General features: G+C 44.5%; 2 protein-coding genes and 1 long non-coding RNA gene across 3 annotated transcripts; 2 read left to right on the forward strand and 1 right to left on the reverse strand.

The window, feature by feature from the left end:
• Positions 1 to 29,759: 29,759 nt before the first annotated feature.
• On the forward strand, positions 29,760 to 31,671 carry LOC127346172 (uncharacterized). Its single transcript, XM_051372721.2, has 2 exons — positions 29,760 to 30,073; positions 30,283 to 31,671. Exons 1-2 carry the CDS (start codon positions 30,008 to 30,010, stop codon positions 31,333 to 31,335), a joined length of 1,119 nt encoding a protein of 372 aa, XP_051228681.1. The 5' UTR covers positions 29,760 to 30,007; the 3' UTR covers positions 31,336 to 31,671.
• Positions 31,672 to 36,606: 4,935 nt separating this feature from the next.
• LOC127346173 (very-long-chain (3R)-3-hydroxyacyl-CoA dehydratase PASTICCINO 2A) lies at positions 36,607 to 38,643 on the reverse strand. The gene is made up of 8 exons (XM_051372722.2): positions 38,448 to 38,643; positions 38,251 to 38,362; positions 38,049 to 38,156; positions 37,904 to 37,957; positions 37,406 to 37,476; positions 37,202 to 37,283; positions 37,003 to 37,099; positions 36,607 to 36,908 (listed from the first exon to the last, which is right to left on the reverse strand). The coding sequence occupies exons 1-8, from the start codon at positions 38,507 to 38,509 to the stop codon at positions 36,838 to 36,840; spliced, it is 657 nt and encodes a 218-aa protein (XP_051228682.1). The 5' UTR covers positions 38,510 to 38,643; the 3' UTR covers positions 36,607 to 36,837.
• Positions 38,644 to 40,117: 1,474 nt separating this feature from the next.
• On the forward strand, positions 40,118 to 41,788 carry LOC127339014 (uncharacterized). Its single transcript, XR_011754425.1, has 2 exons — positions 40,118 to 40,407; positions 41,508 to 41,788. It is a non-coding gene; the product is annotated as an uncharacterized lncRNA (long non-coding RNA).
• The last annotated feature ends 30,301 nt before the right edge of the window (positions 41,789 to 72,089 follow it).

The following is a 72,089-nucleotide window of genomic DNA, read 5'->3' on the forward strand; positions in this document are numbered from 1 at the left end:
CAATCCGATCAAGAAGATCCCACCTAGCTTCAACCTCCTTGCTTGTGAAAGATCCCTCCGAACACGCGTCCAGATAGTCCTTGTGTTGTCCTGAAAGTCTCGCATAAAAATTGTTAACAATAACATTACGGGGGAGCTCATGAATGGGACATTTGAGCATTAGAGATTTCAATCTCCCCCACGCTTGAGAAACACTCTCTCCATCATGAGGATAAAAGTTATAAATATAATTCCTATCAATATGCACTTCATGCGGAGGATAAAATTTAGAATAAAAGAGAGATGCAATTTCCTCCCAACCAAGAGAATGTCTATTCTCCAATAATTTATACCAATGCGCCGCTTTACCAGACAGCGAAACAGAGAATAGCTTCTTCCTCACTTCATCCATAGAGATACCTGCACACTTGAATAACCCACATAATTCGTGCAAAAACAGTAAATGATCTCTAGGATGGATAGTTCCATCCCCTTTATAGTGATTGTCCATAACACGTTCAATAATTTTCATAGGTATTTTATACGGAATACTTTCAGTAGGTGGATTCAAAATATCAGGAGCATCATTAGCGGTATCGCATATGGGAGATAAAGCATTATCAGAACAAATTTTCTCCCCTAAAGATGGGAAGCTAAAAAGACCACAAAAACTAGCTTCCCCAAGCTTAGACTTCTTCATAGCATTAGCAGTAATTGCATTCATACTAATAACATCGCTACTAGCATGCAAATAAGGTTCCATAGGTTTTTTAATTTTCGAATCAAACAATTCTAAATCAGGAAAAAGACTAAAAAGCTCACCAATTTTTTTGTTGTTTTCCATTATGCCTAACTAGTGTAAACAAGAAACAAAAAGTTGCAATTGCAGGATCTAAAGGAAATAGCTTCGAGTACTTACAATGGCGGAAAATAGCTTGGTAGCCGAGGTCCGGAGTGTGAGTACCTTTTACCTTTCCTCCCCGGCAACGGCACCAGAAAAGTGCTTGATGTCTACGTTCCCCCTCCTTTCCTGTAGACAGTGTTGGGCCTCCAAGAGCAGAGGTTTGTAGAACAGCAGCAAGTTTTCCCTTAAGTGGATACCCAAGGTTTATCGAACTCAGGGAGGAAGAGGTCAAAGATATCCCTCTCATGCAACCCTGCAACCACAAAGCAAGAAGTCTCTTGTGTCCCCAACACACCAAATAGGTGCACTAGTTCGGCGAAGAGATAGTGAAATACAGGTGGTATGAATAAGTATGAGCAGTAGCAACGGTGCCAGAAAATAGCTTGCGGGCGTGTAGTTGATGGTGGTGGTATTGCAGCAGTAGTAACGCAGTAAAACAGTAAACAAGCAGTAGTAACGCAGCAGTATTTAGGAACAAGGCCTAGGGATTACACTTTCACTAGTGGACACTCTCAACATTGATCACATAACAGAATAGATAAATGCATACTCTACACTTTTGTTGGATGATGAACGCATTGTGTAGGATTACACGAACCCTCAATGCCGGAGTTAACAAGCTCCACAATTCGTTCATATTTAAGTAACCTTTAGTGTAAGATAGATCAATATAACCAAATAGATCACATCAATACCATCATAGTGATAATTAACTCCACAATCTACAAGAGATCATGATCATAGCCTACGACAAGAACCACACGGTGCACACACTAGTCACCTTTACACACGTGCAGGAGGAATAGAACTACTTTAATAACATCACTAGAGTAGCACATAGATGAATTGTGATACAAAACTCATATGAATCTCAATCATGTAAAGCAGCTCATGAGATCATTGTATTGAAGTACATGGAGAGAGATTAACCACATAGCTACCGGTACAGCCCCGAGCCTCGATGGAGAACTACTCCCTCCTCATGGGAGTAGCAGCGGTGATGAAGATGGCGGTGGAGATGGCAGCGGTGTCGATGGAGAAGCCTTCCGGGGGCACTTCCCCGCTCCGGCAGGGTGCCGGAACAGAGTTCTGTCCCCCGAATTGGAGTTTCGCGACGGTGGCGGCGCCCCTGGAGTCTTTCTGGAGTTTCGTCAATTGGTATCGAAGTTTTAGGTCACGACGGCTTAAATAGGCGAAGAATCGGAGTCGGAAGGTCTCTGGGGGGCCCACACTATAGGGGGGCGCGGCCCCCCCCTGGCCGCGCCGGGGTGTGGTGTGGGGCCCCCAGGGCTCCCCTCTGGTCCTTCCCGGGTGTTCTGGATGCTTCCGATGAAAATAGGAACTTGGGCGTTGATTTCGTCCGATTCCGAGAATATTTCGTTACTAGGATTTCTGAAACCAAAAACAGCAGAAAACAGCAACTGGCCTCTCGGCATCTCGTCAATAGGTTAGTTCTGGAAAACGCATAAAAATGATATAAAGTGTGAACAAAACATGTTGGTATTGTCATAAAACAAGCATGGAACATCGGAAATTATAGATACGTTGGAGACGTATCAGGTACTCATAAAGCAATAGATTCAAAGTAGAAGGCATTGAAGCAACACAAAGGATGATTAAGTTTCAGCAATTGCTTTCAACTTGTAACATGTATATCTCATGGATAGTTGTCAACACAAAGTAATATAACAAGTCCAATAAGTAAACATGTAAGAATCAATGCACACAGTTGACACAAGTGTTTGCTTCTAAGATAGAAAGAAGTGGGTAAACTGAATCAACATAAAGTAAAAGAAAGGCCCTTCGCAGAGGGAAGCAGGGATTAAATCATGTGCTAGAGCTTTTTAAGTTTTGAAATCATATAGAGAGCATAAAAGTAAAGTTTTGAGAGGTGTTTGTTGTTGTCAACGAATGGTAATGGGTACTCTAACTACCTTATCAACCAGACTTTCAAGAGCGGCTCCCATGAAGGACGTTATTTCTACCAGCAAGGTAGATCATCCCTCTTCTCTTTTGTTTACACATGTACTTTAGTTTAGTTTATATTTTTTATTTTTTTAGATGACACTCCTTGATACGTCCAAAATGTATCTACTTTCCCGAACACTTTTGCTGTTGTTTTGCCTCTAATTTGTGTATTTTGGATGCAACTAACACGGACTAACGCTGTTTTTAGCAGAACTGTTCTGGTATCTCGTTTTTTTGCAGAAATCCAACTTTCAGGAAAAACCTCGGGATTTTGACAGAAGGCCCTATTTTCCCAGAATACTGACGGAGCCAGAAGGACAAATCAAGTGGAGGCCCGAGGGCCCCACACCATAAGGCGGCGCGGCCTAGGGGGGCCCGCGCGGCCCTATGGTGTGGCCCCCTCGGCCGGCCTCCGACGCCCTCCTTCGGACTACTTATCGGCCACGACCTAAAAACGCACGGAAAGAAGTCGAAGTCACCAGAAACCCTCCAGAACGCCGCCACATCGCGAAACTCCATCTCGGGAGCCAGAAGTCTCCGTTCTGGCACTCCGCCGGGACGGGCAATTGGAGGAGATCATCGCCGCCATCACCACCGACGCCTCTCCATCGACCAGCCATGTTTTCCCGATCCATGTGTGAGTAATTCCCCCGCTGTAGGCTGAAGGGGATGGTAGGGATTGGATGAGATTGGTCATGTAATAGTCATAAGATTGTTAGGGCATGGTGCCTAGTATCCGTAGATGTTAATTTTATGATATTGTTGCAACTTGTTATGCTTAATGCTTGTCACTAGGGCCCGAGTGCCATGATCTCAGATCTGAACATGTTATTGATTCATGAAGATATTCGTTGTTTATGATCTTACCTGCAAGTTGTATACACATGTCGCTGTCCGGAACCAATGGCCTCGAAGTGACAGAAATCGGGACAACCGGAGGGAATGGTAGTGATGTGAGGATCACATGTGTTCACGGAGTGTTAATGCTTTGCTCCGGTATTCTATTAAAAGGAGTACCTTAATATCCAGTAGTTTCCCTAGAGGCCCGGCTGCCACCGGCTGGTAGGACAAAAGATGTTGTGCAAGTTTCTCATTGCGAGCACGTACGACTATATATGGAACACATGCCTATTGATTGATTAGTACTTGGATACCGTTTTATTATTATCTGCAAATGCCCTGCTTGATTGTTACATGAGTTTCTCTCATCCATGCAACGCCCGTTCATCCGTCCCTGTGCCTACAGTATTTTAATCCTGCTGTTTACTATAATCACTACTGTTGTCTCTGTTACTCTGCTGCTGTTATTTCACTACTGCTACTGCTATAAAACTGTTACTACTGATAAACTCTTGCGAGCAAGTCTGTTTCCAGGTGCAGCTGAATTGACAACTCCGTTGTTAAGGCTTTCAAGTATTCTTTGTCTCCCCTTGTGTCGAATCAATAAATTGGGTTTTACTACCCGCGAAGACTGCTGCGATCCCCTATACTTGTGGGTCATCAAGACTGTTTTCTGGCGCCGTTGCCGGGGAGCATAGCTTTATTTGGAAGTTCACTTGGATTGATATTGTTCGCTGCAAATTCTCCATCATGGGTAAACCTCGCGATACTAAGGTCGCCATATTACCATCCACTACAAGAAAAGGTACAACTCTGAGTACCTCTGCTGCTCTTGATTCACCATCTGTGATAAGTAAACTTGTTTCACCACCACAAGCTTCAAATGCTGGTACTTCTGCTGAATCTGAAAATTCCCCTTATAATTGTGATGATGCTTCTACTGTGCTTGATAATGATGGTTCGTTAGGATCTTTTCTAGATGCTACAATTGCTAGGTCTAGACAAATTGAAAATACTGAAACTCCTAATGAAAATGCTGTTACACCTGTTAATTCACCTGAGTCTGTTGAATACTCTAGTGATGATCTTGATGAAGATTATGTGGAACTTGATGATGATTTTATTGAAAAATGCAATGCTACTACTGATGCAAGAAAAATTAAAAAGTTGCTTGCAGAACATGCTGTTAGATATAAACTGTCTCCTGATCCTAAGTTTGCCACATCTCCTATAAACATTAAGGATAAAGATTATGATTTTTCTCTTGATTTATCTCATATAGCTATTGTTGAGAAAACACCCTTTTGTGGTACTGAAAAAGAAAGTGCTGTTGAACACATGATTGAGCTATCTACTCTGAGTAGCTTGTTTTCTGATGATGTTAAGAAGCGTACTTACTTTGTTGCTAAAATCTTTCCATTCTCATTAAAGGATGACGCTAAAACTTGGTATAATAGTTTGCCACCTAATTCTATTAAAAGTCCAAAAGAATTGCTTGATGTTTTCTTCCGTAAATACTTTCCTGCTAGTGCTCAACATATTGCTTTGCAGAGAATCTATAATTTTGACCAGGGAGATGGAGAGAAATTGCCTGAGGCTTGGGCGAGATTTTGCTCTCTTATTAGAGCTCGGCCTGACCATGATTTGGAAAAGCATGATTTACTTGATATATTTTATAGTGGACTAACCATTGAGTCTAGGGCATACCTGGATAGTTGTGCTGGTTGTGTTTTCAGGAAAAGAACTCCAGACGACGCTGAAGAATTATTGGCTAAAATAGGCCGGAATCATGATGATTGGACTACGCCTGAACCAACTCCAACGCCAATATTGAAGAAGAGGGGTTTAATTAAATTGAATGATGAAGATATGAGGGAAGCCAAGAAGTCTCTCAAGGAGAAAGGTATTAAATCTGAAGATGTGAAGAATCTTCCTCCCATAGAAGATATATGTGAGATAATTCCCCCTTCATCCATGATTGAGGTAAATTCCCTTCAGCGCTTTACTAGGGAAGATATTCCGTATTCAAAACCTCCTGCGCAATGCTTAGATGAGTTTGATAATTATATTGTTAAGCAAGAAAATTTTAATATGAGAGTAGAGAATCATCTAATGGAAAATTCTCAAGCTATTAGTGAATTGCATGATATTGTGGAGAGAACCTCCAATGATGTTAAGATGCTTGTTAAACATTTTCATATGGTTCAAACTCAAATTGATCAACTCACTAAAGTGCAAAATGACTTGTTGGGAAATAATTCTAAAGAAAAACATGCTTATGAAGTAACAACTAGAGGCGGTGTTTCTACTCAGGATCCTTTATATCCTGAGGGACATCCCAAAAGAGTTGAACAAGATTCTCAACGAACTAAAACTAGTGCTCCATCTAAGAAAAAGAAAAAGAAACATAAGAATGTTGTAGAATCCTCTGAACCTGTTAATGATCCTAATAGTATTTCTATTTCTGATGCTGAAACTGAAAGTGGTAATGAACATGATAAAGATAATGATAAGAATGATACTCCTGATAAAGAAGAGGTTGAAGAAGAACACGAAAAGCATGCTAAAAATAAAAAGTATACTAAAGAAGATTTTATTGCTGAGAAACATGGTAATGAAAGAGAACCTTGGGTGCAAAAAGCAAATGCCCTTTCTGCTAAGAAACTAAAATCAAAGGAAGAAGAACACTATAATAAATTTTGTGATTGGATGAAACCTTTATTCTTGTAAATCCCTTTGACTGATGCTATTAAATTGCCTCCTTATTCAAAGTATATGAAAGATATTGTTACTAACAAAAGGAAAATCCCCAATGAGGAAATTTCCACTATGCTTGCTAATTACTCTTTCAATGGCAAAGTTCCAAAGAAGTTGGGCGACCCAGGTATACCTACTATTCCTTGTTCTATTAAGAATAATTATGTTAAAACTGCTCTATGTGACTTGGGAGCCGGTGTTAGTGTTATGCCTTTTTCTCTTTATAAGAGACTTTACTTAGATAAGTTGATACCTACTGATATATCTTTGCAAATGGCTGATAAATCTACTGCTATTCCTGTTGGTATATGTGAGGATGTTCCTGTTCAAGTTACTAATAACTGCTTGATATTAACTGATTTTGTTGTGTTGGAAATGCCTGAAGATGATAATATGTCTATTATTCTTGGGAGACCTTTTCTTAACACCGCAGGGGCTGTTATTGATTGCAATAAAGGAAAGGTTACTTTCAATGTTGATGATAGGGAGCATACCGTTTATTTTCCCAAGAGGATTGAGAAAGCGTGTGGAGTTAATACTATTTCTAATGTGAGAACTATCAAAGTGGGAACTATTGATTGTCCTATATATGAGCCTATAGAAGAATATCAAACTCTTATGATTGGATCCATATCAATACAATTCAAGGTAACATGATTGATTTGAGGTTTATTTCTTCTTATGCTATGTAAAATTTATTTGGTGGCAAGACTTGATCAACCTTGTTAACAAATACTTTTTATATGCATAGAGGAGGTAAACAACATCTCTTTCTTCCTCCACTTGCTCTAGTTGCTGTAGCACTTTTAATTTGCAAAGTTCCTTAGTTAATTGGAGATTTCAAAATTTTTCCTGGCCAGTAATAATAAACTTAATACCCAGAAATGTGCATTTTTCAAAGTTTTCAAAAATTCACAAAAATTATACCGTTGGTCCTATTTTTCGACGAGGCACCTGGGAGCACCAGAGGATGACCTGTGGGGCACCACAGGGTGCCACACCACCAGCCGGCGCGGCCAAGGAGGTGGGCGCGCCACCCTGTGGTGTGGGCCCCTCTTTGCCCCACTATTTCATCTCTTTCTCCCAGCATCTTCTCTCTCCCGAAAAAACTCGCACCAGGTTCCTCTCACTCGCGTTTTTGCTCAAGAACTCCAGATTTCTCGATCTCTTTGCTCAGCCCAGATTTCTGTCTGAGATTTGGCACATTTGCTCTTCGGTATGTGACTCCTCCGATTATCCAAGTAGAATTTTGTTTGGTGGAGTATATCTTGAATATTTTGCTGCTGTAGGTAACATGTTTAGTGAGCTTGCATGCTTGTTCTAAGTGGTAGAAACTAGTTTTGATGCATGATTAGTACTCTAGCAAGTTCCTATGGTAGTTTCCCTCAATTATATGTCACCAAATCAAATTTTATATCACTTGTTGAAAATTTCAGAAAAGAGATGAAGAAGTTCAACTTTGGAGAGTTGTTCAAGAAAGGAACAACCAGCACCGGGAGACCTTCTAGGACCGCCACCCAACTTAGGCGATCGTACAATGAGGATATCATCGCGCCTAGCTTCGCGCCCGAAGAGGACAATGGGGCTCCTAATGCTTCATCCTTCCCATGTTATGATTTTCTGACAAATGCAGGGATACTGGATGATTTCTTCACCCTTGTCAACAAGGCGGGCTTAGCCACCTACGTGGGAGATGAAAGGGAGCAATACTACATGCTCACCAAAATCTTCGTCGAGAGCTTCAAGTTCCAAAACACGCAATATGAGCCGACCGTTGCATTCAAGATCTATGGTAATCCTGTTACTATGGAATTGAAAGAATTTTGTCGTGCATTGGATATTGCCCATGTAGGTACAGCAAGGAGGATTGATGACAACCCCCGGGACTTGTTGGAACTTTATCGAGGGATCACCAATGATGATTGTCGCACCATTCAGCGTGGCAAGATAAGGAACATTCAACTCCCCGCCATTAAATATTTTGCATATTACATTGCTACTAGCATTCTTGGTAGGGAGAACACTAGCAATATTTCTAGTTGCCATCTTGATTTCTCGAATATTGCACTGACTGGACGGACATCTTATCATCTTGGTTCTCTTATTGCTCGCCGCCTGTCTAACAGGGGGCCTATTTTTGGAGGAACTATTGCATTGCGCGTTTTAACACATTTAAGACTTCCTATTGATCCTAATGATGTGCCATTAACCCCTAGGAGGCTTGATATCGCTGCTATGAAAAGCCATCATTTTGTTACCACTGATTCCACTTTAGATAATATGGTCTATAGAATGTTGTTTGCTGACGGGGATGAGAAAGAAATCCCTCTTCCCCAGCCAGGTTTGTTCTGTATTGACAGGCAACCATGGTCGCGCACTAAGGAGGAGGTGGATGAACATATGAAGATACAAGATTTCCACCAGCAGCATGACTCCGAGGATGCCGAGCCCTCCTACGACTACACCGTCACGTATCCGGGTGCTTCTTCTAGCACATACCCGGAAGATGATCCATCTTCGTCGTACTACGGAGATACTACCTCATGGGGTCGATGGGATTGAACTCCACTTAGGCCAAAAGCCTAAGCTTGGGGGGAGGTATACCGGCATCACTCATTCTTTGCATATTATGGTTGCTGGATACTTGTACATACTTGTTTAGTCTCTTTGAGTGGTTTTCTAATGAGAGGGAGATGATATTTGGGGAAGTGCTGCCTGAAAACAGATTCTGGAATGTTACTAGAAAAATTCGTGCGCACAGCCAGAACGTTATTTTGAGCTGCCAATTTTTTTGCAGGTTCCCCAGGTTGTTATCTAACTTTCATTAGTTGAACACTTTTCGAGCTGAGCAACGTAAGATTTTTGTAAAAATCGATTTCTGTACTGCTGTCAGGTTTTGGCAGATTTCTGCCATCTCGCTTTTCTGTGTTTCTTTTAGTTTTTATTTTCTTGTTCTTGCTTTGTTTCTTTCCTAAAACACAAAAAGACCAAAAATATTTCTGCTGTTTCTCTTCACCATTTGTTTATCTTGGTTTCTTGCATTTGTTTCGCTTTATTTGCTATTGCCAGTTTGCTATAAGAAAACCCAAAAAGATTTTGCTTGGTTTGTTTGTTTCCTTTTGTTCTTGTTCTCAAATTCGAAAACACCAAAAATATTTGCTGTTCTTCTTTGGTTTTGTAAAGTTCTTTATGAGTTCAATGGTCTTCAGTGGCTGGAGCGTGGTTTTCATTTCATATTATCCAAGCTACACAAGTGAAAGGCAATAATGACGATATTCGACAATCTGATTGTGGTGAGAGGCTGGTATGAACTCTATTTGTTTTCATTTTTTTACATATACTCATCCATGTGAGCATGCTTAGTTGGTTCATGTGAGGTATATGTCATTTAAGAAAGTCTAGTAGTTCATGATCTCTCATGTTTAGCTCCAATTTATTAATATGAGTAGCATGTCATGGATGTTTGCTAGCATTGTTTTATTCATAGATAGGTATGATATTGTGGTATCCTCCTCTGAATAATTCGTTTGAAATAACTTGGCACATGCTCACGCATGCATATGACTGAACAAGAGTCAATTAAGCCTCGATGATTTACATTGCTTCAGAGTTCTTGTATCACCTTTATGCATCAGTTAATTTATTTTGCCGCAAGCATGATTATGACAGTTATTGCTCTCTTGATTTGTCGCTCCCTAGTCTTTTGCTAGCCTTCACTTGTACTGAGCGGGAACGCTGCTCGTGCCTCCAAACACATGAAAACCAAGTTATTCCAGAGTGTCCACCATAAATACCTACGCATGGCATTTCAAACCATTCCAAGTAAATTCTCATGCGCTACCTTTAAACCTTCAAAAATGCTTCTCAATTTGTGTTAATGTTTCATAGCTCATGAGGAAGTATGTGGTGTTTAACTTTCAACCTTGTCATTTACTCTTGACGGATCTTCATATGGACTAGTGGCACATCCGCTTATCCAATAATTTTGCAAAAAGAGCTGGCAATGGGGTTCCCAGCCCCGATTAATCAACTTTCACTAATAATTCTCTTCACATGTTTTGCTCTGATTCATCATTAAGCAACTTAATTTTGCAAATAGACACTCCTCCATGGTATGTGATTGATGGAAGGCACCTGAGGATTCGGTTAGCCATGGCTTGTGTAAGCAAAGGTTGGGGGGAGTGTCACCCATAATAAAACTAAAATACGTGTGTAAACAAAAGAGAAGAGGGATGATCTACCTTGCTGGTAGAGATAACGTCCTTCATGGGAGCCGCTCTTGAAAGTCCGGTTGGCGAGGTAGTTGGTGTACCCATTACCATTCGTTGACAACAACAAACACTTCTCAAAATAATTTTACTCCTGCTTTACAAATGAAAAGCTCTAGCGCATGTTAATCCCTGCCTCTACGAAGGGTCAATCTTTTACTTTTATGATTGTGTCTTCATCCTTTCTTTGAGCACTTTCTTGAGAGCACAACTGTCATTCTTAGTGTAATATGCTTGTCTCAAAATATGATTGATTGTGGTATAACTTTGATGCTTTTATCTTTGACAATCACTATTTCTAGTCTTTCTATGAACTTCAGAGGTGCCTGAGCATTTATGTTTTGCTGATCAAATATGGGCAAGCGAGATACCACTCTATCATATTCTTTTATGAACATTGCAATCCTGCTTATATACATGGTTCATGATGCTTATTATTAATTGTTGGTACCTTTCCATGATTGACATAGCTATGGATGATCTTATTTGCATGTACCTTATTATGAACTGCCTAAGTGTTAGCCATAGCATGAGAATATTTACATCATATGAACAAATGTGTTCGTGAAAGTTCTTTTATCGCTCAGTTGTTAACTGAATTGCTTGAGGACAAGCAATAAGCTAAGCTTGGGGGGAGTTGATACGTCCAAAACGTATCTACTTTCCCAAACACTTTTGCTGTTGTTTTGCCTCTAATTTGTGTATTTTGGATGCAACTAACACGGACTAACGCTGTTTTTAGCAGAACTGTTCTGGTGTCTCGTTTTTGTGCAGAAATCCAACTTTCAGGAAAAACCTCGGGATTTTGACAGAAGGCCCTATTTTCCCAGAATACTGACGGAGCCAGAAGGACAAATCAAGTGGAGGCCCGAGGGCTCCACACCATAAGGCGGCGCGGCCTAGGGGGGGCCGCGCGGCCCTATGGTGTGGCCCCCTCGGCCGGCCTCCGACGCCCTCCTTCGGACTACTTATCGGCCTCGACCTAAAAACGCACGGAAAGAAGTCGAAGTCGCCAGAAACCCTCCAGAACGCCGCCACATCGCGAAACTCCGTCTCGGGAGCCAGAAGTCTCCGTTCTGGCACTCCGCCGGGACGGGGAATTGGAGGAGATCATCGCCGCCATCACCACCGACGCCTCTCCATCGACCAGCCATGTTTCCCCCATCCATGTGTGAGTAATTCCCCCGCTGTAGGCTGAAGGGGATGGTAGGGATTGGATGAGATTGGTCATGTAATAGTCATAAGATTGTTAGGGCATGGTGCCTAGTATCCGTAGATGTTACTTTTATGATATTGTTGCAACTTGTTATGCTTAATGCTTGTCACTAGGGCCCGAGTGCCATGATCTCAGATCTGAACATGTTATTGAATCATGAAGATATTCGTTGTTTATGATCTTACCTGCAAGTTGTATACACATGTCGCTGTCCGGAACCAATGGCCCCGAAGTGACAGAAATCGGGACAACCGGAGGGAATGGTAGTGATGTGAGGATCACATGTGTTCACGGAGTGTTAATGCTTTGCTCCGGTATTCTATTAAAAGGAGTACCTTAATATCCAGTAGTTTCCCTAGAGGCCCGGCTGCCACCGGCTGGTAGGACAAAAGATGTTGTGCAAGTTTCTCATTGCGAGCACGTACGACTATATATGGAACACATGCCTATTGATTGATTAGTACTTGGATACCGTTTTATTATTATCTGCAAATGCCCTGCTTGATTGTTACATGAGTTTCTCTCATCCATGCAACGCCCGTTCATCCGTCCCTGTGCCTACAGTATTTTAATCCTGCTGTTTACTATAATCACTACTGTTGTCTCTGTTACTCTGCTGCTGTTATTTCACTACTGCTACTGCTATAAAACTGTTACTACTGATAAACTCTTGCGAGCAAGTCTGTTTCCAGGTGCAGCTGAATTGACAACTCCGTTGTTAAGGCTTTCAAGTATTCTTTGTCTCCCCTTGTGTCGAATCAATAAATTGGGTTTTACTACCCGCGAAGACTGCTGCGATCCCCTATACTTGTGGGTCATCACTCCTCCCAACCTTTGCTTTCACAAGCCATGGCTAACTGAATCCTCGGGTGCCTTCCAACAATCACATACCATGAAGGAGTGTCTATTTGCAGAATTTAGTTGCTTACTGATGAATCAGAGCAAAACATGTGAAGAGAATTATTAATGAAGGTTGATTAATTGGGGGCTGGGAACCCCGCGCCAGCTCTTTTTGCAAAATTATTGGATAAGCGGATGAAGCCACTAGTCCATTGTGAAAGTCTGTCAGAAGTAAATGACAAGATCGAAAGATAAACACCACATACTTCCTCATGAGCTATAAAACATTGACACAAATAAGAGATAATAGCTTTTGAATTGTTTAAAGGTAGCACATGAAGTATTTGCTTGGAATGGCAGAGAAATACCATGTGGTAGGTAGGTATGGTGGACACAAATGGCATAGTTTTTGGCTCAAGGATTTGGATGCACGAGAAGAATTCCTCTCAATACAAGGCTAGGCTAGCAAGGTTGTTTGAAGCAAACTCAAGTATAAAACGGTGCAGCAAGACTCACATATGAACATATTGTAAGCATTATAAGACTTTACATCGTCTTCCTTGTTGTTCAAACACCTTAACCAGAAAATATCTAGACTCTAGAGAAACTAATCATGCAAACCAAATTTTAACAAGCTCTATGTAGTTCTTCATTAATAGGTGCAAAGTAAATGATGCAAGAGCTTAAACATGATCTATGTGAGCACAACAATTGCCAAGTATCAAATTATTCAAGACATTATACCAATTACCCCATGCAGCATTTTCTGTTTCCAACCATATAACAATGAACGAAGCAGTTTCAACTTTCGCCATGAACATTAAAAGCTAAGAACACATGTGTTCATATGCAACAGCGGAGCGTGTCTCTCTCCCACACAAGCATTTATTCAGAGAATGAAAATAACAAAACGAAAATAAAAACAAACAGACGCTCCAAGTAAAGTACATAAGATGTGACCGAATAAAAATATAGTTTCAAGAGAAGAAACCTGATAAGTTGTCGATGAAGAAGGGGATGCCTTGGGCATCCCCAAGCTTAGACACTTGGGTCTTCTTAAAATATGCAGGGATGAACCACGGGGGCATCCCCAAGCTTAGACTTTTCACTCTTCTTGATCATAGTATATCATCCTCCTCTTTTGACCCTTGAAAACTTCCTCCACACCAAACTCGAAACAAACTCATTAGAGGGTTAGTGCATAATCAAAAATTCACATGTTCAGAGATAACACAATCATTCTTAACACTTCTGGACATTGCTCAAAGCTACTGGAAGTTAATGAAACAAAGGAATCCATCCAACATAGCAAAAGAGGCAATGCGAAATAAAAGACAGAATCTGTCAAAACAGAACAGTCCGTAAAGACGAATTTTAAAGTGGCACCAGACTTGCTCAGATGAAAAATCTCAAATTGAATGAAAGCTGCGTACATATCTGTGGATCACGCACGTAAATTGACAGATTTTTCTGAGTTACCTACAGAGAACCCTGCCCAAATTCGTGACAGACAGAAATCTGTTTCTGCGCAGTAATCCAAATCTAGTATCAACATTACTATCAAAGACTTTACTTGGCACAACAATGCAATAAAATAAAGATAAGGAGAGGTTGCTACAGTAGTAACAACTTCCAAGACTCAAATATAAAATAAAATTGCTGTAGTAAAATAAAGACATGGGTTATCTCCCAAGAAGTGATTTCTTTATAGCCATTAAGATGGGCTCAGCAATTTTAATGATGCACTCCCAAGGAATAAGAGTTGAAGCAAAAGAGAGCATCAAGAAGCAAATTAGAAACACTTTTAAGTCTAACATGCTTCCTATGCATAGGAATCTTGTAAATAAACAAGTTCATGAAGAGCAAAGTAACAAGCATAGGAAGATAAAACCAGTGTAACTTCAAAAATTTCAGCATATAGAGAGGTGTTTTAGTAACATGAAAATTTCTACAACCATATTTTCCTCTCTCATAATAACTTTCAGAGGCATCATGAACAAACTCAACAATATAAGTATCACATAAAGCATTCTTATTCACATGCATAAAAGTATCATTACTCTCCACATAAGCATAATCAATTTTATTAGTTGTAGTGGGAGCAAATTCAACAAAGTAGCTATCATTATTATTCTCATCATCAAATATAGGAGGCATATTGTAATCATAATTAAACTTATCCTCCATAGTAGGCGGCACCAAAAGACCACTATCATTATAATCATCATAAATAGGAGGCATATCATAATCAACATAAACTTTCTCCTCACTACCCGGAGGACTAAAGAGATCATTTTCATCAAAACCGACCTCCCCAAGCTTAAATTCTTCCATCGCATTAGCAACAATGGTGTTCAAAGCATTCATACTAATAACATTCCCATTAGCATGCATAAGTTCCATGGGTTTTTTAATTTTCTCTTCAAACACATCATGTCCTAATTCAAGATAAAGTTCATAAAGATCTCTCATTTTGTTGTTGTCTTCCATTAAGCCTTACTAGTGTAAAACAAGAAACCAAAAAGATGCAATTGCAGGATCTAAAGGAAATATCTTCGAGCACACACACAACGGCAACAGAAAAGTACTTAGTTACCTGGGACCTGAGTATGAGTGCCTTTTACCTTTCCTCCCCGGCAACGGCGCCAGAAAAGTGCTTGATGTCTACGTGTGCTTCTATTCTTGTAGACAGTGTTGAGCCTCCAAGAGTAGAGGTTTGTAGAACAGCAGCAAGTTTCCCTTAAGTGTATCACCCAAGGTTTATCGAACTCAGGGAGGAAGAGGTCAAAGATATCCCTCTCAAGCAACCCTGCAATCACGATACAAGAAGTCTCTTGTGTCCCCAACACACCTAATACACTTGTCAGATGTATAGGTGCACTAGTTCGGCGAAGAGATAGTGAAATACAAGTAGTATGGATGAATATGAGCAGTAGTAACGGCGCCAGAAAAGTGCTTGCTAGCGTGCAGCTGATGGTAGTAATATTGCAGGAAGTAAAGATGCAGTAAAACAGTAAACAAGCGATGATTGCAGTATTTGGAAACAAGGCCTAGGGATCATACTTTCACTAGTGGACACTCTCAACATTGATCACATAATAAATAAGTTCTCTTCCTTTGTGCTACATATACTCTTGTTTGATAATGAACACCATTCGTTGTGTAGGGCTACTAGAGCACCTCAATGCCGGAGTTAACAAGCTCCACAACATTCGGCATTCATATTTAAGTAACCTTTAGAGCATAATAGATCTTTACAATTTAAACCGAGTACTAACATAGCATACACACTGTCACCTTTACACTATGAAGGGGGAATAAATCACATCAATACTATCATAGTAATAATTAACTCCATAACCTACAAGAGATTATGATCATATCCTACGCCAAGTACTACACGATGCACACACTGTCACCATTACACCGTGAAGGAGGAATAGACTACTTTAATAACATCACAAGAGTAGCACATAGACTAATAGTGAAACAATGCTCATCATATGGATCTCAATTATGCAAGGCAATTCATGAGATCATTGTATTGGGGTACAGAGAGAGAGATTAACCACATAGCTACCGGTAGAGCCCTCAGCTTCGATGGAGAACTACTCCCTCCTCATGGGAGACAGCAGCGGTGATGAAGATGGCGGTGGTGTCGATGGAGGAGCCTTCCGGGGGCACTTCCCCGTCCCGGCGGCGTGCCGGAACAGAGACTCCTGTCCCCCAGATCTTGGCTTCGCGATGGCGGTGGCTCTGGAAGATTTCTCGTACCGTGGCTTTTCCGTATCGAAGATTTAGGTCAGGGACCTTTAAATAGGCGAAGAGGCGGAGTCGGAGGGCTGACGAGGCGGTGACACAATAGGGGGGCGCGGCCCAGGCCCTGGCCGTGCCGCCCTAGCGTCTGGTGGCCCTGTGGCCCCCCTCTGGTGGCTCTCGGGTGTTCTGGAAGCTTCGTGGAAAAATAGGATGCTGGGCATTGATTTCGTCCGATTCCGGGAATATTTCCTTACTAGGATTTCTGAAACCAAAAACAGCAGAAAACAGGAACTGGCACTTCGGCATCTCGTCAATAGGTTAGTTCCGAAAAACGCATCAAAACGATATAAAGTGTGAACAAAACATGTAGATAATGTCATAAAACTAGCATGGAACATAAGAAATTATACATACGTTGGAGACGTATCACATATCAGGGATTTCAGTCGAAGCTTTAGTCGAGAAATATTTGGGGCTCCCTACTGCCCTAGGTCGGGCTGCAGATGATCAATTTGAACATATCATTGCAAAGATCAAGAAATTGGTGAATGGTTATGCGGCAAAAAATTGGAGCGGTGCCGCTCGTGAGGTACTGATTGTAGGATAACGTTGCATAGAAAACAAAAATTTTCCTACCGCGAACACGCAATCCAAGCCAAGATGCAATCTAGAAGACGGTAGCAACGAGGGGGTATCGAGTCTCACCCTTGAAGAGATTCCAAAGCCTACAAGATGAGGCTCTTGTTGCTGCGGTAGACGATCACTTGCCGCTTGCAAAAGCGCGTAGAAGATCTTGATCACGATCGGTTCCGGCGCCACGAACGGGCAGCACCTCCGTACTCGGTCACACGTTCGGTTGTTGATGAAGACGACGTCCACCTCCCCGTTCCAGCGGGCAGCGGAAGTAGTAGCTCCTCTTGAATCCGACAGCACGACGGCGTGGTGTCGGTGGCGGTGTAGAAGTCCGGCGGAGCTTCGCTAAGCTATGCGGGATGTGGAGGAGCGGGCGGCTAGGGTTTGGGGAGAGGGGGGCGCCGGCCACTATAGGGGTGCGGCCACCTTGGTGGTGTTTGAGGTGGTGTTTGAGGTGGTGTTTGAGGTGGCCGGCCCCCTCCCCCTTGGCCCTCATTATATAGGTGGAACCCCAAGAGGTGGTGTCCAAGTCTTCGAATAAGACCCGAACCAAAAACCTTCCATAGGAGGGGGAAACCTAGCCCAACTAGGACTCCCACCCAAAGGTGGGATTTCCACCTCCCATGTGGGGGGTGGCCGGCCCCCTATGGTGGAGTCCACTTGGGACTCCACCCCCACTAGGGCTGGCCGGCCATGGAGGTGGAGTCCCTTGTGGACTCCACCTTCCTTGGTGGTTTCTTCCGGACTTTTCTAGAACCTTCTAGAACCTTCCATAGAACCTTCCGCGACATTTTATTCACATAAAATGACATCCTATATATGAATCTTATTCTCCGGACCATTCCGGAACTCCTCGTGATGTCCGGGATCACATCCGGGACTCCGAACAAATATTCGAACTACATTCCATAATTCAAGTACTACCATTTCAACATCCAACTTTAAGTGTGTCACCCTACGGTTCGAGAACTATGCGGACATGGTTGAGTACTCACTCCGACCAATAACCAATAGCGGGATCTGGAGATCCATAATGGCTCCCACATATTCAACGATGACTTTAGTGATCGAATGAACCATTCACATACATTACCAATTCCCTTTGTCTCGCGATATTTTACTTGTCCGAGGTTTGATCTTCGGTATCACTCTATACCTTGTTCAACCTCGTCTCCTGACAAGTACTCTTTACTCGTACCGTGGTATGTGGTCTCTTATGAACTCATTCATATGCTTGCAAGACATTAGACGACATTCCACCGAGAGGGCCCAGAGTATATCTATCCGTCATCGGGATGGACAAATCCCACTGTTGATCCATATGCCTCAACTCATACTTTCCGGATACTTAATCCCACCTTTATAGCCACCCATTTACGCAGTGGTGTTTGGTGTAATCAAAGTACCTTTCCGGTATAAGTGATTTGTATGATCTCATGGTCATAAGGACTAGGTAACTATGTATCGAAAGCTTATAGCAAATAACTTAATGACGAGATCTTATGCTACGCTTAATTGGGTGTGTCCATTACATCATTCACACAATGACATAACCTTGTTATTAATAACATCCAATGTTCATGATTATGAAACTAATCATCCATTAATCAACAAGCTAGTTTAAGAGGCATACTAGGGACTTCTTGTTTGTCTACATATCACACATGTACTAATGTTTCGGTTAATACAATTCTAGCATGATATATAAACATTTATCATAAACATAAAGATATAAATAATAACCACTTTATTATTGCCTCTAGGGCATATCTCCTTCAGTCTCCCACTTGCACTAGAGTCAATAATCTAGATTACATTGTAATATACCTAACACCCATGGCATTCTGGTGTTGGTCATGCTTTGCCCTAGGGAGAGCTTTAGTCAACGGATCTGCTACATTCAGATCAGTGTGTACTTTGCAAATCTTTACTTCTCCATCTTCGATGTACTCGCGAATCGAGTGGTAACGCAGCTTGATATGCTTCAGCCTCTTGTGTGACCTTGGCTCTTGTGCATTGGCGATGGCACCCATGTTATCACAGTAAATGATTAATGGGTCCAATGCACTAGGAACCACACCGAGCTCTACAATGAACCTCTTCATCCATACCGCTTATGATGAAGCCTCTGAAGCCGCTATGTACTCTGATTCTGTTGAAGAATTCGCCACAGTGCAATCGCTTCGAGCTTGCCCACCATCTGCAGCACCATTCAATATAAACACGTACCCAGATTGTGACTTAGAGTCATCGGGATCAGGTGTTCCAACTTGCATCGGTGTAACCGTTTACAACGAGCTCTTGGTCACCTCCATAACAAAGAAACATATCCTTAGTTCTTTTCAAGTACTTCAGGATATTCTTGACCGCTGTCCAGTGTTCCATTCCTGGATCACTTTGATATCTGCTAGTCAAACTAACAGCATGTGCTATATCCGGTCTAGTACATAGCATGGCATACATGATAGATCCTACTGCCGAGGCATAGGGGATGTTACTCATCCTTTCTCTTTCTTCTGCCGTAGCCGGTCCTTGAGTTTTACTCAATACCTTGCCTGGTAACATAGGTAAGAACCCTTTCTTACTTTCGTCCATTCTAAACTTCTTTAGAATCTTGTCCAGATATGTACTCTGTGATAGCCCTATTAGGCGTCTTGATCTATCTCTATAAATCTTGATGCCTAATATATACGATGCTTCACCAAGGTCTTTCATTGAAAAACTATTATTCAAATAACCCTTAACACTGCTTAATAGTTCTATATCATTCCCGATCAATAATATGTCATCTACATATAATATCAGGAATGCTACAGAGCTCCCACTCACTTTCTTGTAAATACAGGCCTCTCCATGACACTGTATAAATCCGAAGTCTTTGATCACCTTATCAAAACGTCGGTTCCAACTTCTTGATGCTTGCTTCAGTCCATAGATTGAACGCTGAAGTTTGCATACTTTGTCAGCATTTTTAGGATCGACAAAACCTTTGGGTTGTACCATATACAACTCTTCCTCAATGTCTCCATTAAGGAACGCCGTTTTGACATCCATCTGCCAAATCTCATAATTGAAAAATGCAGCTATTGCTAACAAAATCCTCACAGATTTTAGCTTCGCTACAGGTGAGAAAGTCTCATCGTAGTCAACTCCTTGAATTTGTCGGAAACCCTTTGCGACAAGTCGAGCTTTATAGACAGTAATATTACCATCAGCATCTGTTTTTCTCTTGAAGATCCATTTATTCTCGACAGCCTTTCGGCTATCAGGTAAGTCTACCAAAGTCCATACTTTGTTATCATACATGGATCCCATTTCGGATTTCATGGCTTCTTGCCATTTGTTGGAATCTGGGCTCATCATCGCTTCTTCATACGTCGCAGGGTCCTCATCATTGTTATCCACAATCATGACATTTAGACAAGGATCATACCAATCAGGAGTGGCACGTTCCCTTGTCGATCTGCGAGGTTCAGTAGTTTCCTCGTTCGAAGTTTCATGATCATTATCATTAGCTTCCTCTGTTGCCGGTGTAGGCGGTATAGGTACAACTTCCGATCTGCGCTACTACGATCAACGAGTATAGATTCATCAATCTCATCGAAGTTCTACTTTTCTTCCAGTCACTTCTTTAGTGAGAAATTCTTTCTCAAGAAAGGTTCCGTTCTTAGCAACAAAGATTTTGCCTTCGGATCTGTGATAGAAAGTGTACCCTATAGTTTCCTTAGGGTAACCTATGAAGACGCATTTCTCCGCTTTGGGTTCTAGCTTGTCCGGTTGTAACTTCTTTACATAGGCTTCGCAACCCCAAACTTTCAGGAACGACAGCTTAGGTTTCTTATTAAACCATAATTCATACGGTGTCGTTTCTACGGATTTTGATGGTGCTCTATTTAAAGTGAATGCGGCTGTCTCTAATGCATAACTCCAAAAAGATAACGGCAAATCAGTAAGAGACATCATACTACGAACCATATCTAAGAGAGTTCGATTACGACGTTCGGACACACCGTTTCGTTGAGGTGTTCCCGGCGGTGTCAATTGTGAAAGTATTCCGCATTTCTTTAAATGCATGCCAAACTCATAACTCAGATATTCACCTCCACGATCAGATCGTAGAAATTTGATCTTCTTGTTACGTTGATTTTCTACTTCACTTTGAAATTCCTTAAACTTCTCGAAAGTTTCGGATTTATGTTTCATGAAATAGATATACCCATATCTACTCAGATCATCTGTGAAGGTTAGAACATAACGATAACCACCGCGCGATGCTACGCTCATTGGTCCACATACATCGGTATGTATGATTTCCAATAAGTCGGTAGGCTCGCTCCATCATACCAGAAAATGGAGTCTTTGTCATTTTTCCCATTAGACATGCTTCGCATCTATCAAGTGACTCAAAGTCAAGTGATTCAAGTAATCCATCAGTATGGAGTTTCTTCATGCGTTTCACTCCAATATGACCAAGACGACAGTGCCACATATAAGTAGAATTATCATTTAGTTTAATTCGCTTAGCATCAATGTTATGTATATGTGTATCACTACTATCGAGATCTAACAGAAATAAGCCATTCTTTTGTGGTGCTCGACCATAAAAGATATTATTCATAAAAATAGAACAACTATTATTCTCAGACTTGAATGAATAACCGTCTTGCATTAAACAAGATCCAGATATAATGTTCATGCTCAACGCAGGTACAAAATAACAATTATTTAGGCTTAAAACTAATCCCGAAGGTAGATGTAGAGGAAGTGTGCCGACAGCGATCACATCGACTTTGGATCCATTTCCAACGCGCATCGTCACTTCATCTTTCAGTAGTCTTCGTTTATTCTTTAGTTCCTGTTTCGAGTTACATATATGAGCAACCGAACCAGTATCAAATACCCAGGTACTAGAACGAGAACCAGTGAGATAAACATCTATAACATGTATATCAGATATACCTTCTTTCTTCTTCTTGACAAGGCCGCTCTTTAGATCAGCCAGATACTTGGAGCAATTACGCTTCCAGTGTCCCTTCTCCTTGCAGTAATAGCACTCAGCATCAGGCTTAGGGCCGTTCTTAGGTTTCATAGGAGGCGTGGCAGCTTTCTTGCCACCCTTCTTGAATTTTCCCTTAGACTTGCCCTGTTTCTTGAAACTGGTGGTCTTGTTGACCATCAACACTTGGTGCTCTTTCTTGATCTCAATCTCAGCAGCTTTTAGCATGCCAAAGAGTTCAGGTAACTCCTTGTTCATGTTCTGCATATTGTAGTTCATCACAAAGTTCTTGTAACTTGGTGGCAGTGATTGAAGGACACGATTAATCCCCAGTCTGTTAGGAATCACTATTCCCAAGTCACTGAGTTTCTTCGCATGCCCGGTCATGGCGAGCATGTGCTCACTAACGGAGCTGCCTTCTTCCATCATACAGCTGAAGAAATGTTTCGATGCTTCATAGCATTCCACTGCCGCATGAGTCTCGAATATAGCTTTCAGCTCATTCATCAACTCATGAGGATCATGGTGCTCAAAACGTTTTTGAAGATCGGATTCCAGACTGCACAGGATGGCACACTGAACTTGAGAGTACCGAATTTTCCGAGTTGCGTAAACAGCTTTTACTTCATCGGATTCATCTTCTGCAGGAGGGTCACCTAGCGGTGCATCAAGCACAAATTGCAGATTTCCGCCAGAGAGGAAGATCCTCACATGACGGAACCAGTCGGTGAAGTTGCTACCGTTGCTCTTAAGTTTTTCTTTCTCTAGGAACTGATTAAAATTGATTGGGGACGCCATCTCTACAACATATATTTGCAATAGTTTAGACTAAGTTTATGACAAATTGAGTTCAAATTTTAATTCAACATAATTAAAACCCTAGGTGAACTCCCACTCAAAACAATATCCCTCGCATTGTCTTAGTGATCACACGAACCAAATCCACCACACCTATGTCCGATCATCACGTGACAAGGTGTGATTTCAATGGCGAACACTCAAAGTGTTCATCACATCAACCATATGATTCATGCTCTACCTTTCGGTATCACGTGTTCCGAGACCATGTCTGTACATGCTAGGCTCGTCAAGGCCACCTTAGTATCCGCATGTGCAAAACTGTCTTGCACCCGTTGTATGCACTTGTTGATTCTATCACACCCGATCATCACGAGATGCTTCGAAACGACAAGTCTTGGCAACGGTGCTACTAAGGATGAACACTTTATTATCTTGAGATTTTAGTGAGGGATCATCTTATAATGCTACCGTCGCGATCTAAGCAAAATAAGATGCATAAAAAGGATTAACATCACATGCAGTTCATATGTGATATGATATGGCCCTTTTGTCTTTGCGCCTTTGATCTTCATCTCCAAAGCACGGACATGATCTCCATCATCTTCGGGCATGATCTCCATCATCGTCGGCGTAGCACCAAGGTCAATGGCGCCGTCTTCATGATTGTCCTCCATGTAGCAACTATTACAACTACTTTGAAATACTACTCAACATGAAATTTAAAGACAACCATAAGGCTCCGCCGTTGCCACAATACAATAATGATCATCTCATACATATTCATCATCACATTATGGCCATATCACATCACCAAACCCTGCAAAAACAAGTTAGACGTCTCTAATTTGGTTTGCATATTTTACGTGGTTTAGGGTTTTCGAGAGAGATCTAATCTACCTACGAACATGAACCACAACGTTGATACTAATGTTTTCAATAGAAGAGTAAATTGAATCTTTACTATAGTAGGAGAGACAGACACCCGCAAAGCCTCTTATGCAATACAAGTTGCATGTCGAACGAGGAACAAGTCTCATGAACGCGGTCATGTAAAGTTAGTCCGAGCCGCTTCATCCCACTATGCCATAAAGATGCAAAGTACTCAAACTAAAGATAACAAGAGCATCAACGCCCACAAACCATTGTGTTCTACTCGTGCAACCATCTATGCATAGACACGGCTGCGATACCACTTTGTAGGATAACGTTGCATAGAAAACAAAAATTTTCCTACCGCGAACACGCAATCCAAGCCAAGATGCAATCTAGAAGACGGTAGCAACGAGGGGTATCGAGTCTCACCCTTGAAGAGATTCCAAAGCCTACAAGATGAGGCTCTTGTTGCTGCGGTAGACGATCACTTGCCGCTTGCAAAAGCGCGTAGAAGATCTTGATCACGATCGGTTCCGGCGCCACGAACGGGCAGCACCTCCGTCCTCGGTCACACGTTCGGTTGTTGATGAAGACGACGTCCACCTCCCGTTCCAGCGGGCAGCGGAAGTAGTAGCTCCTCTTGAATCCGACAGCACGACGGCGTGGTGTCGGTGGCGGTGTAGAAGTCCGGCGGAGCTTCGCTAAGCTATGCGGGATGTGGAGGAGCGGGCGGCTAGGGTTTGGGGAGAGGGGGGCGCCGGCCACTATAGGGGTGCGGCCACCTTGGTGGTGTTTGAGGTGGTGTTTGAGGTGGTGTTTGAGGTGGCCGGCCCCCTCCCCCTTGGCCCTCATTATATAGGTGGAACCCCAAGAGGTGGTGTCCAAGTCTTCGAATAAGACCCGAACCAAAAACCTTCCATAGGAGGGGGAAACCTAGCCCAACTAGGACTCCCACCCAAAGGTGGGATTTCCACCTCCCATGTGGGGGGTGGCCGGCCCCCTATGGTGGAGTCCACTTGGGACTCCACCCCCACTAGGGCTGGCCGGCCATGGAGGTGGAGTCCCTTGTGGACTCCACCTTCCTTGGTGGTTTCTTCCGGACTTTTCTAGAACCTTCTAGAACCTTCCATAGAACCTTCCGCGACATTTTATTCACATAAAATGACATCCTATATATGAATCTTATTCTCCGGACCATTCCGGAACTCCTCGTGATGTCCGGGATCACATCCGGGACTCCGAACAAATATTCGAACTACATTCCATAATTCAAGTACTACCATTTCAACATCCAACTTTAAGTGTGTCACCCTACGGTTCGAGAACTATGCGGACATGGTTGAGTACTCACTCCGACCAATAACCAATAGCGGGATCTGGAGATCCATAATGGCTCCCACATATTCAACGATGACTTTAGTGATCGAATGAACCATTCACATACATTACCAATTCCCTTTGTCTCGCGATATTTTACTTGTCCGAGGTTTGATCTTCGGTATCACTCTATACCTTGTTCAACCTCGTCTCCTGACAAGTACTCTTTACTCGTACCGTGGTATGTGGTCTCTTATGAACTCATTCATATGCTTGCAAGACATTAGACGACATTCCACCGAGAGGGCCCAGAGTATATCTATCCGTCATCGGGATGGACAAATCCCACTGTTGATCCATATGCCTCAACTCATACTTTCCGGATACTTAATCCCACCTTTATAGCCACCCATTTACGCAGTGGTGTTTGGTGTAATCAAAGTACCTTTCCGGTATAAGTGATTTGTATGATCTCATGGTCATAAGGACTAGGTAACTATGTATCGAAAGCTTATAGCAAATAACTTAATGACGAGATCTTATGCTACGCTTAATTGGGTGTGTCCATTACATCATTCACACAATGACATAACCTTGTTATTAATAACATCCAATGTTCATGATTATGAAACTAATCATCCATTAATCAACAAGCTAGTTTAAGAGGCATACTAGGGACTTCTTGTTTGTCTACATATCACACATGTACTAATGTTTCGGTTAATACAATTCTAGCATGATATATAAACATTTATCATAAACATAAAGATATAAATAATAACCACTTTATTATTGCCTCTAGGGCATATCTCCTTCACTGATAAAATCAATATGTCAAGCAATACCGACATATTCTATGAGCTGTTTTCGGTTGTCAAAGAAAATGTGTAAAAGGATTACGAGCATTATTGCAAAGGTACTGGTGGGGAGGAAATGAGCTTAAGCGGAAAATCCATTGGAAACAATGGTGTGATATTGCTATTCCAAAAGTCATGGGAGGTATGGGATTTAGAGATATCCAACTTTTTAATCAATCGATGTTAGCTAAATAGGGTTGGAGGCTGCTAACAAAGCCTAACTCACTATGTGCAAAAGTGTTGAAAGGAAAATACTATCCCAATTCTGATTTCATGTCAGCACGGCGTAAGAGAAACTCATCTCATACGTGGAGAGCTATCTTACATGGCAGAGAAGCTCTCGACAAGGGGCTGATTAAGAGGGTTGGGGATGGTTCAACCATTCGAGTTTTTGAGGACCCTTGGATTCCAGATAATTGGAATGGACAGCCTTTAGCAAAACCTTCTGGAGCTAAGGCTAGTGTGGTTGAAGAACTTATTGATGATAACCAAATGACATGGTCGGAGGAGAAGCTGGAAGAAAACTTCATAGACGCAGATAGGCAAGCAATACGTAGAATACCACTGGGTAGATTCTCAGAGGATGAATATGCATGGACGTAAGAGAAGAGCGGCAATTTCACTGTCCGCTCTGCTTACAGGCTAATGGCATTGATTCAAAGAGCTAATAATGCCTCTGTTTCAGGTAGTTCTTCAACTATATGTTGGAAGAAGGTGTGGAAATTACCAGTCCCGCCAAAAGTCCGTTCTTTCTGGTGGAGGGTGATAAGAAAATTTGTTCCATCGCGATTAATTCTTAAGGAGAGACACATGGAATGGATTTCTACTTGTGAAGCATGTGGGGCGGCTGAAGAATCAATTTTCCATGCCCTCTTTCAGTGTACGTGGGCAAAGGTGTTCTGGCAAGATTTGCGTGAGACGGTGAATCTTAAATTGCCATCGTTTCATCCAGAATTTTGGGCTATGGATATGATTGATAATCCTGAAATTAAGGAAGAAGATATAGCTTTAATCTTGTGCGGATGCTGGGCTATATGGAAAGAGCGTAACGCTTGGAAACATGGTGAAGGAGGCCGAACTGTTACTGATTCTGTTCGCTGGGTGATGCAAACAACAGTTGACCTCTCTCGGGTAGGGAAGGACAAGCCAAAGAAACCATTGAAACCAAAAGCACAGTGGCATCCTCCACAAATGGGTGTGTTAAAGATGAACACTGATGCTTGCTTCGTCGAAGACACTATGTCAGGAAGCACAAGACTTGTTGTGAGAAATCATCAAGGGATGTTAATGCGAGCCCAGGCGCTCTGGTACGAACACTCGGCTAATGCATCCTTGATGGAAGCTATGGCGATCCGAGACGGAGCTAGACTGGCTATGGAGATGGGCTATCAGCAGATTATCATTGAAAGCGATTGCAGTGAGGTAGTACAATTGCTTAATGCTGATTGCCTGAATAGATCAGAACTTAAACCTATTTGTCAGGAAATCTTGGAGATTACGAGAGCTTTTTCTAGCTTTAGCATTTCTTTAATTAGCCGGGATGCTAATCAAGCAGCTCACTTATGTGCTAAACAAGCTAGATCGGATAGGAGAAGATGCCTGTGGATAAACTATAACCCAGGTTTTCTTTCTGACACTCTTCGGAGTGATTGTAATCGTGTCATTTGATTAATGAAGTTTCTTATTCACAAAAAAAATGCTATTAGCGCCCACCTGCTAGGGCTACGACATTAGAAGGAGCTAGCGACCAGGGGGTATGCGCAAGGGGGATTGAATGAAGGAAGTGTGTTATGGTATATATAACGAGCTCCCTAGTTGTGGGCTCGGTTGCAATTTTATATATTGGTGCACCAACGATTTGATGTATTAGTTTCCTTATATTTTGTCCAATATTATTTGGATATAACTGGTGATATAACCAGCGAAATACGGATATTAGTAAAACCATATATTTTTACGGTATTGTTAACTACTAGTCATACTTGTAACCGTATCCATCAACTACCCGACCGAATCTATTTTCGCCTTCCGTAAGTCTCCGATCGGCCAGTCGGTCGGAAATAATCCATTCCTCTTTCACCCCTATACGGTACTGTATATGATTTCCTTCTTCCAATTACCCAAATAACTCTTGTATCCATTGGATTATTTCTGATCAAGATTCTTTTTGCAAGGAGATAGTGAGGACAAGAAATACCATCTTACTAAATGGGTAGTCTTCTGCCACCCAAGATATAAAGGAGGGCTTCGTGTTCATGAACTTGAGGTTAAGAACATGTCTCTCCTAGGTAAATTTGTGGCCAAGCTGCTTACCGAAGATGGGATTTGACAAACCATTCTGAGGACAAAATCTGTTGGCTCAGGTGCAATTCTCAAGTTTATTAAAATCCTAGGGATATTTCTAGGTTAGCCTTATCGCAAAGAAAAAGCATATGGTCCTATGTCCATTAATGATGGATCTGAGATAAAGTTATGGGAGGACAAATGGTTAGGAAATACCACGCTCCGGGAATAAATCCACCTGTATACAATATTATGCATGACAAAACTTATACCTTAAATAAGGTGATGGAATCCTCCCTAACAAGAGTGGCGTTCAGAAGAGACCTTGTAAGGCCCCGTCTTAAATCTTGGAATGCATTTCTACAACATTTACCTTTGGGCCAATATGACGCGAGGGACGGACGATTTCTGTTGGGACCTAAATGAGAATGGTAAATTCCATGTGGATTCCATGTATAAAGCGATTAATCCAGCCTATTGAGCTGGTCGTTAGTAGTAAGATGATTTGGAGGACAAATATACCGCTGAAAACAAATGTTTTTTCGTGGTATCTTCCTTGGGGGGTTAGTGTCACTAAAAACAACCTTGCAAAACATAACTGGCAGAGAAGTAAAAAGTTCATCTTTTTTTATCAGGATGGGAAAATAAAACATGTTTTCTTCTTCCTATATCTATATGGTCAATCATCCAAATAGGTTTTACCTTATATCTTCCACATAGCGTTGCCAAAAAAAAATCCAGTTGGCTTACTTTGTTGGCTCATAGGTTTAAAACACTTATTATTGTGGTGGTGCGCTTGTCATTATTTAGTCGCTTTGGTTATGCATAAATGACAAGGTTTTTAATGATTAAAATTCCTCTCTTATACAAGTTATCTACGGGTGCACCATCGATCCATTCATGGTTGTCTCTTCAGTGTATGGATAAGGAGGACCTCTTTATGAAGGTGTCTATACTGTTTGGTGGCAGCATAATCTCATAGTAGTGGATACGTTTTCATGCTGATTTCATGTATCGAGCCTTGCTTTTATTTTGTATTTGCATTTTGAATGTTAAGAGGTTGGTTATTGGGTCTTAACTATACATAGGTCGGATATAATGCTTAAATCTTTTAAATAGTAAAGGGCCATTTCTCAAAAAAAATTGACAATAGGTTATAAAATAAGCACAACCCAGCATATTTCAGCAATGCAATCTGAGCCTTGCTGCTATGAATAATTGTGCAATCGTAATTTAACCAGCTGCCTAATCAGCTCATTAATTATTACTAACTGTAGCTTGTAAGGCTCTGCATGCATCAGCTGATCAGCATGGGGTAGCACTCTCAGCTCCGTCAGCACTCACCAAGGTAAAAGCAAAAGTTGCAAAAAAGGAAAACAACAAGAAGATGATGTCCTCTGCCCCCTATCTCAAATCTTCACAAGCTAGAGAGAGAGACCTCTTTCTCTCTCATCTCTTGGTGCTGCAACCTGGCTCTCTCCTTTTTCTCTATCCTCTCTTTCTTTGGTAGCTCCCTCTCCCAAAGCAGTCAAGAGCTAGACCCTCCCTGTCTCTCTAGCTTCCATTCCATTCCTTTCCTTGGTAGTACCTCCTCCGATTCCATTTCCCCAGCTGAGGTGCCGCCAAGTCTCTCCCTCTCTACCACTATCTCTCCAAGCTCCAGCCAGCCGCCCTGCCGATATATCTCCCAACAACTCTCTCGTTGTAGATCACACCATGATCTTCCCTCCTGCCTTCCTAGATTCATCGAGCTGCTGGAACACCAACCACAACCAGCTGCAGGTATGCATATTAATTTGTTCTTCTAGTCAATTATTCTCTCAAGATTTTGTCCACAAGCGAGAAAACGAGGTCGGGTATATATGCTAGCTAGGGTTTGCTGATTGGAGCAATCTATCCTGCTGATGTTTGCACCATGCATATATCTTGGAATATACTCCACATACATCTTGGAAGATGCATGATTAATTCCTGATCTACTTGATTTGCAGCTGCAGCAACTTGCCAGTAACAATATTGCTACTACTCCTTCACTGGCTGCTGCTGCTGGTGGCGCTGGTGGAGGAGGTGGCAACAACAACCATCCTTCTCAAGACGGAGCAATGGCCACGGCCACTGGAGGAGGTGGTGGAGGAGGAGGCGGTGGTGAAGGAGACGGTGATGGCGGGCCGAACAAGCCTATGTCGATGTCGGAGCGGGCGCGGCTGGCCAGGGTGCCGCAGCCGGAGCCCGGGCTCAACTGCCCGCGCTGCGACTCCACCAACACCAAGTTCTGCTACTTCAACAACTACTCCCTCACCCAGCCCCGCCACTTCTGCCGCGCATGCCGCCGCTACTGGACACGCGGCGGGGCGCTCCGCAACGTCCCTGTCGGTGGCGGGTACCGCCGCCACGCCAAGCGGAGCACCAAGCCCAAGGCATCCGCTGGTGCTGCGGCAGCGGCAGGGACGACGTCCGCCACGTCGACAACGCCCAGCAGTGCTACTAATTGCACCGGCAGCGCCACGGCGGCCGTGCCGCCCGGGATGCAGTACTCCATGTTCAGCAACAGCGCGCCGCCGCAGGGCCGGTTCGCCGACAGCTTCGACCCGGCGAGCCTCGGGCTCAGTTTCCCCGCGAGGCTGCTCTTCGGGGACGGCAATGGCGCCTACGCCACGGACGGCGGCGTGCACCACCACCAAGCGAATGGGAACGCGATGGAGCAGTGGGCTTCAATGGCGCAGATGCAGGGTTTCCCGTTCCTGCACGCCATGGACCACCAGATGGCCGGGAATCCGCCGCCAACAACAACAATGGCGGCGATGCAGGGCATGTTCCACCTAGGGCTCCAGAGCGGCGGTGGCCGTAGCAATGGCGAGGACGCACGAGACCACCAGTTCCACCACCACGAGACGCCGCAGGCCAAGAGAGACAACCACCATCAGCAGCAGCAGCAGGAGCAGCAGGATTACCCAAGCGGCAGGAGCATGTACGGAGACGTCGTCAATGGCAATGGCGGCGGCTACAATTTCTATTCAAGCGCTAGCAATGCAGCTGGTAATTAGCTAGTTAATTTACCGCGATCGTTCTTGTGTGCTTCAAGATCGAGCTAGACTGATGCATGGTGAAACGGGCTGGGGTATGTATAAAATCTTCTGGATATGTGTTACAAGAACTCGATGGCGATCGAGATCTCTAGGGAGGGAGGGGGGATATTAATGCATACGAGATTTAAACTTTTTTTTCCTACAAGTACGTGTTTGATCACTACCTTTGTAGTACTAGTATTGTTTTTCTTGTTTAATTAGTAGTACTCCTACTTAGCAGCTAAGTGTAGTCCTGCATGCATGCTGGAATTCGTTGTGGTATCTTAAGTGGAGTATAAGTGTTCTACTTCCATATTGGTATCGTGTTGATCATCAAACACCTTCTCTTTCGTAAATTGCTTCTCTTGATTAATTTTGTACCTGGTGATCCAGTGTACGTACTTATGTGAAGTTGTTCTTTAATTTAATATCATGCTTTAATTTAATGTTATGGGCTAGCTTATACCCCGCATATGCCTCTTGGATCTACTTCCATCTAAACTATGTACACCAATCTATATACGAATGATAAACTTGAAGAGCAAGCATAAACAAGTAATCGTTAGTGCAAGTTAAATCTGATGCTGATTTAGTTCTTGACTATATGCTAACTCTTTAGATAAGTTGATCTATTGAGAAGATATAGTAGAATCAGAACACTTCTATTTGGAAATGAGCATAATTTCATATGTCTTTGCCTTCTTTCTTTTATCTATTTTACGGTTGTATGACGCCAAGTATGTAGATATCGAACTTAAAGTGGGAGGGAAACATACCAGATCGAGTGCATGTGTTAACCATGACTTACATGCCAGTTTGTAGTCTTTACCACTTGCATGGTCATGGTCAAGGCAATATTTATCTGTGCAACGGATATAGTAAATTAGCAATCCATGAAAAGTTTGTGTAGGTTAAGCAACCAATGGTAAGTTGATACGAGAGACGTATGCTAGTTCAATAACTGGATCCTCGAATCAAATCCTCAAGCACACATGAGAGCATATGCATGATGCAAGCTCAAGAAAGCAAAAGGAATATAAGTATATATGTGTGTGGAATTATGGCCCATATATGTATCATGTAAAAAAGTGTAATACTTTCTAATACATATACCTACAAAAGGTCGATTTCTTCGGAAAGTGGTGTATCCCCTGGCCTCTATATTGATTGCCACACTTTTCATGTAGAATCAAAATTACACAAATGTGAATGTGTGCATGGATGTCATGAACTTACAGTGAACAAAAGTTATTTCTTGTTTGGATTTGGAATAGGCCACACGTAGTTTATTAGTTACAGGAAGGTGTCAGCAACGTCTGTACCTGCATATCTGTATCTTTCAATGATTGGTAGCTTAGGTCCAATATATATGATCGATGCATGAAGCCGGAGAAGTACAATCTATCGGATGGGACTAGCTGCAAAACCATGCATGGGACGGTGCATATTATGAACACATTATCCATGGATTGCGTAGAGCGATGCAATGATGCATAAACTAAAGAAGCTAGGGCCAAGGGGCATGATGATGGAGAATTATATTGGTGTGCCCAACTAAAAGCACAGGGGAGCAAAACTGGCACAAAAAGCGAAAGGAGGAGGAGCCTCTCTGCTTTTGCTGGCTTGCTAGGGTTTTGTTTGTTTGATCATCGTCCGTCATGGAACATGGAATGGTCCAAGATCCTCCCTGAATTTCTTGGTATGCGCATGGGCATGTTCAGGGGAATCTGATTCTCCCTTCGCCTTTAGCGGCTTTTCTTTCGACTTTGCTTTCTCCAATGCCTAGGTGGCCGGTCTCTCTTCCTGCTAATTCTTCCCCCGCTCCTCTCCCCAGATCTCTCTCTCTCTATTTCAGGGAGGGGAGGGGAATAAAGCTAGCCACCATGCACATGCACCATTTTTATTTCTTCTTCCATCTCTCTCTAGCCTCTAGGCCTTTCATTGGCGGTTGGATGGGAGAGTTTTATATCCTCTGGTTCTTGTTTTCTCTGACAAAACATCATCTTTACTTTTGTTCGTGTTTTGATCTTGCCATGCATGCTTGTTTTACCCTATCGATGTAACAAAAACGTGGCTACCTGGCTTCCCATCTTTAACGAATCTCGTTGTCAAGAGATTGGGTAGGATGTTTAGACGACCGTCCAGTTTAGGCTACAGCATTGATAGATGTATCAATGCATGCAATCAGTCAGCATTTGACAGATTGCATTCATCCGCATGTGAACCAGCTACACAGTTTTGCCATTTTCTCAAGCGACTCCGATAATAGTTTTATCTCTAAGAACCGTCCGGATAGCTTTATTGGTACTAACCGCCTGTCAATACTAGTATTTGTTAGAGTTATATTATGTTTCATGTATAGTATGTATGTTTTCCTGTTGTACAAGGAGTTTCGTGCATATTTGTCAACTGTACATATGTGCTCCTTAGGCCTCCAGGAAATATATGTTGCATATTCCTTAACATGGATTAGAGAGATAGGTCTTCTCTTTTGCACCCACAACTCCTGATAAGGTACAATCTTGTGTGCCACCAATGTTCTTCCAGTTGTCGCTGCTCCTTGTCCCTCCGGCTGATCCTGCCTCCGTGTCAGTATGTGGGATTCCTCACTCCATTCACGGTATAGTTTCATTGTTCGGATAAAAATTCAATAGCATCAAACTGGGATAGATGAATAATCGACAGAGTCATGAGTACGAAGGCCGGGGGTTCCCATTTCGAAAAATAAAAAATATTTAGTAGGAAGAGAAAGTCCTAATGTAAAAGCAACATGAGTCTTACGTGCTCATGTACTGATGAGTTTAGCATCGGTATGAAATATGTCGGTCACATACCACAGCGCCAAAGGGGCCATTATGCATCGGTATGAAATCTTTCATGGCACATACAATCCGCCGCCTTGTTAGGCGATGTGATGAGTTAATGTGCCGAGCAAAAGAAATTAAAGAAATTTTGGGCTGCGGCACACCCAATGTAACTTAATCTAGTCCTTGATGGATATCGAGTTGCTCAAAAGTCGAGTTTAACTAATTCATGTTCCTTCTTGGTTAAATCTATGTATATGGGCTTTGTGAACATGCATGCTAGATTACTATGAAAATATGCTAGGAAGCATATTTTATGTGGTTTTATATAAAAATATGTTTTTAATAACCTTGCCAAATGAAACTAGAATGGAAATAGAAGATGTTTTCTCTGTGATGTGGATGAAACAATTCAACATATTCTCATTTCATTCCTTTATGCTCATGCTGTTTAGTTAATAATTCACTTAAATTTTAATTTAACCCCTACAAGTAGCATCACGAATATGTTAAGGAGTTGGTTAAATTTGGTAAACAAAAAACAAAACTTAAATTTGTTTTGGAATTTTCGAGTTCGGCTATATGGAACCGCAACAATTATGTTGTTTTCTTAACAGGTCTATAGTTATTCATCTCTTATATGTTATCCACATGGCTACCCATTAGATTTGTATATGGTACTATCTTCAATCAGTGAAATAACAAACGAGTCCATGGACTTTCGGAGCAACCACTTAAAACTGGTAGCACAAGATATATTCAACCGGTGCGGATGAGAATCCAAAAATAGAATTATGTGACAATGCATAGGCGCTCCATGTTTATTTTATTTCACTACCATACTTTTATATTCACTCTTCATAATTTATTATTTATAACTCTCTTTATGATCTATGATTTGCAAATTTTTGGTATGGAACACTGCAACAAAGTAGTTGTGGAAAACGATCTATCCAAAGGCGTGAGCTTATTCCTCTCTCTGGAAAAACTCGCGGCCGGCCCTTGATGCATCAATATGTGTGTTGAGGCACCACCTAGTTGCACATCTAGGATGTTATGTATCGATAAGGGCCCACGAGCCGTGTATGCTCCCTCCGACAACAAGGGTGAAAAGAGCAGGAGGGCTACAAGGGTTCTCTACTACTGTGGCTTGATTACCAATTTTTTAAGTGACCATATATACCATGCAGTTGCGAAACTACCGGCAAGTACGGAATGGGGGGGGGGGGGGGGGGGGGCGAATTAAAAAATTAGCCCAAAATCATTTCATATTTAACAAAATTTGACTAAATACCCTATATTTGGCCCATTTGCCCCTCACCCCCATAGTGGCCCAAAACGCCTTTGTAGCCCATTTGCCCCCCAACCATTTGACCCAAGTCCGCCAGTGATTCCATGTAACAACATGTACATGAATTTTTTTTAGCTTCACGACACAATTTTAATTTTAATTCCATTTTTAGGACCTGCATATAATTACTCATCTTGAATGGGATACAATGAGCTCGTGGTTTTCTATTGCAATGAATCATGGAAAAAAATAACCTGATGACGCCACGGCGAAGCCGGTGCCGGATTCTACCCTGGATGTAGCACCGGTCTGGCAAAAACAAGCCCAGGAGGCTTGGTATGGGGGATTTTATCAAGTAATGACCAGCCCGTGTCACCCATTTTGGCCCATGAGAAAGACCATGCTCCCAAACGATGCAAACGCACGCCCAGCCGGCCGTCCCCGACTCCAATTCTGGAAAACTAAGCTCCTCTGGCGGAGCTTCAGCGGTTTTCACGGCCGCTCAATGATCTGCTCCTTCCGACCGTCCGGCCTCCACCAATCTTCCATCTAGTCCCTAACAGATTACAAACTACAGTATAGATTGATCAGTTGAGCAGTTCGTCCTAGAGCGGCTGAACTTTGTGCTGTGAAAATTAGCACATTTAAAACATGATCTAAAAATACGCAGTGAAATAAGAAGAAAATTTCAGCACCATTCGTGTACTAACTTCACATGTGGTTGATCTATCACGAAATGAAAACATCCCCTATAATCTTTAATTGATGCGTATCAATAGAACTGGTGAATTTTCTGTTTGATATTTTGATTCTAAATTAGATTGTTCAAAATAATTATGCTAATTTCTATTTGCTAGAGTTAACAGATTTTATCCAAAAGTCTCGAGTAAGATTTTAGCAACAGAAACAAGACTACACTTGTTGCTGATCATGGAGTTCGAAACCCAATTTCTGAGTTTGATCCATACGTTAGAGATGAAGCTAAGAGAGCATACTAGGGATGGTATTTCTAGATGTTGTGCAGTAATTTGTCTATCTTTGCCATCTTTGTGTTACTGGGAGTATTAATGATGAAAATTACCAACACATAACATTTTTGCGATAATTCTTTGTAAACCTCAAAACATAATGTTCAAATTCCAAAACATGTAGACATCGGGTAAATAATTCAATAGATCATGAATTCCGCAAGGTCTTTAACAACAACAAAATGAAGATACATCAGTGCATATCCTTATAATTTGGATATTGTTTCAAGTTCAGCAACATTCACATGACAGAGATTGACGATCCTCTGCTGCAGCTAGTGCACACCAAGATCAGGCTGCCGATTTGCTGATGAGGCATTGAACAGGACGATTGGTACCCACTTTTGGAAGTGACTATTTACATGGTCTTCGACTTTGAGAGAGCCTTCTTGCGCTGCCCAAGCATGTACGTATACATATGCGGGCTCCCTGTATCCAAAGTTAAATTTATCCACTGTAAGGCACAAAAGAGGGTGCAGATGAACTGAAGAGAAGGCAATACCAAGGACAGAGAGTAACATACCTGGAACGTAAATTAGAAGCACCATGATTGATGCATAAAAATAATCAAACGAATAATTCCATGCGTTGGGCAATCTAAACGAGTACTTCTCTGACGCCTGCGGTTATCGTGCACAGGCATATATTAGCATCATTAACTAAATCTATATGTTTACTGGTCAGTTTTGCCTTGAATGGATATGTTCAGAGAATAATAATACCTTAATGTACTCCAAAGCAATGTATATCAGCCCAAGCTCGCTGCTGATGCCGGTTGGGTACATGATTAGGAAAGAGCTATACCTGCACGCATCATGGTTTGATTCCATGTAAATACCCATTCTTTATACAGTTGATGGCTCGTTAACTTAAAACCCTCAAATGTTATGCAAAAGTAAGCTTGTAGCAGCGCAGTGTGGTCTTACCTAAGCCATTGAAGCCACGATGGGGCAGATCCAAGAAGTTCTTTAGTGCCGAAGAATGAATATCTAATGATCTGCATTACAACACAAGCACTTGAGTAAGTATCTAGTTGTTTGTAAGTTACATAATTTGCGGTTTATTTCTATTAATCGCGTGATCAGATCATTTTGACAAACAGACCATATGGCATTGACTTTGGCAACCTATTCGTAGTATAGCGTACTAGCTGTAATGGTTTTGTCCTAATTTTCCTGTTTACAAGAATTCTGAAATTGAACTTGGGGCAGCAACATCCCTTATGCCAAAACCATATCCTTAGTTATCATTTCAGGAGCATGTTTTCAGCTAGTCTAACAGCAACAGCGCCTCTCGACTTGATAATAGTGACGATTAATCTGAACAACTGTAATCCCCATCTTATATAAACCAGTGATGCTACCAATCTACCATTCCATATGCTACATACTAGTATTAGTATGTCAGTCAGTTCGAACCCATACCTCGGTGATGGACCAGCTGATGACCAGGGAGCTCACGAGAATGTGTGTGGTGGTCTGCAATCATCCAACAAAATGCAGGGAGATTAGCAGAGAGCAACATGGCAGTGTAACTCTGCAAGTTCTGCGGCGGGCGAGGCGAGCTCACCTCCGGGAAGCTCCAGAGGATGCCCCAGGTGACGAAGAGCCGCGATCCGATCTGCGGCAGCGTGGCTGATATCGGCGACCTCACCAGGCCGACGAGACCGTGGATGATCTGAAAGACGAGGAAGAGGTCAGAACAGAGCAGAGCGAAAGAGAGAGATAAAGAGAAACAGCAAGATCCGGCAGGAGGGACAGTGATGACGTACCTCGAGGACGGCGGCGGTCTGCGCGAGCTGGAGCGGCCTCTCGACGGCGGCGTAGACGTCCCGGTGGCCCGACCGGAGCAGCGTGGTGACCGCGTAGTAGAGCACCTGAGCCCTGCGGACGAGGAGACACGGATGAGTCTGACGGTCAATCCGTGACGATGGGATCGGGAATTGGATGTGGGACGTAAAGAACGAACCATCCGGAGAAGACGGCCCAGTTGTAGACGGCGAGGTAGGCTCGCTTGAGTGCCGCCGCCATGGTCGTCGCCGGCTGCTGGACGGATCGAGATGTGGGCTCTGAGATGCGGTGCGCGAGTGGTGGCGGAGTTATAGCGGCTGCCCGTGGACTGGTCGGAGGAGGTTTAATTGGGGCGGATCCATGTCACGCCCCGGAGCTGAAACCAAAGAACCTACTACTCTGCTCAGCTCAGCTCAGCTTGGAGTGGACAGTGGAGTTAGATGAGCTACCAGCGGTACCAATTTAGTGGCAATGAATATGCGTAGGAGTACCACTGAACCACCTTACTGGAGACTGACACGCCTCTTCAATGGGGCGTAATCTTGGTTTAGGTCGTTGCAACGCTCCGTCTACGACAGGTCAGTTCTTCGTCAGGGAATTCGGTTTGCTCATCGGTTCTGCGTGCACGGTTGCAGGAGTCCTCTCGGTAGAACCAAGTGTTGTTCATCCGTGGGGAACGAGATTGTTATTTGACAAATTAAGGTGCACTTTTTTTTTTGTTTGTTATCTCATCAATCTCTGCAGGCGATCAGATTTACAGCCTCCTCGTATAAATACACGGCTAGGCTGCTACACGGGCGGCTCACTCCTTGTAGGACACGGACGAGCGTCGAAACACGGCCAGGCTCCAACAGGCAAGCTGAGTCCGATACGATACGTACGATATGAAACAAAATTTTGACAGATTAGACCATCTGCCCCAGCGAAATGCCAGAAAGAACCACCTCTGAGTGCAAATATTAAAACAACCGTGGCGGCACGCTGGCTAAGCGACACGTCGCACATGCCGCCGTAGCCGGTGGTGGCAGGACTTGCCACGAACACCGGGTGGTGGGCCCTGCCGCCACCGGCGCCCAACGTGCCGCCACCACTCACGGCGGCAAGTCCTGCCGCCACCGGCTACGGCGGTATGTGCGACGTGTCGCTTGGCAGTGTGCCGCCACTGTAGTTTTGACATTGCACTCAGAGGTGGTCTTTTTTTGGCATTTCACTGAAGCAGGTGGTCTGATTTGTTAAAATTTAATATGAAGCAGACACTACCGATGCTTGCTTAATGGGACTGCTAGAACTAGACCGCCACGCATGGCAACACTGCTTAAAAAAAGCTCTGTTAGAGCTCAACAGCTACTGATGTAGTAAATATATAATCAAGACCACTCCTATCTTTTAAGTTTTAACAGGGATCACATGATACTGGTATTTTACCGCGGGTACTTGGTTAAGCACAGCAGTGGTCAATTATTTTTTCCCAATTGCTAAAAAGTGCTTGGATGCTTTCTGTCAAACCGAGCACTCGTTTCTTTGGCCGTTAGATTCGTTCTGGACGGATCGATCCCGCGCCGCAAAGTCCCACCTGCGTTTGGACAAACTCCCACCTGGTTCCTACGTGGCACGTGTTGTGTAGCGACCGGTTTCAATCCCGCACCCTTCTCTCTCGGCGAGGTCGCTGAAACTGTTCCCCATTTTCTCCTCTCCCATTCTCAGCGCACTAGGGTTCCATGGCGAAGGTCAACCGCGACCGTCCTGCTTGCCGTCAGAGGACGAGGGCGTGCGGGGGAAGGCTCGCTCGACGGTGAAGGGCGAGCCGCGAGGTAGTGCGGCGTGCTCTCCGTCGCGGAGCGAGGTTTCTGGTTAGGCGACGAGGTTGATTTCGGTGGTGGAGGTCAACCTCGATCGATCTGCTCGTCGCCGGATTGCGAGAACGCGCGGGAGGAAGGCTCGCTCGACGGCAAAGGGTGAGCCGCACGGTAGAGCGGCGTGCTCTGAATCTGGCATCGAGGTTTCCGGTCGGGCGGCGAGGTCGCGGCATAGAGCGTGCGGCGGTAGGGAGCAACACGACGGAGATCTAGTTGCCCGCGTCACCATGCTGCCAGGTGATGAAGTTCTGCGGAGGATTCTGACCACGTCGAGTCACAGAGGTAACTCCAGTGTGAATCCCCTTTCAACCATGTTATATTCTGGTGTGTTCATTAAGGAGCAATTCATCGCAATATCCACAATAATTTTTCTCTGGATTTATCCGCTAGTGTCTGTCTCGTTCGGTTGTGTGCTGGCATGAACCACAATGAAGTAGATCTCGTGTAATGTACATGGCGCGTGCTATGCTATGAATGATTTCATCTCGCGTGAGGGATTTCCTTTTGGCGGAATTAGTCCAGTGGTCCACTTTGGGGCTACTTTGTTGTTGAGGCATTTTATCTGCTCAGTAGCACGGTTAACTGGTTGCGATGCAGGCGGAATTTCTCACTAATCAAGCACTAATTCCGATCAGATTTCACTAGTCATGCACTAATTCTGCTTACTGTGGCTTCGTGTTTGTGGGACAGATTCGGGACGACTCTTGCCACCCCATTTGGTAGCAATTTGAACTAGTTCATGTGTTACTGCTTTGTAAATTGCCAATGGACTGGTAATTTGGATAGATCTTTTGCTGGCATTAAATGTTGTAAGCTGGCCACTCATATTAATTTGTAAGCTGACATCATATGGATAGGTTTGTTCTGTTGTCGACTTTTTTCTTAAGTTGGCTTCGGATCATGGTTAAGTTGGTTTCATGTATTAAACTAAATTGGCTTCTGAACATAGTTAAATTATTTTTTCAGCACAATCGTTAAGTTTTGCATGCTTATTTCATTAAGTTGATTTTCAAACATGGTTAACTTGGTTACTGAAACCACCATAGTTGCTACTCTGTCAGCATGCCTTAGTTGTCTTGTCAACATGCTTAAGTTGAGGACTGAACTCAATTAAGTTGATTCCTCCAACATGCTTAAGTTGTTAGGTATTGGTACAATCTATCTAGGTGTTCCTATTGAGCTACATGCATGAGTTGTCCACTAGTTTGATTAGTTGCTTTGTGAACATGATTAAGTTGAGTACTAAAAAATAATTAAGTTGGTTCTTTCTGGTATGCTTAAATTGTGTGGGTATCTACAGCCTATCATGGTTTCTCGTTTTCGAGCGAAGTGTATAACTTGGTCACTGGTCTAATTAAGTTGCCCTTGCCAACATGTTTAAGGTGCTTATTTGTGATACTGCTAAGTTTTACCTTGAAGCGGTGGATCCTAGGCAGCGCAACTAGTACCATCTCGAGTGCGGCGGTGGCGGAGGCTATGGTCAATGGTCACTGGTCTACTGAAATTATTAAGTTGCCTCCACATGCTAGTTAGTTTTTAGTTTCTTATTCACTTTCTAGCTCATTTTTACCGCTCGAACAAACTATATAAGTTGGATTCTGGCTTAAACGAAGTTGCCTTTCACACCTTCCTCAAGTTGGTTATTGAAAGTGATTGAGTTGCATCCCCCTAGTTGTCATGTAATTAAGGTTTCATTAAGTTGTTTTATTAATATGTGTAAGTTAGCTACTGAAAGAATCCAAGTTGATCTGCTCATCCTAGGAAGCCATAGCGGTGGGCCTATACGAAGGTAACAATAATCATCCTTTTTCTGATCTGCGATTGGTTTAATTGGAGTAATAAATCAAGTTTATGTGATCCTTTCTTTTATTTTTAAGTGAAATAAAACAATTGTGATGTTGTTGTTCTTATTTGCTTCCAACGAGAGTTACCCCTGAGCCAAACAGGATTAAACATTTGTTTACGAGAGCTATATTTTATCTTTCTTTAGATAAATGTGTATAGGTCAGATGAATTGCTGGTCTATTTTATGATCGAGCTATAAATGAATATTCTGACACGATATATGTAAGCCAGAATAACAACTTGCCAGCTTTAGTCAATAAAAGAGAGCAAATGTGATTACAAAAGAAAATTCTTACCAAAAATATTAACTAGCATCAATGTTCGGATAAAAATGTTACGCCTAACAATGTTGCGAAAACATACGCCTAACAATGTTACGAAAACATTGTTACGAAAACATTGTTCTGGAATAGTGTTCACATAACATTATTTGCCAAACATTGTTACGCCGGAAACATTGTTTTGCAACAGTGTTCACATAACATTGTTTGCCAAACATTGTTACGACTAACAATGTTTCGAAAACATTGTTACGGAAACATTGTTTTAGAACAATATTATTAGATGGGCTACACCACGATTTCTTTTCTAATTTTTTGAAGCACTTAACATTGTTCCAAATAGTTTTTCATTTTTAGAAGAGCTAAAGTGCACTGCCGGGACAACAACCGGCTTAACTAGCTCCCAGTGGCGTTGGAAAAAGCCTGCAGTAAAACCATCAACACCCAGGAACTTTGAAGGATGCATTTGGAACAGAGCTTGTTTCACTTCTTCCTCCACAAAGGTCTATCCAGTAGAATCCTCATCTCATCCGTTACACTCTTTTTTTTTGCGGGTACACTCTCTGTAACAAAGTGCAAAAGTGGATCCATGCTCGGTGCACCCTGAGATGCATACAGATGTTGATAAAACTTCTGTACCTCTGTCTTAAGTTCTTCCACATATTCACAAACAGTCCCATCCTCCCTCAGCAGTGAAGTTATTTTGTTCATCCTCTTCCTCCTTACTACATGAGAATGAAAATACAAAGTGTTTTTATCCGCTGCCTTCAACCATTGAACTCTAGATCTTTGTTTGATCCAAATTTCCTCCTCCGGAAGGACTTTATTTATTTGATCCATCAGGTCCCTTTCCTCTCTTGATTGGCCTCGACCCATGGAACTCAGCCTCAGTCGGTCCAAACATTTCCTCAACCTAGACAATTTACATTTAAAATTTCCAAACGTTGAGCTTCCCCATTTATCCAATCCAGTTTGGATATTTTTGAGCGTGCTCATGACACCCTCCAAATCCCCCTTCCCACTATTTTCCTCCCATAAGCGTTTCGCCGTTTGGTCATATTCAGAGTGAGTTTGCCAAACATTCTCATAACGAAAACAATGGTTCTTTTTGTGGTGCTAATCTGATCCTTGCACTGCATCCAAAAGAGAAGTGCACAATGGTCGGATTCCACCAAACTGATGTGTTGAGCCCTTGTGACTGAAAAAGCATCAAGTAATTTCTCATTGCATAGCCCCCGATCAATCCTTGCTCTCACATTTGCACCATCCACCTGTCTATTATCCCAGGTGTAAGGCAAGCCCGACCAACCCAGGTCCATTAAATTGTAATTTTCAGTGCATTCACGAAAAGCCCGCATCTGGGACTCGGGACGTTTCGATGCACTGAAATGCTCACTTCCAAATATTATTTTGTTATAATCCCCCACACAAAACCACGGATAGTCCAGTGCGTTAGCTAACCGCCGCAGCAGTGTCCAACTGACATGCCTATTTTCCTTCTTCGATTCGCCGTAGAAGTCCGTGAAACGCCACAGACTCACATCATCTCCCACTGTTTTAACTACCACATCAATACTGTTTTGATTGAACATTTTAACCTCGACAATGGCATCTGCTCTCCAAAACAGTCCAATTCCCCCACTTAGACCGTCATTATCCACTGCAAAACACCCCCCAAAACCAAAGGAATTCGCCATCTTCTCAACTCGATCACCTCTGATCTTTCTCTCCATAACAAAATACATGGTGGGCGCTTCCCACCTCACCAAATTGCGAAGGTCCCTCACTGTCGGCTGGTTCCCAAGCCCCCGCCAGTTGTAGCTCATACAACTCATTGCTCTGGGCGTGGCTGGGACTCAGCCGCCGCCATATCAATACCTTCCTTATCAGTACGAGTCTTTTTCTGTTCTCTCTGAACATCTCCCACCTTACTTGGTGAGTTCATAAGAGCAGTTCTCTTCACACCTTGATTGTCAACATCCCCATGCTGTAGTTTTTCAGCCGCCTCTGCCCCCGGTAGATGTGATAGATCAAGTGATCTCTGAACCTTTGACTTCTCTACATAATGGCCATGTGCCTGAGTATCGAATTTAAACACTGCTTCTTTGACCTGGCCCGTATTATTCTTGATAATATGACCCTTTGTATTGTGATACTCCCTCCTTCCCACGAAGAATGTCGAAAGTTTGTCAAAATTTAGATGTATCTAGTACTATATGGTGTCCATATTTTTCGATAAAGGGAATATATTAATATCAAAAGATGCCAATTACACCCAGTGTCGAGGGTACTCCTCGGCAATGCCCTCCGATTGGGGCTTAGGGTTGATGGAATCCTGCAAGCTGACACGAGACATCGGTTCACAGACAAGCGGGGAGAGCGATTTACCCAGGTTCGGGGCCCTCGATGAGGTAAAACCCTTACGTCATGCCTGTCTGTTCTTGATTATGAAGATATTGGATTACAATGGGGTACCGAATAGTTCGGTTGAGATCTCGTCGAGAGGCTAAGTGCTGCGGCGACCTAGCTTTAGACTTTTTGGTGGCTAAGACTGCTAAGATTGATTGTGTCCCTCGGCAGCCCCTCTCCTGGCCTTTATATAGGCGGCCAGGTCTCAAGAGGTCTAACCGAGTACGACTAGGTTTACAGTAGTTTTAAATCTAATCTTTCCTTGTTCGGCTGCTACTTTGTCTTGCCCGTCAACGAATCTTCTGGTGCGCCATCCAAAAGGCCCGTCTTGCTTCCAAGTGCCTTCATGGGCCTCCAACTAAACAATACGGGATAGGACAATGTCGGTTACCCGAAGGGTAATGCCCACGTCAGTAGCCCCCGAGTGTCTAGCCGAACATAGTTCGGGTAGAGACTGAAGCATATCTCCTTCTGATGTTCTTCTCCTTGGTTGTCCTTGTTCATATTGAATCAGCTTCATCTTCTTCTGTCGGGTGTGCGTCAGCGCTCCCGATGGGAGTAGCCCCCGAGTCTAGGTACGGATGCTTGCAATCCGTGCGTAGACTCAAGTTGTACCACTCGAACATTTTGCTCTGCCGAAGTTTTTCTGCAAATCTTCATCGGTCATCCGATATATTTTCCGCATGCAAGGGATGAAGGAGATATGCCCTAGAGGCAATAATAAAGTGGTTATTATTTATATCTTTATGTTTATGATAAATGTTTATATATCATGCTATAATTGTATTAACCGAAACATTAGTACATGTGTGATATGTAGACAAACAAGAAGTCCCTAGTATGCCTCTTAAACTAGCTTGTTGATTAATGGATGATTAGTTTCATAATCATGAACATTGGATGTTATTAATAACAAGGTTATATCATTATATGAATGATGTAATGGACACACCCAATTAAGCGTAGCATAAGATCTCGTCATTAAGTTATTTGCTATAAGCTTTCGATACATAGTTACCTAATCCTTATGACCATGAGATCATATAAATCACTTATACCGGAAAGGTACTTTGATTACACCAAACACCACTGCGTAAATGGGTGGCTATAAAGGTGGGATTAAGTATCCGGAAAGTATGAGTTGAAGCATATGGATCAACAGTGGGATTTGTCCATCCCGATGACGGATAGATATACTCTGGGCCCTCTCGGTGGAATGTCGTCTAATGTCTTGCAAGCATATGAATAAGTTCATAAGAGACCACATACCACGGTACGAGTAAAGAGTACTTGTCAGGAGACGAGGTTGAACAAGGTATAAAGTGATACCGAAGATCAAACCTCGGACAAGTAAAATATCGCGTGACAAAGGGAATTAGTAATGTATGTGAATGGTTCATTCGATCACTAAATGTCATCGTTGAATATGTGGGAGCCATTATGGATCTCCAGATCCCGCTATTGGTTATTGGTCAGAGTGAGTACTCAACCATGTCCGCATAGTTCACGAACCGTAGGGTGACACACTTAAAGTTGGATGTTGAAATGGTAGTACTTGAATATGGAATGAAGTTGGAATATTTGTTCGGAGTCGCAGATGAGATCCCGGACGTCACGAGGAGTTCCGGAATGGTCCGGAGAATAAGATTCATATATAGGATGTCATTTTATGTGAAATAAAATGTCGCGGAAGGTTCTATGGAAGGTTCTAGAAGGTTCTAGAAAAGTCCGGAAGAAACCACCAAGGAAGGTGGAGTCCACATGGGACTCCACCTCCATGGCCGGCCAGCCCTAGATGGGGTGGAGTCCCAAGTGGACTCCACCATAGGGGGCCGGCCACCCCCCACATGGGAGGTGGAAATCCCACCCTTTGGGTGGGAGTCCTAGTTGGGCTAGGTTTCACCTCTTATGGGAGGTTTTGGTTTCGGGTCTTATTCGAAGACTTGGACACCAACACTTGGGATCCACCTATATAATGAGGGGCCAAGGGAGGGGGCCGGCCACCCCAAGACCACAAGCTGGCCGCCCCCCATAGAGTGGCCGGCCACCCCTCCCAAACCCTAGCCAAGCTCCTCTCCTCCATATTGCCCGCATAGCTTAGCGAAGCTCCGCCGGACTTCTTCACCGCCACCGACACCACGCCGTCGTGCTGTCGGATTCAAGAGGAGCTACTACTTCCGCTGCCCGCTGGAACGGGGAGGTGGACGTCGTCTTCATCAACAACCGAACGTGTGACCGAGTACGGAGGTGCTGCCCGTTCGTGGCGCCGGAACCGATCGTGATCAAGATCTTCTACGCGCTTTTGCAAGCGGCAAGTGAACGTCTACCGCAGCAACAAGAGCCTCCTCTTGTAGGCTTTGGAATCTCTTCAAGGGTGAGACTCGATAATCCCCTCGTTGCTACCATCTTCTAGATTGCATCTTGGCTTGGATTTCGTGTTCGCGGTAGGAAAATTTTTGTTTTCTATGCAACGTTATCCTACAGTGGTATCAGAGCCGTGTCTATGCATAGATGGTTGCACGAGTAGAACACAATGGTTTGTGGGCGTTGATGCTTTTGTTATCTTTAGTTGAGTACTTTGCATCTTTATGGCATAGTGGGATGAAGCGGCTCGGGCTAACTTTGCATGACCGCGTTCATGAGATTTGCTCCACGCTCGACATGCAACTTGTATTGCATAAGTGGCTTTGCGGGTGTCTGTCTCTCCTACTATAGTAAAGATTCAATTTACTCTTCTATCGACAACACTAGTATCACCGTTGTGGTTCATGTTCGTAGGTAGATTGGATCTTACTCGAAAACCCTAAACCACGTAAAATATGCAAACCAAATTAGAAAACGTCTAACTTGTTTTTGCAGGGTTTGGTGATGTGATATGGCCATAATGTGATGATGAATATGTATGAGATGATCATTATTGTATTGTGGCAACCGGCAGGAGCCTTATGGTTGTCTTTAAATTTCATGTTGAGTAGTATTTCAAAGTAGTTGTAATAGTTGCTACATGGAGGACAATCATGAAGACGGCGCCATTGACCTTGGTGCTTCGCCGACGATGATGGAGATCATGCCCGTTGATGATGGAGATCATGTCCGTGCTTTGGAGATGAAGATCAAAGGCGCAAAGACAAAAAAGGGCCATATCATATCACATATGAACTGCATGTGATGTTAATCCTTTTATGCATCTTATTTTGCTTAGATCGCGACGGTAGCATTATAAGATGATCCCTCTCACTAAAATCTCAAGATAATAAAGTGTTCATCCTTAGTAGCACCGTTGCCAAGACTTATCGTTTCGAAGCATCTCGTGATGATCGGATGTGATAGAATCAACAAGTGCATACAACGGGTGCAAGACAGTTTTGCACATGCAGATACTAAGGTGGCCTTGACGAGCCTAGCATGTACAGACATGGTCTCGGAACACGTGATACCGAAAGGTAGAGCATGAATCATATGATTGATATGATGAACACTTTGAATGTTCGCCATTGAAATCACACCTTGTCTCGTGATGATCGGACTTAGGTGCGGTGGATTTGGTTCGTGTGATCACTAAGACAATGCGAGGGATATTGTTTTGAGTGGGAGTTCACCTAGTTTTTAATTATATTGAATTAAAATTTGAACTCAATTTGTCATAAACATTAGTCTAAACTATTGCAAATATGTTGTAGATATGGCGTCCCCAATCAATTTTAACCAGTTCCTAGAGAAAGAAAAGCTTAAGAGCAACGGTAGCAACTTCACCGTTGGTTCCGTCATGTGAGGATTTTCCTCAATGGCGGAAATCTGCAATATGTGCTTGATGCACCGCTAGGTGACCCTCTGCAGTAAACCGAAACCGATGAAGTAAAAGCTGTTTACGCAACTCGGAAAACTCGGTACTCTCAAGTTCGGTGCCATCTTATGCAGTCTGGAAGCCGATCTTCAAAAACGTTTTGAGCACCACGATCCACATGAGTTAATCAATGAGTTGAAGACTATATTTGAGACTCATGCGGCCGTGGAATGCTATGAAGCATCGAAACACTTCTTCAGCTGCATGATGGAAGAAGGCAGCTCCGTTAGTGAGCACATGCTCGCCATGACCGGGCATGCGAAGAAACTCAGTGACTTGGGAATAGTGATTCCTAATAGACTGGGGATTAATCGTGTCCTTCAATCACTGCCACCTAGTTACAAGAACTTTGTGATGAACTACAATATGCAGAACATGAACAAAGAGTTACCTGAACTCTTCTCCATGCTAAAATCTGCTGAGATTGAGATCAAGAAAGAGCACCAAGTGTTGATGGTCAACAAGACCACCAGCTTCAAGAAACAGGGCAAGTCTAAAGGCAAGAACAGGAAGAGTGGCAAGAAAGCTGCTACACCTCCTGTGACACCTAAGACTGGCCCTAAGCCCGATGTCGAGTGCTATTACCGCAAGGAGAAGGGACACCGGAAGCGTAATTGCTCCAAGTATTTGGCGGATCTGAAGAGCGGCCTTGTGAAGAAGAAGAAATAAGGTATATCTGATATACATGTTATAGATATTTATCTCACTCGGTTCTCGTACTAGTACACAGGTATTTGATCTTGGTTCGGTTGCTCATATTTGTAACTCGAAACAGGAACTAAAGAATAAACGAAGACTACTGAAAGATGAAGTGACGATGCGCGTTGGAAATGGATCCAAAGTCGATGTGATCGCTGTCGGCACACTTCCTCTACATCTACCTTCGGGATTAGTTTTAAGCCTAAATAATTGTTATTTTGTACCCGCGTTGAGCATGAACATTATATCTGGATCTTGTTTAATGCAAGACGGTTATTCATTCAAGTCTGAGAATAATGGTTGTTCTATTTTTATGAATAATATCTTTTATGGTCGAGCACCTGAAAAGAATGGCTTATTTCTATTAGATCTCGATAGTAGTGATACACATATACATAACATTGATGCTAAGCCAATTAAATTGAATGATAATTCTACTTATATGTGGCACTGTCGTCTTGGTCATATTGGAGTGAAACGCATGAAGAAACTCCATACTGATGGATTACTTGAATCACTTGACTTTGAGTCACTTGATAGATGCGAAGCATGTCTAATGGGAAAAATGACTAAGACTCCATTCTCTGGTATTATGGAGCGAGCTACTGACTTATTGGAAATCATACATACCGATGTGTGCGGACCAATGAGCGTAGCATCGCGCGGTGGTTATCGTTATGTTCTAACCTTCACAGATGATCTGAGTAGATATGGGTATATCTATCTCATGAAACATAAATCCGAAACTTTCGAGAAGTTTAAGGAATTCCAAAGTGAAGTAGAAAATCAACGTAACAAGAAGATCAAATTTCTACGATCTGATCGCGGAGGTGAATATCTGAGTTATGAGTTTGGCGTGCATTTAAAGAAATGCGGAATACTTTCACAATTGACACCGCCGGGTACACCACAACGTAACGGTGTGTCCGAACGTCGTAATCGAACTCTCTTAGATATGGTTCGTTCTATGATGTCTCTTACTGATTTGTCGTTATCATTTTGGAGTTATGCATTAGAGACAGCCGCATTCACTTTAAATAGAGCACCATCAAAATCCGTAGAAACGACACCGTATGAATTATGGTTTAATAAGAAACCTAAGCTGTCGTTCCTGAAAGTTTGGGGTTGCGAAGCCTATGTAAAGAAGTTACAACCGGACAAGCTAGAACCCAAAGCGGAGAAATGCGTCTTCATAGGATACCCTAAGGAAACTATAGGGTACACTTTCTATCACAGATCCGAAGGCAAAATCTTTGTTGCTAAGAACGGAACCTTTCTTGAGAAAGAATTTCTCACTAAAGAAGTGACTGGAAGAAAAGTAGAACTCGATGAGATTGATGAATCTATACTCGTTGATCGAGTAGCGCAAGATCGGGAAGTTGTACCTGTACCGCCTACACCGGCAACAGAGGAAGCTAATGATAATGATCATGAAACTTCGAACGAGGAAACTACTGAACCTCGCAGATCGACAAGGGAACGTGCCACTCCTGATTGGTATGATCCTTGTCTAAATGTCATGATTGTGGATAACAATGATGAAGACCCTGTGACGTATGAAGAAGCGATGATGAGCCCAGATTCCAACAAATGGCAAGAAGCCATGAAATCCGAAATGGGATCCATGTATGATAACAAAGTATGGACTTTAGTAGACTTACCTAATAGCCGAAAGGCTGTTGAGAATAAATGGATCTTCAAGAGAAAAACAGATGCTGATGGTAATATCACTGTCTATAAAGCTCGACTTGTCGCAAAGGGTTTCCGACAAATTCAAGGAGTTGACTACGATGAGACTTTCTCACCTGTAGCGAAGCTAAAATCTGTGAGGATTTTGTTAGCAATAGCTGCATTTTTCGATTATGAGATTTGGCAGATGGATGTCAAAACGGCATTCCTTAATGGTGACATTGAGGAAGAGTTGTATATGGTACAACCCAAAGGTTTTGTCGATCCTAAAAATGCTGACAAAGTATGCAAACTTCAGCGTTCAATTTATGGACTGAAGCAAGCATCAAGAAGTTGGAACCGACGCTTTGATAAGGTGATCAAAGACTTCGGGTTTATACAGTGTCATGGAGAGGCCTGTATTTACAAGAAAGTGAGTCGGAGCTCTGTAGCATTCCTGATATTATATGTAGATGACATATTATTGATTGGGAATGATATAGAACTATTAAGCAGTGTAAAGGGTTATTTGAATAATAGTTTTTCAATGAAAGACCTTGGTGAAGCATCATATATATTAGGCATCAAGATTTATAGAGATAGATCAAGACGTCTAATAGGGCTATCACAGAGTACATACCTGGACAAGATTCTAAAGAAGTTTAGAATGGACGAAAGTAAGAAAGGATTCTTACCTATGTTACCAGGCAAGGTCTTGAGTAAGACTCAAGGTCCGGCTACGGCAGAAGAAAGAGAAAGGATGAGTCGATCCCTATGCCTCGGCAAAGAGGCTCTATCATGTATGCCATGCTATGTACAAGACCGGATATAGCGCATGCCGTTAGTTTGACTAGCAGATATCAAAGTGATCCAGAATGGAACATCGGACAGCGGTCAAGAATATCCTGAAGTACTTGAAAAGAACTAAGGATATGTTTCTTTGTTATGGAGGTGACCAAGAGCTCGTTGTAACAAGTTACACCGATGCAAGTTGGAACACCGATCCCGATGACTCTAAGTCACAATGGGTACGTGTTTATATTGAATGGTGCTGCGAAGCTGGGCAAGCTCGAAGCGGTGCACGGTGGCGAAATCCTCAACAGAATCGGAGTACATAGCGGCTTCAGAGGCTTCATCAGAAGCGGTATGGATGAAGAGGTTCATTATAGAGCTCGGTGTGGTTCCTAGTGCATTGGACCCACTAGTCATATATTGTGACAACATGGGTGCCATCGCCAATGCACAAGAACCAAGGTCACACAAGAGGCTGAAGCATATCAAGCTGCGTTACCACTCGATTCACGAGTACATCGAAGATGGAGAAGTAAAGATTTGCAAAGTACACACTGATCTGAATGTAGCAGATCCGTTGACTAAAGCTCTCCCTAGGGCAAAGCATGACCAACACCAGAATGCCATGGGTGTTAGGTATATTACAATGTAATCTAGATTATTGACTCTAGTGCAAGTGGGAGACTGAAGGAGATATGCCCTAGAGGCAATAATAAAGTGGTTATTATTTATATCTTTATGTTTATGATAAATGTTTATATATCATGCTATAATTGTATTAACCGAAACATTAGTACATGTGTGATATGTAGACAAACAAGAAGTCCCTAGTATGCCTCTTAAACTAGCTTGTTGATTAATGGATGATTAGTTTCATAATCATGAACATTGGATGTTATTAATAACAAGGTTATATCATTATATGAATGATGTAATGGACACACCCAATTAAGCGTAGCATAAGATCTCGTCATTAAGTTATTTGCTATAAGCTTTCGATACATAGTTACCTAATCCTTATGACCATGAGATCATATAAATCACTTATACCGGAAAGGTACTTTGATTACACCAAACACCACTGCGTAAAAGGGTGGCTATAAAGGTGGGATTAAGTATCCGGAAAGTATGAGTTGAAGCATATGGATCAACAGTGGGATTTGTCCATCCCGATGACGGATAGATATACTCTGGGCCCTCTCGGTGGAATGTCGTCTAATGTCTTGCAAGCATATGAATAAGTTCATAAGAGACCACATACCACGGTACGAGTAAAGAGTACTTGTCAGGAGACGAGGTTGAACAAGGTATAAAGTGATACCGAAGATCAAACCTCGGACAAGTAAAATATCGCGTGACAAAGGGAATTAGTAATGTATGTGAATGGTTCATTCGATCACTAAATGTCATCGTTGAATATGTGGGAGCCATTATGGATCTCCAGATCCCGCTATTGGTTATTGGTCAGAGTGAGTACTCAACCATGTCCGCATAGTTCACGAACCGTAGGGTGACACACTTAAAGTTGGATGTTGAAATGGTAGTACTTGAATATGGAATGAAGTTGGAATATTTGTTCGGAGTCCCAGATGAGATCCCGGACGTCACGAGGAGTTCCGGAATGGTCCGGAGAATAAGATTCATATATAGGATGTCATTTTATGTGAAATAAAATGTCGCGGAAGGTTCTATGGAAGGTTCTAGAAGGTTCTAGAAAAGTCCGGAAGAAATCACCAAGGAAGGTGGAGTCCACATGGGACTCCACCTCCATGGCCGGCCAGCCCTAGATGGGGTGGAGTCCCAAGTGGACTCCACCATAGGGGGCCGGCCACCCCCCCACATGGGAGGTGGAAATCCCACCCTTTGGGTGGGAGTCCTAGTTGGGCTAGGTTTCACCTCTTATGGGAGGTTTTGGTTTCGGGTCTTATTCGAAGACTTGGACACCAACACTTGGGATCCACCTATATAATGAGGGGCCAAGGGAGGGGGCCGGCCACCCCAAGACCACAAGCTGGCCGCCCCCCATAGAGTGGCCGGCCACCCCTCCCAAACCCTAGCCAAGCTCCTCTCCTCCATATTGCCCGCATAGCTTAGCGAAGCTCCGCCGGACTTCTTCACCGCCACCGACACCACGCCGTCGTGCTGTCGGATTCAAGAGGAGCTACTACTTCCGCTGCCCGCTGGAACGGGGAGGTGGACGTCGTCTTCATCAACAACCGAACGTGTGACCGAGTACGGAGGTGCTGCCCGTTCGTGGCGCCGGAACCGATCGTGATCAAGATCTTCTACGCGCTTTTGCAAGCGGCAAGTGAACGTCTACCGCAGCAACAAGAGCCTCCTCTTGTAGGCTTTGGAATCTCTTCAAGGGTGAGACTCGATAATCCCCTCGTTGCTACCATCTTCTAGATTGCATCTTGGCTTGGATTTCGTGTTCGCGGTAGGAAAATTTTTGTTTTCTATGCAACGTTATCCTACAAGGGATAATGAGTAACGTGCCCAACTTTTGCTGGTTAACTACCGATGGCAAAACAACGTTACTCTACACAGAATCAAGTCCCCGGGCATGATCCTGGAGTGCAAAAAAGTTCTGTCGGGTGCGCGTCACGCGCTCCCGATGGGAGTAGCCCCCGAGTCTGAGCATGGGTGCTTGCAACCGAGTGCAGACTCGAGCTGATTAGCCAATTTTTCTTCAATCTTTTTTTCCTTCGACTCCTCATTCTGTCGGGTGCGCGTCACGCGCTCCCGAAGGGAGTAGCCCCCGAGTCTAAGTGCAGATGCTTCGTAATCTGTGCATAGACTCAAGTTCACCATCCGATACATTTTTATTCCTTCGAGTGCTTCGAGCATTCTTCACGATGTCATTGATGACGTTTTACTGACATCCTGATTTTGACTGATAAGACGCGACCTGCTGGGCCCATTCTTTCTCTGTTTGGCCCTATTTTAAACAATATCCACCCTTCTCGTACAGTTACCAAGGCGCCTCCTCGATTTCCGCAATCATCAATGGAAAAAGGTTCCCTTAATGAACTGGCAGCAACGGCACGTGCCCACGCAGTCCTCAAGTTCTTCCTCTCTTAAAATCTCCAAAGGACGAAAATCTTTAATCTTCTCCCATATTCGCCGTAGCATCTTCTTGATTTTCTTCTTCCACCTTCCTTCGCAACCGCTGCGCCGCCACCACCGCTTTTCTGATCTTCCCCAGATCTCGCAATGGTGAAGAAGAAGAACCCTGTTGCCGCCGCCAGTTTCACGAGCGGTGGCGCCGCCGCCAAAGCTTCCTCGAATCCACCGAAGAGGAGCGCTCCAGACGCTCCTCCCCAGCTCCGGCGCCGCCAGCGCCGCCAAGCTCGATAGCCAAACCTAGAGATTGGCTAGCGTCCTCCATCACGAAGCGTGATGAGAAGAAGGCCCGAAGCCTCGGGTTGATCTCCTCCGACGAGGGGAATGTGATTCTTCCAGGTGCGGTTTCTCGGCCCAATCCCCATGTTGGTTTTACCGTGGTGTTCCTATCGTTCTTGTATCGGGGTCTCTCGCTTCCCGCCCATGAATTTCTTCACCATCTTCTGCGGACTTACGAAATCCAATTGTGGCAACTCACCCCCAACTCAATCCTTCACGTTGCTGTGTTCATCACCCTCTGTGAGGCGTTCTTGGGCATTGAGCCCCATTTCGGGTTGTGGAAAAAGATCTTTTATGTTAAGAGGTACAGCACTAGTAATGGATCCTTTGTCATCGGAGGAGTGGGGTTTGTAGCTCGTTCAGAGGTTAACTATTTCAGTTTCCCAATGAGAGAATCCGTGCAAGGATGGAGACTGAAATGGTTTTATGTCAAGGAATCTTCGACAACCGAGTCCCAGCTTCCTCGCTTTGTCGATGTCCTTGAAGCTAAGCCGAAGGATTCTTGGAAGAACATTCTCTCTCCCGACGAAAAGACAGCAGCCGACAATTTATTCGCCAAATTCCTTCGGATCAAAGAGGTCGATGGTCAAACTATGATCGGTACAGAGGTAGCAGCGGTGTTCTTGAAGCGTCGAGTCCAACCAGTCATGGCCAGAATCCGCCCGATGTGGTTGTATTCGGGCGCAAAGGATGAAACCAGGATAAATATCGCTGAATTGTCGGAAAAGGAGCTGCTTGACGAAGTCCGTCTCCTTACTCTCTTTAGTTAGGAAGACTCGATTCCGTTGATATCTTCTTATACTCCCCTTGATGCCGATCACCCACCATCAGAGGTAACTTTCCTTCTCATATTCTTACTACGCTGCTTCCACTTAGTCAACACAATTATTATTATTCTTATTTGTTCTTCTCTTCGACAGATCCCCATAGTTTCTGGAAACTTGCATGATTCGCCGAATGATACTTCTGAGGGGAGAGGCTCCTCAGTTCCTGTTGATTTTCACGCTGCCGAGCACACAGGCCCAGAAAGCGAACACAATGATCTGATAGATTCTGAAGCTGTTCACACCGATCTTCCTTCCTCAGCTGATGATGCTTGCGACACAGAGGGATCAGTGCGTGATGATGACGCTGATCGTGATGCCTTTGTTAATGCAGCTGTGGAGGAGACCAGGGCTTCGCCCATGAGGAGATCAACCGGCGGCTTTGCCGATGAAGACGATCTCCTCGATTTGTAAACGCCTTTTTCCTTGAATTTATATTTTGTCTTTTTTATTTCTCGCACTCCTTTCATAACTTCTGTCAATCATTACCTTTTGCAGTGACGAAGGTTTCTTTGAACCTCCATCTAAAAATGCCAAAACTGGCGCTGCTCCACCGGACGTTGTGGCTTCCGAAGCTTCGGCTCCTAAGGCAGCCCCCGCGGCTCAGGTATCGATAGCTTCCTCCCTTTCTAAGGGGAAAGATGTTCCTTCAACTGCCGCCGCCGTGACTCCTCCTTCTGTAAGTCCTTTTTTTGATTACAACGCAAATTTCCTGGAGCGTGCCTTGTTTAATGATTCTTTATAAAACATCTACTTTTCCTCTTTTCTTAAGGACCTGCAGGGCGTTATATCCTCTTTGGAGGCCTTCGCCTCCAATTTACTTCCCTGGAGGCAGACAAGGTTCGGCTGCAGAAGGAACTTAAATCTTCTTCCTCAAAGTTGGACGGCGCAGTCAAGATAGCCGCCGCAGCTCGCCAAGAGGTCGACTCCCTAAAGGAGGAACTGGGCAAACTGAAGGAGAAGCTGAAAGAAGAGGAAGCGTCTAGGCTGGCCGCCGAGGCTCGGGTAGCCGAAAAAGATGAACTCCTTCTCCAGTCTTCCTTGGCTTTGCTTGGTAATTTCTTTTATGCTTCTCTGTCGATTGTTGTACTTATGAATTGGATTATTTGCCAGTAATTCTTCTTATCTCATTTTCTTGCAGAGGCTGCCGACATCCCCGCCAATGCTTTGGACAGGATTTCAAACAACTCTCCGGTGAATGGTGTGTCGATGACTGTCGCCTCCCACCAGCTAACACGGGAGCTTCTTGAAAAGGGGAAAGGCGCCATGGCGCGGATGCATTCGATGATCTTCCCCAAGATCAGTCAAGACAAGACTCTGGGGCAGCTGATCGACGCTTTCGCAGTCGACACCAAGGAGGTTATCGAGGTATTCAAACGCACTTCGCGTACCTATGGTGCCCTCCTAGCCTTCCAACTTATGATGGGTCATGGCTTCAAGGCCAATATCGAAGAGATGTCTAAGGAGCTGCCGAAAGAGCAAGATGGGCGGTTCATTGATTTAAGCGTCTTCAAGACGTCATCCCTTAAATGTGCACGCCAGCTCCTTGAGCTGGTTTCATCGAGGAAGACGTCGGCTGGCCCCAGTTTATCGACTGAGACCCAAGCCGTTTGATTTTTGTAACAAACTTCTCTTTTAGCTGATGTGAAACAATGTTCTGTCGCAAAACTTATGTTTGTAATAAACTCCGTGCTAGCAATGTTGCTAGTACACCCTTGTTATGATATTTTCACTTGCACTTCTCCCGATGGGAGTATCTTCTGATGCTGATGCGAAGCGATCCGTCATGCTTTTGTCGCTTTTCCTTGCAGGTGTTCCCAGTGCCTGCATTTGTTGACGATTCTTCGGGTGCTCTTTCTGAAGATGATCGGATCCAACGTATGAAGGATCGGATCGCGCAGTTGGAAAAGGATCTGCGCAGCACCTATGCCTTGGCTGCTATTATCAAGAAGAAGGGCGAGATTGCAGCCGACGTAGAGCGCTATGCTCTTACTGAACTGCATAAAGCCACTTAAAGTTTAAAATGTAAGTTCCCTTATCCTTGTGCTTATTACTTTTTTGTCAAAAAATGCATTGCCTGATCTTTCGTTGATTCCCTTGCTAGTCATAGCTCTGAACCGTGCTGAAGAGAACAAGCGGATTCACGAACGTGTGAACGTATTGACCCAGCTATCATCAGCCAAAGAGATTTTCTGGCGGGAACACTCGAAGGCTTCGGCTGTCGCACAATTTCAGGATCGGGTCCAGCAGGTCCATCATTTTTTCGACAAGTGCTACAAAGCCCTGAGGGTAATTTGGAGGACGATGTTCCCTTTGAACGTGGTCCCTCCTACGCTGCTGACTCTGATGTCTGAGTTTGGGAATACCAAGAAGATTCGAGACTTGGTGTGAGCTCAGGTTTTTGCAGGGGCCAGATTTACACTTGCCCTCGTCCTTGCACGTTATCCCTCAGCAAATCTGCTGACTATTGCCAATGTTGTTGGTGATTTGGAGGCGCTGTATCCGAAGGTATTGCTGCCCGCCAACATAATTGTCGACAAACTTGAAAAGGAGTCAAAGTTACCTGAGGAAAGAGAGACTCCGCAAGGGTGATTTCAGGGATTAAGGTTGTTTTGTAAATAGGTTATTTTGGCTACTTCATCCAAGTATTAGGATTGTTTAGCCGAGACATTTTATTCGGTAGATACATGTATATGTACTTTTACCATGTTAATGCCGTTGGCAAATTTTGAAGGAGCAAATATTAATTTCCCGTTTAGATATATGTGTACTCGTTGGTCAGCAAATCATTTGAGTGATCAACTCGTGTTGCAGGTTTTGCTAAACCTGCTGTATGCGCAACTTTGCTTTCAACCGATGTATGTTTCGACAGCCACTCCCGAATAATTCGGGTGCAATGATTCTGCCGATGAGCCCGTTGTTCTTTGATATTTCCATAAGTGAAATATCGAACGTGGGTTGTGTTTATATGTATTTCCGAACTCTTGCTATTTACGGCGCTCGTAGAGGCATCTATAGCAGAGGGAAGAATTAATGTCCTTGTTTATTTTGCATCCTGTAGCGCTCGTAGAGGCTTTTTTCGGAGCAGATCTTGTGCCGCAAGCTATGTTGCACCGTTGTTTGCCAGTTGGCATAAACAGTGTGTTCGGTGATGCGGTGTAGGTGCTCCGATTTACTGCAATGCTTTTCAAGGAATCGAGACTTAAGTTCTCATTAATAATAAAAAACACGGGACTAAAGGGCGAAAAAAGGGGAGAGCCTTGTTTAAAAAGAGAGGGAAAATTAAACACTAGTAGATTGCTTAGGCATGGAAAGGGTTCTTCTCATCTTCTGGCTTGTTCACCGTGTTGGTGTTTTTCGAAGCGGCGTTGATTTCACCAGAGGTCTGGGCAGTGATTGTCAGTGTTTTGTTGTCTCCTATGTCTTCTGCACCATCAGCTGCCGAAACTTTTGCTGCTGGAGCTTGGGCTGCAGAAGTTTGTGCTGCCAAAGCTTCAAGGGCGAGGTCGGCTGGCTTCTTCTTTGCTCCTCTGACGCGTTATTCTTCCTTATTATCGCGTGACGATGACTTCGAAGGAAGGTCAGTAATTTCCTGCCGCAGTCCAAACTTTGCAGCAATCCTCTGAAAGTCTCGATCACAATTGTCCGAGCGTGAGAAACTTCCATAGACTGTAATGTTTGTCCCATTGCTCCCAGGCATTTTCAGCTTGAGGTATGCGTAGTGCGGTACAGCCATGAACTTGGCATAAGCTGGCCTCCCGAGTATAGCGTGATACTGCGACTCCCTGTTCACGACTTCGAACTCGATCTTTTCCTTCCTGAAGTTGTCGGGTTTGCCAAAGATGATGTTCAGGTAAACTTTGCCAAGAGAGTACGCCGGTGAAGTGGGGAGAATCCCATGAAAGCGGGTGTCCGATTCTTCTACCATTCTCATGGTGATCCCCATACTCTTGATCGTGTCAAGAAATATCAGGTTTAGTCCACTTCCACCATCCATGAAGACTTTGCTCATCTTGAATCCCCTGACCTGTGCCTCGACTACTAAGGCAGCGTGTCCTGGTTTCGGTATGGTCATCAGGTGATCTGCTCGGCTGTATGTAATATTCTGAGATGACCACTTGACATATTCAGGGATGTTCGCCATGATGCTTTCTGCCAGGTTGATTTCTCGAGTGAGCTTCTTCATTTCTCTTCTTGAAACACCTGTCCTGTGGATCATGCTCATCTGCCCACGTGGTGGTGGAAATGCCTCGTTGGGTTGATGAGGTTGAGCCTGCTGGACTTGATGCTGCGGTGGAGGTGGTGGTGGTGGTGGTGGTGGCGGTTGCTGGCCTGCCTGCTGGATGAGTTTTTGCATGTCAATGAACTGCCGACAATCCCTGAGCAAGTGGCTTGACTTCGTTTTGCCGTCCTTGGAATCAGTATACGAGTGCAAGTAATAGGGAGCGTTGATCTTCTCAGCGTAGGGTAGTTCGGGGGTCCTCTGTGGTCATGGTTTGTAATTGCCACGGTTCCCAGAGTTGTTCCGATTACCGTCCTGCCGATCGTCTTGTCTGTCGTCGTACCGATCGTCCTGCTGGTCAGAGTATCCTGCAGCTACCAGGTTACTGTCGTCATAGCTACGGTCTTTCCTCTTCTTGTAGCGATCCCTTCGTCCACCCGAGTCATGCTTCGGCTGGTCGTCATCTTCATCGTCACTGCGTTGTCGTGGCTTTCGTACGTTGTCCTCGCCATCAGCCCAGCTGTTGGCGATTTCCATTAGCTTGGTTATGGTTTTTGGCTTTTTGCGCCCGAGTTCTTCTATGTAGCTTTCACGTCGGATGCCATCGCTGAAGGCGTCGATTGCTCTGTCGACAGATACGTCTTCGGCAGCGTTTAGGAGCTTGGTGAATCTCCCGATGTATGAGCGCATCGATTCCTTTTGCTTTTGCTGGCAATGCCGTAACTCTTCAATCCCGACGGGCCTTTTGTACGTTGCTTGGAAATTTGCAACGAAAGCATCTACTAGGTCGTCCCATGATTTGATGAAACTCTTCGGCAGACCCCTTAACCAGGCTCGCGCTGAATCCTTTAGGTAAAGCTGCAAGCACTGCATTGCTGCTATCTGGTTTCCCTTATGCAGAATCACAGTCTGCAGATAGTCATCTATCCAGGACCTTGGCTCCTGCTGCCCATCGTATTTGGCGGCGTCAGTAGGGGTGGGTTTGAACTTTCTGGGTGGCATCGCCTCACGGATTTTGTAGCTTAAACAATCGGCTCCCCTGATCTCGCCGTCGTTCTCCTGGCTCTCATCCGAAGAATCACTGTCATACTCCTCCCTAGCGGCGCGTCGTCGCCTTGCTTTGTCGATCCAGCTCTGGGTGATTTCATCCCGAGCATCTCTCGCATGATGCTTTGAGCCACTAGCCTGCAACGTAGTCCTTTCCTTTCGCGGAACTAGATTATCTCCCAATATCGCGAGACTTTCTAGGGCGCCTCGGTGGGCTTGAGCCATGAAACCTTCAGGGCGCTGATTGATGAGGTATGCAGCGAGGTTGGCGGTTGCTCCCGGGACGGTTTTTGGCCGTGGCATGCCCGCGGTGTCCGTTGTCATAAAGGACTTGGTCAGATTCGACGTTATTTCTCTAGCGTCATCTTCCGAAAGCCTGGATAGTCTTGATCGGTGCTTGCCTGCCCCCTGAGTACTTCGAGAGGCGCTTCCTTGCGAGCCTCTTCGTCGTTCGCTGGATCGGTCTGCCGCAGATAGGCGTTTCTCGAGGGTGGCTTGTTCTTTGGATAGTCGTTCCCGGTTTTTCTCCAATATGGAGCGGTAAGCGTTGAGGGTGCCGACCGTGGTTCCTGCCGGGAGCGGCGTGTTGTTAAGCACGGCTGCCTTGGCTGCTGCCCACTCCTCCTCTGCGATGGTGTGGTCGCTGTTGTTATTGCTGGCGCTGTTCTCAAAACTAGCTCGCCTGCTGGAACGGGGGGTGCGATCTCCGTCTCCCCTGTTAGCAACATAAACTTGGTGGCGCGCCGCTCCTCGGGTGACACCTTGGACGATGCTGTCGACACTGTCCTCTCCCGATGAATACTGGGCATTGCAGATGAACGGTGTGTCGCTCGATCCCAGCCCGTGCCTGGTGTCGCAGTTCAAGCAGTAGTACGAGGTTAACTTCGAAGATGTGGGTTTGTCGGATCCAACCGACATGGAAGACGCTGAACAGGGAGTCGAGGGCGCGGGCGAACTCGTCAAGCCTGTCAGACCAGCCGAAAGGTCGAATGATGGTGACGCGCTCGGACTCGTTGATCCGGAAGAGGGCGATTCCAGCAGCCGAAGGATTCCTTCTGAATTGACGTTGTAGTGGACGCTCCCGAAGGTCATCTCCATGTTGCCTTGCAGATCGGAGAAGGTCGAGCGAGACGAGTCGCTGTGCAGGGTGAATTCGTAGGAGCCGAAGTGAATCGGGCCTCCCAGTTTTGGCGATGATGGTGTTGATGAAGTCGCTGATGACATGACGGGCTCTGCCGATGTCCAATCTTGTGCCGACAGGGTTCCCACAGACGGCGCCAATTGTCGAGGGTAATCATCGGCAATGCCCTCTGATTGGGGCTTAGGGTTGATGGAATCCTGCAAACTGACACGAGACATCGGTTCACAGACAAGCGGGGAGAGCGATTTACCTAGGTTCGGGGCCCTCGATGAGGTAAAACCCATACGTCATGCCTATCTGTTCTTGATTATGAAGATATTGGATTACAATGGGGTGCCGAATAGTTCGGTTGAGATCTCGTCGAGAGGTTAAGTGCTGCGGCGACCTAGCTTTAGACTTTTTGGTGGCTAAGACTGCTAAGATTGATTGTGTCCCTCGGCAGCCCCTCTCCTGGCCTTTATATAGGCGGCCAGGTCTCAAGAGGTCTAACCGAGTACGAGTAGGTTTATAGTAGTTTTAAATCTAATCTTTCCTTGTTCGGCTGCTTCTTTGTCTTGCCCGTCAAGGAATCTTCTGGTGCGCCATCCAAAAGGCCCGTCTTGCTTCCAAGTGCCTTCATGGGCCTCCAACTAAACAATACGGGATAGGGCAATGTCGGTTACCCGAAGGGTAATGCCCACGTCACCCAGCCTCTGCAACAACGCACCACCCTAATGGCACTACGGATGCACACAGCCAAAAAAAGGAAAAGAAAACTAAGAAACAAAAGTCCCCCTACAGTATCTCAGGCCTAACAAAAGCAATACATCCACCGCCAAGACAACACCTGAAATACAGACTCTCCAAAAAACGACAGCTCCAAGAAGGGAACAGTGCTCTAACACCATCGTCGCCTGATCAAAGATCTTAGGTTTTCACCCTGAAGATAGGCCCCGCTCTCAAAACAATGCCTCCAACAAGATCGTTGCCAGACACAACCAGTTAAGGCCAGACTTTGGGTTTTCACCCTGAAAGGTAGGACTCTGAACTTCACTTGTGTTGTCTCCCCCACTTTCATACCGCTGCTGTGAAGCCCGTAACACCAAGCAAGTCCCTCAACAGCGCGGAGACTTGAACCTCACTTAGCTAGTCCTCCCCTCCGGCCTTCATGAAATTCTCTTCTTCCGATTTTCATCATGGATCCATAGTCACTTGATGCCAACACAGAAAAAGAGCTTCGCGCCGCTCCCTCCAGAACCAAACGGTCGGAATAAAAGTGGGTGCGCACGACCGAATACCACCGATCCAGCAAACTCCAGGCAAAAGCACTGTTACATTCGCCGGCGGAGCCTTCCGGAACTCAACACTCCGGCCAGATCACGAGTCTAGGCCTCCGGTAGATCCTCCTCTTCACGCAAGAGAGGCCATAGGACCGCCGCCTTTATTCAGGTCGGACCCCCACGTCGGCGACCACCCTGGGTTGGCCACTCCAACCCTCCACCGGCGACACCATCGCCGGCTTCCAAGCTCCTCCATCTCGCCGCCGGAACGCGGTGATAGATCAAAAGATCCACCACCACCAACCGCAAGCTGATCCTCTCCGGCGAAGAAGAGGGTCACCTCCACCGTCGAACCCAAGGCTGCTGCCCCGGGCGTCCTCGTACCGCGGGAGAACCCCAAGATCATCACCCCTGATTGGCGAGAGGCGGAGGGAAAGGCGCTGTCCGCCACCACCAGCCACCACCGCCGGCATGCCGCCGATGGGAGGCGGGGAGGCCGCAGCCCGCAGCTGGATCATCCCCAGGAGGGTCGCCGCCGCCCCTCCAAACCTCGTCCAACCGCCACCGCCCCGGAAGGCGGAAGGGCCACCGCCGCGCGAGAGACTCCATGGCCGCCATTCCCGATGCGTCACGAGGGTAGGCCCCCACCGCCGCCACGCCCCGAGATCTTTGCCCCGGTGGCGCTGCTGGCGGCGGCGGTAGGAGGGTTGGGAGGCGGGGTGCGGTAGGTTAGGGTTGGGAGGCGGCGGCAGGGTTGTTGTCCAGATACATCCAAATTTAAACAAAGCTCAGACAATCTTCATGGGACGGAGGGAGTACATCTGCTCCTTTCCCGACTTCTGCCAAACTTGATGAGGTTTAGCTGGCTTGGTGGGAGGTTCTTGCTTAAAGAAAGGAGTTGGTTTCTTCTCTACTGGTTCCGGGAACCTGATTCTAGCATCATACTCCCAAGAACCATCAGCCTTCCTGGGTAAAGGATTTTTGCACTGTGTATTCGCATGCCCCAAGAAACCACAAGCAAAGCAAAAATAAGGTAGCCGCTCATACTGAACTTCATATGTATCCACCTTACCTCTCTGCAACGAATTAAAACTTATCACCCGTCGCAGTGGTTTGTTTACATCAATCCATATTTTAGCTCTCATACTTTGTCCCCACCCATGACTGGTACCAGTCAGATCCATCTTAATGAAACTAGTTGAATGCCCGTGCGTTGCTACGGCTGTCAAATTTTTCTCCATCTACCTATATGCAAAATATATTTTTGGAGCAACATGTCTTTTCATGTAGAAATGCAAAACCACACACTATGCATAGCAGGCATGGTTCTGAATGGAACATTCCAAAATCATCACAAAGCAAAATCATAAACGCAAAATTCTGAATTAGCTGGGATAGGCGGCGCATACTGTGAAAGCTCGTTCCCCTGCCAAATGTCCTCTTTGGCAATTGTTGCCACCTCGATGAACGTGAGCATACGACTAATGAAAAACCAACGATTCCTTTCTTCCCAAGCGTTCCAGAGAACATAGAGAAGGCGGCCGCTGGTTGCCCCTGCTCCTTCCTCGGATTCCCCTCAATGAGTTTGTTCCATCACTCTCCGATGCTTGGTAAGCTATGCCTGTGCACTTGATGAGACTCCAAACGACCGTGGTGAAGATGCAGTCTTTACATAAGTGCATCGTCGTTTCCTGGCCGTTTAGGCACATTTGGAAAATAGGGTAATGGGGGCCAACCTCTTATAGCCACATATTAGGCGTCAACAGCTTACGTGGAGGTCCAACCAATCGAACATCTTGCATTTCGGCCTGGTAGATGCATTCCATATTTTCTGAGAAAGGAAACAAGGGTGGCAAGCTAGGAATTACACCGGGTACCCAGACTTGCGGTGTAGATTCCATCGTTGGTCAAAAACCAAGAGAAGTCGGGGATCTCAGGAGCAAGCTGGGTTGTATGAATGGTGTCCTAGACCTCAATGTAGTGCGACAGCTGGACCAACGTGTTGAGACGCGCAATCAAACGAATCCATTTATCGTCTTCGATCTCCTTTGCGATGGAACGGTTCTTCCTAGTTGCAATCTTGAAAATATCATGACCCCAAAGCCAAAGGGGGCTTCCCGGATGTCATGCCAGAAGGAAGTTGTTTCTCCATTGCCGAGAAAGACCTTGGTGGAAACCCTGAAGAGGGCCATGTCTGAGTCGTTGGAGGGGAGCTCTGAGCCAACCCAAGGCCAACATGATCCATGCCAAGCATCCCGAGTCGTCCTAGGTTAGTGCAACGGCTAACAATCGAGAATTGCCCAGCTCCTCCTTCAAAATGATGCTAGTATCTTTGTATGTGAACATAATGAATGCAAAGACACCTTTTTAGTCAATAATTTAATGACACCACCATCCAATTTTATATGTTTTTATTTCACATTGCTCTCTCCCACTCTCTTGCTATCAGGTCGATTGAGGAAATATAGATAAATAGAAAAATGATCACGGATTTAGGGCCATATAGCTCTGAACACCTATCATAGATATACGGTATATATAGGCTAAAATATATCTAGATTCATTGAACATGTGAGAAATATTTAGGGCCAGAGGGAGTAGTAGTTTTTAAACAAACACTATGTGTTTTTGGATTTTTATTTTCATCTCCTTCCCATGTTCCATGTATACGTGCCTCTAGTTACTCATGGGAGATAACTGGCGCATACTTTCAAACCTAATTTGTAGTTCTAACACATATGCTTGAGATGAGCATATATAATTGGCATACATAAACTGTGGTGATCAAATTTATATAAGATGAAAAGGTAGACACCTTACGAAATAACATATCAAGGGCAGTCCACATAAGCGCCGGAACACAAGCTTGAACATCTCAGTGTGATGTTGTGACTTGAGCACAAACAAGAAATTATCTTACAATCAAATAGTTGTCAGGGATTTATCTTTCCAAATCGCAACATATATTAGAGAACCACGAGTTACACTCAATGTAATAAGGCAACAACTTAAGATTTAAAAAAATAGTAACCGGATTACACGTATCAAAGATCAACACCAATGGGCTATGTTAATACGACAAGTCAATCAATAACCAGTCATTCTAGAAATGAAAAGGAAACCACCATCTTAATAAATAAGAATACAAATGCAATGTTAATCAATTACATGAAAACCTTCTATCACGCAAACACAAATACAAATGCTCTACGTAGAAAGAACAACACATCATGTCTTCTCTCATCAGAAGACTTCATGGCTTCTCTCTAATTAATCATTTGATGATTCAGCTATGATATCAAAAACTCATTCGTTTCATTTTAAGTTGAACAACTGAACCATCGCTCCTTACATGTTGTTGAGAACCACCATTTGAGCCTTCTGTAATATTGTCAAATCCTTTGCTCTTTTTTGTGACTGCATTTCTATTTGAGCTCACTCGATTAGAACTCAATGCAAGCACAACTTCCCTTTTTGCTCGGAAGAATTCGCCGAAATGTAATTTAACTTACAAAACACTGGGGATAAGAAGTACTAACAATGATTCTTTGATCTATCAGAAAACATGCCTACTACTCTTCTTAGCATACGTATGGTGATGTATTTTGCAGATGATGCAAGGATATAAACCTTGGAGAATTTCTATAGCATATGCTATTACATACTACTATGTATTACCTATTATATATACCAGGTCATTTTTCATGATAAACAATAGATAATAATTAGTTTTACCCCTGACTAAGATCACTAAAAAATCTAAATACAATACTTCTAAGACAGGAGCGGATGTAGCCTTTATCATGATTGCATCTGTAGTGGAAAATAGAGTGGTACATGATAACTGAAAAATCAAGAGAAATGTCAGGTCTAGATGATGTCAAGCAGATTGTTTATCATTTTCATTTCAACAGTAGTACCATAAGTTGCATCCTCTTGTTTTCTCCAATAACATGATCTCTCTTTCTAACTGCCAAAAAAATAGAAAGCATATATATCTTTACTATTAGTTTGGGATAGGTGTTATCCGTACATAATATGAAACCCAGATCAACCGTGCTCAACCTTCGTACGTCAAAAAAAGTCGGAGTTATCACACGCGAAAAACCAGCAAAACCGGCAGGATATAAGGATCCCACGCAAAAAAACCTGTGTGATATACGCATATAGCGATCGCACAACAGGAAGAAAAGCATCTATCGTCATATGTGTAAAAAGCCGCTAGCTAATATTACGCGTATTGTCACGGGAAATGCACTTTGGCTCATAGGAGCATTTGCTCTCATTATGTGAATCTACATTTTGAAGTGTAAAAAAATTCTAAACTAAATTTTTACATGTGGTTATCGCCGGTATACAATCCAAAACGAAAAATATCAGCCGACAGAACAAGAGGTATGAGTGAGCTCTCGCGAGCTCCCGGTGACGCGGGTGCCCTTAGCGGCCCGTGCTCGACCAAACGCCGGCGACCTCCCTCTGGCTCGCCACCGCTAGGACTAGCCACCACCCCTCTGCCGGCCATCCCTCCCTCCCGGTGCCCGGTGCCCGGCGCTGGCGCCCCCTCCCAGCAGGCCGGCGTGCAAGGGTTTCTCTCGGCGCGGACGCCGGGAGCCCTCGCCCTCAACCCACAGAGCCTGCCGCCGCCGTTCACCACCCCTGGGGACTGCTTCCTCCAGTATGCCCTCCAGAACTTCCGCTCTCAGGTATGCACTCAGGTCGCCCCTGGCTCGCCACTGTTTGCACCGTCGCAAGTGCACATCGCGGTGCGCCATGAGCACCGCCAAACCTTCTCTGTCTCCTCTGTCCATGTGTTATCACCAGAATTTGACCGAGTCAGAGGTGGGCCACGATTGAGATAGACTTGAAGATATACATGGAAGGAAGAACAAGAATTGGCCTTACACACGAAGTTGGGCTGAATTGCCCATGTATCTGTAATATAGTAGATCGCATCTTAGATTAAAAGTTAGAGTTTTACTCGTGCACGGTTAGGTGCACGTCCGAATTAGAAAGTCCCCTGGACTATAAATATGTATCTAGGGTTTATGGAATAAACAACAACTCACGTTCAACCCAAAACAAACCAATCTCGGCGCATCGCCAACTCCTTCGTCTCGAGGGTTTCTATCAGGTAAGCGACATGCTGCCTAGATCGCATCTTGCGATCTAGGCAGCACAAGCTCCACGTTGTTCATGCGTTGCTCGTACTGAAGCGTCTTTGATGGCGAGCAACGTAGTTATCATAGATGTGTTAGGGTTAGCATAGTTCTTCGTATAACATGCTTACGTAGTGCAACCCTTGCATGTCTAGCCGCCCTCACGCCTATCTCAGGTGTGGGGGCGGCACCCCGCTTGATCATTATTTAGTAGATCTGATCCGTTACGATTGCTCCTTGTTCTACAAGGATTAGTTTAATATCTGCAATAGTTAGGCCTTACAAAGGGGGGGAGGATCCAGCGGCACGTAGGGTGGCGTTCGCAAGTCCTAAACAGGATGTTCCGAGGATCAACTTCATGTTGGTTTTTAGGCCTTGTTTAGGATCGGCTTACGATCACCGTGCGTGGCCGCGAGGCCCAACCTGGAGTAGGATGATCCGATTATGCGGTGAAAACCCTAAATCGTCGTAGATCTCATTAGCTTTATCTTGATCAAGCAGGATCACCATATATTCGTGCACCCCGTACGAATCATGGGTGGATCGGCTCCTTGAGCCGATTCACAGGATAACCTGAGAGCCGATCGAGGCTCGTATTTAATGTTTACGTGTATGCCATGCAGGAAACTAAGCGAGGCATCCCCATCACCTTCCTGACCAGGTATAGGTCAGGTGGCACGCCCTTGCACTTCGCATCGCCGCGTGTGACCAGAAGAGCATTGCGGGCCGTCGCTCGGAGGGGTCTCAGCCAGCCGCAGCTCTAGGCTCTTCCCGGCTCTACAGTGTTGACAAGTCACTGCCCGCCGGTGGGTTTTGGCAGTCAACACATTCTGGCACGCCCGGTGGGACAATCGTCTACATCAACCACATCGCCATCTACATCTGAGATGGCGGCGAACGGCACGCCAGTCACCTACGAGGAGCTGCCTGACGAGCTCAAGAAGAGATATGACGAGATCAAGGTCACCCTCGAAGCCGACCTCATCGGCTCTTTTCAGAGAACCCGTTCCCATGGCATCAGATGGAAGGGATTCTCACCGCAAGGTGCACTCGATGGGATAGACCTCTCTGCCCCGTCGGAGGAACGCACCAGGGGCCTGCGGCAGGAGATCAACTACTTGGTGGCTCACTCGCTACACCGCCACTCTGAAAACTTGGTCAACGTGTTGGAGCGTCTCGCTCTGCGCGTGATCCAGGAGATCATGAGCCACCAGTACTCGCCGTCAGGACCAGCTCTCGGGACGCACCAAGGAGCTAAACGGAAAGCCGTACTGCAAATTCCACAACTCGCTCTCCCATGCCACCAACGACTGCAGGGTGTGGCGTCAGCACATCCAAGCGGCGATAGAGAAGGGGCGTTTAATTTTCAACCAGTACGCCATGAAGGTCGACACCCAGCCCTTCCCCGCCGTTAACATGGTAGAAGTCATCTACCCTAAGGGTTGCCAGCCAGGTCCCACGTTCAGCATCAACATGGTAGGGCCTGGGAACCACTCTGGCAAAGACGGGGATGAGGGCAGCTGCTCTCATAGCAAGGATACAGAGGAGGCCGCTCCACGCGATCGGCTCCATCATGCTGGCAAGCGCTACGTCACAGAGGGAGAAGTGAAGAACATAAGATATCAACGACCTCTCTCTGATCACCTCCTCAACAAATATGTGAATCAGTATGACCAACGCTGACGGTCCAATTATGATGATGAAGGAGATCGTCTGGCTAGAGAAGCCAGAAGACATCGTCGGCAGGATCGCGATGAGGAGGAGCACGAGCGCCGTGCCACGGACGCATCAAGGGAGCAAGATGACAACGCCAGACACTGGGACTGCCCTTTCTTCAGACACTGCTGGGATTCAGGAATGAGCCGATTGCCCACAATCGGCAACTGCCCAGAATGCAACCCGAAGAAGAAGGAGGCAGCCAACGTGTCTGTGTTCAAGCGCTTAGGGCCACTCCCGCCACAAAGCAAACGCGCTGAGTCACCTCGTTGGGCAGATCTTGAGGATTCCGAAGACGAGGGACTAGAAGAAGAAGAAGACAGGTACCACCATCCAAGGTGGTGCCCTGACGGACTCAGCCGTTCACAAAAACGCAGGGTTCAGCGGTTGCGCGGCCTGGAGGAAGCCGAAAGGTTATACCTGCATACGCTAAGAAAGGCACGGCCTGATCTGGCTGCAAAGGTTCAGCGAGCCCTGGATGAAGAGGGTCGTCCACGGAGAATGGAGTGGCGTCCCAAGCAAAGGAAAGCCGATGACGAAACATCGGCTGGTACAAATATGGTGTTCATCCTCCCTTCGGAGTTCAGTGCTCCAGGATTTGACGAGGTGCCCGTAGCGCAACTTGACTGCGGCCCACGGCCGGTTATCTTTGAAAAGCCACGAGAAAAGAGCTACAGACATCTGAAGGCCTTGTATTTGCGAGGTTATATCGATGGGAGGCCGGTAAATAAAATGCTGGTGGACACCGGAGCGGCAGTTAACATCATGCCGTACTCTATGCTACGTCGGCTAGGACGCTCTAGCTCAGATCTGATCAAGACCAACGTGACATTGAGCGATTTCAATGGCCAAGCGTCTGAGGCCCAAGGTGTTCTGAACGTGGATTTGACCGTAGGAAGGAAAACTATCCCTACAACGTTCTTCATCGTCGATAGCACGAGCTCTTATGCTGTTCTGCTAGGAAGAGATTGGATCCACGCCAACTGCTGCATTCCCTCCACGATGCACCAATGCATAATACAATGGGACGGAGATGAGGTAGAGGTCGTCCAGGCCGACGATTCAGCCGAAATTTCAACGGCTGGCATGAACGCATGGGAAGCAGCAGGCCAAGAACCCCTCTCAGGCATCAACTTGGACGACTGCAAGCGCATCGATGTGACAAAGGGAAGGGTTAAGCTGGTGTTATCCACGGGCCTGACCATGTAGTTGAATCAAAGCAATGCGCAACTTGGCGAGGCTGATCCTTGTGATCGGCCCCAAAGGTCTATGAAGGGACGTTACAGAACCTTCAGTCAGCGCCCCAATCATTATGAAGGCCGATTCCAGCAATCGGCCAAAATTATCCTCACCACATGTTCTGCTTGTGTTCACCCTCGACCCTATCAGGAGCCGACGTGCGAATTACAGAGCCGATATCTGCCATTCTTTAACAGATTCGGCTCGGGGGGCACCTAAACACGGGAACAGATGCAGGGGTACATGTGTGCAATGAAATGCTGGGGGCCGATAGGAGAAAATCGGCCAGTAAAAAAATAAATTTTTTTTACAGCCGATGCGAGGGCATCGACTTTAGAATCGAGAAACAGCCGATGCGCAGCCATCGACTCTAGTTGAATTATGCGATGTTTATCGAGTCTCCACCAAATCCAGGCCAGC

Source organism: Lolium perenne, chromosome 3 (genome assembly GCF_019359855.2).
Source record: "Lolium perenne isolate Kyuss_39 chromosome 3, Kyuss_2.0, whole genome shotgun sequence".
Classification (NCBI taxonomy): Eukaryota; Viridiplantae; Streptophyta; class Magnoliopsida; order Poales; family Poaceae; genus Lolium; species Lolium perenne.

Coding starts and splice junctions, on each gene's coding strand:
- LOC127346172 (XM_051372721.2), top strand. CDS start 30,008: ATGATCTTCCCTCCTGCCTTCCTAGATTCATCGAGCTGCTGGAACACC. Junction 30,074..30,282: donor CCAACCACAACCAGCTGCAG/GTATGCATATTA, acceptor CTTGATTTGCAG/CTGCAGCAACTTGCCAGTAA.
- LOC127346173 (XM_051372722.2), bottom strand. CDS start 38,509: ATGGCGGCGGCACTCAAGCGAGCCTACCTCGCCGTCTACAACTGGGCC. Junction 38,363..38,447: donor TGGGCCGTCTTCTCCGGATG/GTTCGTTCTTTA, acceptor CCTCGTCCGCAG/GGCTCAGGTGCTCTACTACG. Junction 38,157..38,250: donor AGACCGCCGCCGTCCTCGAG/GTACGTCATCAC, acceptor CTCGTCTTTCAG/ATCATCCACGGTCTCGTCGG.